At 35.3% G+C, this 72089-nt stretch overlaps 3 protein-coding genes and 2 long non-coding RNA genes across 5 annotated transcripts; 1 reads left to right on the forward strand and 4 right to left on the reverse strand.

Moving 5' to 3' along the window:
* Positions 1-17335: 17335 nt before the first annotated feature.
* LOC110804298 (uncharacterized) lies at positions 17336-18224 on the reverse strand. Its single transcript, XM_022009874.2, has 2 exons — positions 17860-18224; positions 17336-17565 (listed from the first exon to the last, which is right to left on the reverse strand). The coding sequence occupies exons 1-2, from the start codon at positions 18104-18106 to the stop codon at positions 17336-17338; spliced, it is 477 nt and encodes a 158-aa protein (XP_021865566.1). The 5' UTR covers positions 18107-18224.
* On the reverse strand, positions 18209-21182 carry LOC130471673 (protein FAR1-RELATED SEQUENCE 5-like). Its single transcript, XM_056841926.1, has 5 exons — positions 20690-21182; positions 19813-20109; positions 19599-19771; positions 18740-19298; positions 18209-18390 (listed from the first exon to the last, which is right to left on the reverse strand). The coding sequence occupies exons 1-5, from the start codon at positions 21117-21119 to the stop codon at positions 18209-18211; spliced, it is 1641 nt and encodes a 546-aa protein (XP_056697904.1). The 5' UTR covers positions 21120-21182.
* A 1382-nt stretch (positions 21183-22564) lies between these two features.
* Positions 22565-31296, forward strand: LOC110804304 (uricase-2 isozyme 2). The gene is made up of 8 exons (XM_022009877.2): positions 22565-22934; positions 25215-25307; positions 27891-27966; positions 28980-29089; positions 29582-29673; positions 30375-30548; positions 30690-30783; positions 30867-31296. Exons 1-8 carry the CDS (start codon positions 22722-22724, stop codon positions 30948-30950), a joined length of 936 nt encoding a protein of 311 aa, XP_021865569.1. The 5' UTR covers positions 22565-22721; the 3' UTR covers positions 30951-31296.
* A 10905-nt stretch (positions 31297-42201) lies between these two features.
* Positions 42202-45274, reverse strand: LOC110804299 (uncharacterized). Its single transcript, XR_008918746.1, has 2 exons — positions 44863-45274; positions 42202-42724 (listed from the first exon to the last, which is right to left on the reverse strand). It is a non-coding gene; the product is annotated as an uncharacterized lncRNA (long non-coding RNA).
* A 2849-nt stretch (positions 45275-48123) lies between these two features.
* On the reverse strand, positions 48124-49653 carry LOC110804303 (uncharacterized). The gene is made up of 4 exons (XR_002537682.2): positions 49477-49653; positions 49229-49375; positions 49056-49141; positions 48124-48359 (listed from the first exon to the last, which is right to left on the reverse strand). It is a non-coding gene; the product is annotated as an uncharacterized lncRNA (long non-coding RNA).
* Positions 49654-72089: the final 22436 nt, after the last annotated feature.

Genomic DNA, 72089 nt, shown 5'->3' on the forward strand with positions numbered 1-72089 from the left:
GAGTTCAACATAGGAATGTCATTTCCGATAAGTAATATGTCGTCGACATATAATACTAGGAAAGCAATTTTGCTCCCACTGACCTTCTTGTATACACAAGATTCGTCTGCGTTCTTGATGAAACCAAAGTCACTGACTGCTTCATCAAAACGTATATTCCAGCTCCTGGATGCCTGCTTCAATCCGTAGATTGACTTCTTTAGCTTGCATACCTTTTTAGCATTCTTTGGATCCTCAAAACCTTCAGGTTGTGTCATAAACACAGTTTCTGTTAAAACGCCGTTTAAGAAAGCAGTTTTGACATCCATCTGCCATATTTTGTAATCGTAATATGCAGCGATTGCTAACATTATCCGAATAGACTTTAGCATTGCAACTGGTGAAAAGGTTTCATCGTAATCCACACCGTGGACTTGCCTGTAACCTTTTGCAACCAATCTAGCTTTGAAAACTTCAAGTTTCCCATCCTTGTCCTTTTTCAGTTTGAAAACCCATTTGCTTCCAATGGCTTGGTAGCCATCTGGCAAATCGACCAAATCCCATACTTGGTTTTCAGACATGGAGTCTAATTCAGATTGCATGGCTTCTTGCCATTGCTTGGAGCTAGGGCTCGTCATAGCTTGTTTGTAAGTCGCAGGTTCATCACTTTCAAGTAATAGAACGTCATAGCTCTCGTTCGTCAAAATACCTAAGTACCTTTCCGGTTGAGATCTATATCTTTGCGATCTACGCGGGGTAACATTTCTAGATTGACCATGATTCTCACCAGATTCTTCTAAAGATCTCTGAGTTTCATCCTGAATGTCATCTTGAGCATTCTCTAGAGTTTGTTGTTCGACTCGAATTTCTTCGAGGTCTACTTTTCTCCCACTTGTCATTTTGGAAATGTGATCTTTCTCCAAAAAGACACCATCTCGAGCAACAAACACTTTGTTCTCAGATGTATTGTAGAAGTAATACCCCTTTGTTTCCTTTGGATAGCCCACAAGGATACATTTGTCAGATTTTGGATGAAGTTTGGCTGAAATTAATCGTTTGACGTATACTTCACATCCCCAAATCTTAAGAAAAGACACATTTGGAGGCTTTCCAAACCATAATTCGTATGGAGTCTTTTCGACAGCTTTAGACGGAGCTCTATTTATAGTGAGTGCAGCTGTATTTAGTGCATGTCCCCAAAATTCTAATGGAAGTTTGGCCTGACCCATCATTGACCTGACCATGTCTAGCAAGGTTCTGTTCCTCCGTTCCGACACACCGTTCCATTGTGGTGTTCCAGGAGGAGTCAATTTTGATAGAATTCCACATTCTTTCAGATGGTCATCAAATTCATAGCTCAAATATTCACCGCCTCTATCAGACCGCAGTGCCTTAATCTTCTTGCCTAATTGATTCTCTACTTCACTCTGAAATTCCTTGAATTTGTCAAAGGATTCAGACTTATGCTTCATTAGGTAGACATAACCATACCTACTGAAGTCATCAGTGAAAGTGATAAAGTAGCTGAAACCACCTCTAGCATTTGTACTCATTGGTCCACATACATCTGTATGGATTAAACCCAATAGTTCTTTTGCTCTTTCTCCAACTTTAGAGAAAGGTTGCTTTGTCATTTTGCCAAGTAAACATGATTCGCATTTACCATAATCCTCTAAGTCAAATGGTTCTAGAATTCCTTCCTTTTGAAGTCTTTCTAAGCGTTTCAAGTTTATATGGCCTAATCGACAATGCCACAGATAGGTGAGATCTGAATCATCCTTTTTGGCCTTTTTGGTATTTATGTTATATACTTGTTTGTCGTGGTCTAATAAATAAAGTCCATTGACTAATCTAGCAGATCCATAAAATATCTCTTTAAAATAAAACGAACAACTATTGTCTTTTATTAAAAAGGAAAATCCCTTAGCATCTAAGCAAGAAACTGAAATGATGTTTTTAGTAAGACTTGGAACATGGAAACATTCTTCCAGTTCCAAAACTAGCCCGGAGGGCAACGACAAATAGTAAGTTCCTACAGCTAATGCAGCAATCCGTGCTCCATTTCCCACTCGTAGGTCGACTTCACCCTTGCTTAACTTTCTACTTCTTCTTAGTCCCTGTGGATTGGAACATAAGTGTGAGCCACAACCTGTATCTAATACCCAAGAAGTTGAATTAGCAAGTATACAGTCTATAACGAAAATACCTGAAGATGGAACGACTGTTCCGTTCTTCTGATCTTCCTTTAGCTTCAAGCAATCTCTCTTCCAATGCCCCTTCTTCTTGCAGTAGAAGCATTCGGATTCAGAAGTGGGTTGACTGACCTTCCTCTTTACAGATTTGGCGCCAGTTTGCTTAGTTGGGCTGGCCTTGTTGCCACCTTTCTTAGCATTCCTCTTCTTTCCAGATTTCTTGAACTTGCCCCCACGCACCATAAGCACATCCTGCTTATCACTTTTGAGCGTCTTTTCAGCGGTCTTCAGCATACCGTGAAGCTCAGTGAGCGTTTTGTCCAGACTATTCATACTGTAGTTCAGTTTGAACTGATCATACCCGCTATGAAGAGAATGGAGGATGGTGTCTATAGCCATTTCCTGAGAAAATTGCTGATCCAGCCGACTCATATTCTCAATGAGTCCAATCATTTTGAGAACATGTGGACTTACGGGCTCGCCTTTCTTAAGCTTGGTTTCAAGAATTTGCCTATGAGTCTCGAATCTTTCGACTCGAGCCAGATCTTAAAACATGTTCTTCAACTCACTGATGATTGTGAAAGCATCTGAGTTGATGAACGTTTTCTGCAGATCCGCACTCATGGTGGCGAGCATTAGACATTTCACATCCTTGTTGGCATCAATCCAACGATTGAGGGCTGCCTGAGTGAACCCGTCGCCTGCGGCTTCGGGCATCGCCTCTTCTAGGACATACTCCTTTTCTTCCTGCATAAGAACTATTTGCAAGTTCCTTTGCCAGTCAAGGAAGTTTTTCCCGTTCAACTTCTCCTTTTCGAGAATTGATCGAATGTTGAATGAATTGTTGTTTGCCATATTAAAAACTACAATTGAAAAGAATAAACAAATAAATAACCATTCACAGTTTCTCTTAATAAACTTAAATTCTAGCATACATGCATAATTCAATGTTTATTAAGCATTTTATTCAAGTTATGTGTTCCGGCAGGTGTGAATAAAATGATTCCAAGATCCTAAAATCATTGAAGAACTAAGCACAGTTTGTCGACTTAATCCTAAAACATCTTAGGTAAGCAAAAGCCTTTTGCTAATAGTCTAGAAACTATTCTTGGTTGATAGGTACGTCTAAGAACTTATTAGGTAAACCTATCGATTTTGCCACGACATAAAAGGACTCCTTACTTATATCGTTGAGTTTCACCAAAACTAACATGTACTCACAATTATTTGTGTACCTTGCCCCTTTAGGACCAATAAGTAACACCTCGCTGAGCGAAAACTATTACTAGATTGATGTAAAGGATATCCAAGCAAGTGTATATTTTGGCATGGCACCTTATAACTCAATTTTTAAGTTTGGAACTTAAGGCTCTTACTATGTTGGTTAGATTTTAAGTGAACTAAAATCCTTAATCATGCAACATAATCAAGCCACAATCTCATGCATAATTAAGACATATTTAAAGCAATAAATAACTTAAAGCATGCATAAGATAAATGTGATCTAGTATGGCCCGACTTCATCTTGAAGCTTTAACTTCAAAGTCCGTCTCGAAAATCTCCGTGGGAGGCACCATTTTCTTCAAATAGGATAAGCTATAATTAAAACTAATTACAACTATTTGATGGTACGCAGACCATATTTGAATTGAAAAACAACTTTGGTACTTTAGACCAATTACATTCAAATTAATGGTACGCAGACCATATTTTCTATCCTATTTGGGCCATACTAGTCACTTCATAACCTGCAAAACAGTACATATACAATATATACCATTCACCCATTCATTATCATGAATGGCCCACATAGTTGGTTAGTAAAACACATTATGCATCACGTAAACATTTGCAGCAATTAATCAAGGGCACCAATAATCTACCAATTATTCAGTCCTTATTAATTCTAATCAAGTTGTTTTAACCTTAAGGATTTGTAGACCTAATCAAGAGTTTATGACTAAAAGCGCTCCCACTTAAACCAATAAATTCATATGCTTTACTAATTTTAAACATAAAAATGTATTTCTAGTCTAACCGGAAACATACAAATTTAATTAAAATTTAAAGCTCATATAAATTTATAATTGAATCCAAAAATTTAATTTAATTTCAGTCTTATTTAAATTAATTCATGATTTAAATTTTAGTAAAATAATTAGAATAAATAAAATTTATTATAATTATAATATTCAAAATTAAAATCCAAGAAAATAATTTAAATTATTAATTTTAAAATTAATTAAAATTACGTAAACTGAAAATTTCAAATTAAAATTTCAAAACGATCTAATCGCAACGCAAACACCTCACGCATCACACGCCCATGGGCCACACGCACACAGCCATCGCTGGCCATGTGCGCGCAGCCCATGCGCTGCGTCGCATAGCTGCTGCTTCTACCCTTCGCAAGCCATCGCGCGAGCTGGTGCTCGTTGCGCGCGCGCCAGCGCTCGATGCACGCGAGCATGTGCTCGCTGCGCGCGCTCGCTAGCGCTCGCTGCACGCGGGCCAGCGCTCGCTTCGTGCACTCGCCAGCGCATGCTGTGCGCGCTCGCTAGCGCTTCGCTTGGTGCGAGCCAGTGCTCGCTGCGCGCGGCATCGACGTTGGGCGCAGCACTCGTGGCACGCGAGCTTGCGCTCGCTGCGCGCGAGGCTGCGCGCGCTTGCGCGAGGCAGTGCGCGTTGTGGCGCAGCTCGCTTGCTGCCCACACGCGACTGCCGTGCCTTGCCTTCGCCCATGCCCATTCGTCCATTGCTCATAGCCCACGACACAAGGCAGGGCTGCTGCCTTGTGCTCGTGCACCATGCCCTTGCTCATTGCATTCGTGCCACATGGGCGACGAGCTCCCTTGCTCGTCGTCACATGCCCGCACTATACAACACCCCTTAAGGGTAACACGTAGCGTCCATTGCTTTGTGCGTGCAAGTTATATGAACGAATCGCATAAAATTTAAAAATTTATACTTAAAATTAATGACAAATTAATAAATAATATTAATTTCATAATTTTAGGGCGAAAAATCGAAAATTTATTATTCAATTGATTTCCGATTAACATGGATTCAAGTCTAGGTCATAAAAATTTAAAATTTATCATAAATTTACAATTTTTATGGTGGTTTTTAATCATAGGTATCTAATTAAATTATAATTAATTATGAAAATCAAATTAATTCTAAATTATTCTAATTTTCAACAAATTAATCATAATTACAAATTAGATTGCATAATTAACAAGGCTAGGCATTCAAACTTGTTAAACATATACAGTAGGTCAATCAAAAATTCAAGATTTACCAACAAGAATTGCAAATATTTAATTTAACATCTTAAATTTACGAAATTTTGCATTCGAAAAACTAAAACCTTCGAAAAGTCATAGTTAGGCTTCGAATTTGATAATTCTGGGTTCGGCCGAAAAATACTCTTTTTGTCAAAATTTTAGAATGCCTTTTACATGCGGAATTGACACAAAAATCACTCATTTTGGATGCGTAACGAAGAAACTGCCGAAAAACTGCGTACGTATAATTAAATAAACGCAATTTGCAATTAATTAACAATTACGAAAATTAATCACCCCTTTTAATTCTTGCAAATTTGTAATATTTAACCATGTTCATGCAATTTAGATTATGAAAATAATAAGAGGCTCGTGATACCACTGTTAGGTTATGATACATATGACAATTCATAAATCATGCGGAAATAACCATTAAGCCAGGAATACATATTATTTACACATAATCATATAACATAGTTTAGAAGCATACTCTTTGTTGCGTGCCTTCCCTAGCTGCGCCCGAACCGAACAAGAACAAGTCTTTAGGACTCCAAGTGTCGTCCCTCCGTAGATAGTCCACAGCACGTCCGGATCCGCCTTAAGATTGACCAACTAGAATCGCCCTTAAGGTACTAATAATTTCGGCACTTTTAGGAAAGGTATGTGACTGAATTTTTCTCTCAAAAACTCACTTTGAATACTTGAAAAACTCGTTATAAATTGTGAACCCAGACCACATATTTATAGGGGTATGGAAAGAGAATTGGAATCCTACTAGGATACGAATTAATTAAATTAGAATCCTAGTGAAACTCTTATTTAATTAATTTATCTTTTAGGATTAGGAATTTAATCATTAAACGAATCATGTACGTTTTAGGTTTCGTATGTGAACACAAACACACACGCACGCACAGCAGCCCACGAGGGGCGCCATGCGCGCGCGCGCACAGCCCGAGCAACGCAGCCCACGACTGCCGCAGCCTTGGGCGCGCGCTGGGCCTGCCTTGCGGTGGGCCTGGCGCAGCCTTGGGCTGGCGTGTTGTGGCGCGCGTTTCCCTTGCTGGACGTGGGCCTGGCTTCGTGCTGGGCCTTCGTCTAGCAAGCTCGTCCGATGCTAATTCGTACGACGCGCTTTCGATTAATTTTCCGATTTCGGAATTCATTTCCGATACGAACAATATTTAACATTTCCGATTCCGGAATTAATTTCCGTTTCGAACAAATATTTAATATTTCCGTTTCCGGAATTATTTTCCGATTCCGATAATATTTCCGATTCAGACAATATTTCCGTTTCCGGCAATATTTCCGATTCCGGCAATATTTCTATTTCCGATAATATTTTCCGATACGTACCATGTTTCCGTTTCCGGCAACATCTACGACTTGGATAATATTTATATTTCCGATACGATCCATATTTCCGTTTCCGGCAATATCATCGTTTCCGGAGTATTCATTTGCTTGCCTTTGACGATCTCAGCTCCCACTGGAACCAAGATCCGTCGATTCCGAATATCCATAGATGGAGTATTTAATGCCATTAAATACTTGATCCGTTTACGTACTATTTGTGTGACCCTACGGGTTCAGTCAAGAGTAAGCTGTGGATTAATATCATTAATTCCACTTGAACTGAAGCGGCCTCTAGCCAGGCATTCAGCTCACTTGATCTCACTGAATTATTAACTTGTTAATTAATACTGAACCGCATTTATTAGACTTAACATTGAATGCATACTTGGACCAAGGGCATTATTTCCTTCACCATCATGTGCACTTGCATTGTCGGGGAGTAGAATATTCATAAACAGGTTTTTAGAGGTGACTTGTAAGTGAGTTTATCTAGCATTGGGTTGGAATGAGAGCATTTATTTTACTTGCACTGTTTGAACTCTATTTATTTTATATAGTCTAGACTATTACTACTATAATGTTTTCAAGTTAGTTAATAGATTTTGATTTAAAGTATTTTGGTTTGGGTCGTTATGGTTCAAACTTGTATGGAGGCCATTAAGTATTATCTAATGTTTTAAAAGTTAGTTATTTCCGCTGCGTAATTCTGGTACTAGCCTTAGCCGTTATCATGGTGGGAGTAATACTTTGGTAATTCCTTTATTTTAAGTTGGAAAATGATTTTATAAAAGTTAGGAATTATTAGGGTGTTACAGTTCCTTTGACTTTACTTCTGTTTTGCTTTCAGTTGGTACAATTGTTTCTTCTTTCTTCATGTTTGGTCTGTTTTCCCTTCTTTTTTCCTTCCTTTGAACAACAAAGTATTTTTCCTTCATCTCTTTAGTTTTTGAATTCCTCCTTGTTGTAGTTTTTCTTATTGAAAATTCAATAAGTGTTGAATGTTTGTTATAAAGATCTTGTATTTGATCCATCGTGCCAACATATCAAGTCAAAGATCCTCTAATTTCATCCTATGTTAAATTGTACCAAATACTCTTTGAACCTACAAAATGAAGAAAGTAATAGTTAAGTTTGAAATTCAATTAGTTAAGCAATGGAACCAATTAGATACACAATGGAACTAATATGTTTTTAGAAAAAAAAAGTATTAGTTAAACCTGATTTTCATTTAGTTAAGTAAAACCACTATTTAGTTAAGCAATTGAACTATATATTTACAGATAAAAGAAAAGTATTAGTTAAGCTTGATGTTCAATTAGTTAACTAAAAAAATTATTTAGTTAAGAAATTCAACCAATTAATTAAGAAATGACCATAACTAGTTAAAAATTAAAATTGAAAAGTAGCATTAGAAATCAAAGTTTAACTATTTGCTCTATTAGTTAAAAATTTAAACGAATTAGTTAAAACTTTTAAAAAATAGATTCTGCAGAGAAACATTGCATGTATAGAGCAATTAGTTAAACAATACACGCAATTAGTTAACACGTGAAAGTATTTAGTTAATTATATCTATTTGATTAGTTTTTAAACCTGAAAAGTTAGCTGAGGTTGTTTCTGCTGTTGTTGCAGAGCTTGTCTCTAATGTTGTTTCTGTTGTTGAATTTGTTTCCATGAATGGTTCCGGAGCAAGAGTAACAAATCAAAGAGAATTATCACCACAATGAGGATTATCAAAAGGAGGTGAATTACTAAATCCATAATTATTATTAAGTGTATTAGGAGTATTAAATCGACATGAAGTACCAAATTAGGTTCATCAAATCTATTAGTTGTACCAAAGTGAATAGGGTTATCAAATCCTTCAATTGTAGTAAATCGAGTTGGAATTTGAGTAGGAGGACGATGACATCGTTGAGGAGGACTGAATGGTTGAAAAATATTAAATTGAGGAGGAGGAAAAGTAAGAAATCGAGGAGGATGAAAAACCTCATTGTCGCTGTCGTGGAAGGATGAACTTTGAGAGTCCATGTTGGCGGAGAAAGATTGGTTAGCGGAGGAGTTTAAGGAGAAGAGTGGAGGAGAGAAAAATGCGATTAGGGTTTGCGGAAGGAGAGAGAGCACGTCTATTTTATGCGTTTCGCGGAAGGAGAGAAGTGAAATTGAATGAGAGAGAAAATAAAAACTTCTTATAATGCGCGTGAACTCACGCGCGTGTGGCAAAGCGAGCCGTCTGACAGGCGCGTGATTATCGCGCGATCTCCCGCAACCCTGACGCCTGAAGAGCTGCAAGACGTGGTCTGGTCGAACAGATTACGACCAAACATGCACGGACCTTTACCATGAAAGTTTTTGTTTACATGAAAAGTTAACAAAAGTTACATCTCTCACATAGTAGATAGTAGAAGACAAAAAAATGTAGAACCTGAAAAAGTGTCGATATCCTCATGGCAGGATAGGATGTTGTTAGGTCAGCGCAACTTAGGTTCTTCACAAAATCTTGTTTAAAATGGGTGTACAATAAATTATTGTACACCAAGCCCATATTAGGCATTTCGAAATAACTGGCACGTGTGAAGTGAGTTAGTTCAATTTCTGCGATTTCTCTGATCTCTCTTCTTCCCTGATCTCTCTTTTCTCTCTCCTCTCTCTCTCTTCTGCGATTTCTCCTGCGATTTCTACTGCATTTTCTTCGCGATTTCAACCGAAATTCTCTCTTCTGCATCTCAACCGCAACTTCTTCGCAATTTCTTCTGCAATTTCTTCGCGATTTGGCTACATTTACCTCGACTGTTCATCCATGTTAGTTTTCTACCTATTTTCTTTGATTTTTCGTATTTTGATAATTAGGTTTAATTATTTAAGTTGTTCTACTTGAATTATTCTTCGAATTATGTCGCGTTTTGTTTGTGTTGTTTCGAATTTGTAATTGTGTGTTTTTATTTAGGTTTTTCTTCAACGATCTTTTGTTTTTGCTGCGATTTTGTTCCTTTGCACAGATAGCTTCTTTGCTGCGATTTTGTTCCTTTGCTGCGATTTCAATTATGTGCTTTAATTTCGGTTATATAAATGTTAAAGTTTATAAATCTGTTAATAAGTTAAGGTTATTCACCTAATAGTGAAGAACTTTTGTATTCAAAGTTGCAAGCACGTGAATCATTGAATTTGTATCAAAGTTGCAAGGTTTCTGATGTTAAAGTTTAGGATAATTGAGTTAAAGTTGAGGATTATAGAGATAAAGTTAGGGTGTTAGAGTTAAAGTTGAGGGTTCTAAAATTAAAGTTTAGGATTCTGTAGTTAAAGTTTAGGATAATTGAGTTAAAGTTGAGGGTTTAGAGTTAAAGTTGAGGGTTCTAATGTTAAAGTTGAGGGTTCTAATGTTAAATTTGAGGTTTTGTAGTTAAAGTTTAGGATAATTGACTTAAATTTTAGGATAATTGAGTTAATTTTAACTGTGAATAACTTAACTTTAATTGGTAGTAGTCTAACTTTCACGTTTTTACCTTTCTACAACTAAATTGAGTCTTCCAGTCTGTTTTATTTCACTGTTGTACTTTGTTGTGTTAAAGTTATAGTTTTATATACTAAAGTTATGGAAATTGGCATAAAAGTTAAGACAGTTTTCAATCATTTAAGACTTAACTTTTCTATTAATATCTTAACTTTAACAGTTAAATCTATTACTTTTATATTTACAAATTTTTCATCTAATGGGAGTTTAACTTTTGCAGTGATTTTTGACATCATTTAATCATGCCGAGAAGTAAAACTGTTAATGTGAAGGAGATTTTACAAGAAGATGATGACATTCAATATCCAGATTCAGAAAATATTGAATATGATGACGATGATGACGATGTTGTTTATGAAGATGATGAGGATGTTAATACTGATGAGGACCAGGACGAGAACTGGGAACAGGATGAGAACGGGGACGAGGACGAGGACGAGGATGTTAATGCTGGCTTGGTTAAACCGACAGGCAAAGGGAAGAAGAAGCCGGGAGTCATGGAGAAGAAAGTAATGGTTAAGAGTGAGTTGGTTGAAATAAAAACCAAAGGGAAGAAGGCAAGGATTAAGGCTGAGGTTGATGCTAATATTCCTGTTGATGCTGAAAATGATGTCCAGATGTGAGTTTTACAATTTGTTTTATTTCTCAATTTGAACTTTTCTGTGTTAAAGTTGTTTTATAAAGTTAAGGACTCTGAAGTTAAAGTTGAGATTTTTGTAGTTAAAGTTAAGAATTTTGTAGTTAAAGTTAAAGTTAAGAATCCTAAAGTTAAAGTTTATGATTTTGAAATTAAAGTTTTAAGGACTCTGGACTTCAAGTTGAGGATTTTGACGTTAAAGTTAAGGATTTTGTAGTTAATGTTAAGATTTTTGAAGTCCAAAGTTGAGAATTTTGAAGTTAAACTTAAAAATTTTAAAGTTAAAGTTAAGGAACCTAAAGTTAAAGTTTATGATTTTGAAATTAAAGTTAAGGATTCTAAATTAAAAGTTTAGGATTCTAAAGTTAAAGTTAAGATTTCTAAATTTAAAGTTTAAGGATTCTGAACTTAAAGTTGAGGATTTTGAAGTTAAAGTTAAGGATTTTGAAGTTAAAGTTGAGGATTTTAATGTTAAAGTCAAATCTTACAAACAAGATTTCTAAATATAAAGTTAAGGATTTTGACTTTTTCTCCTAACTTTACCTGCTAAAAGTCAACTTTTTCCTTTTAAATATTACAGTTGTACTTATGTAGGTTAAAGTTATGGTATTTGTTGTAAATATTAAGAAATTCTTCCATCATCAGAAACATAACTTTTACTGTTAATAACCAAACTTTAACTGCTAAAAGTCTAACTTTTACCTGTTTAACTTTTTTTCAGCTTGGATGGGGGTTGCAGTACTTCAAACTTGACTACCCAGTGTAGACCAACTGCTTTGTTAGCTGTCATAGAAACATTCAATTCAAATCAAATTAAGGCTGTTTCAGAAATTGGATTCGGTTGGTTGTTATCTTTACCTACGCAAACTTCTAAGTTAGATACAACATTATTTCCCTGGTTGATTGATCATTTTGATCCTGTTAGTTGGTTGTTTAAAATTGAAGCTGGAAAGGAATTCATATTTAGTCCATGTGATGTGCATGATGTGTTTCTTCTCCCATTACATTCTGACAATCCTATTGTAGATAGCAGCACTAGGACTAAGGATGTAGGTTTGAAAAATCAGTGGAGAGACTACTTTAAAGTTAAAAAAATGCAACCATTCCATTGCGTCTGTTGGAGATTAAGATGGGTGAATTAGTGGAAGGTGGAGAAATGTTCAAGCGAATATTTGTGATGTTTGCATTCTCTGTTTTCTTAGCTCCTATAGCTAATAGGACTGCTGATTTGGGTTTAGTTAAAGTTCTTGAGGATGTAGATGAAATAAAGAATCTTGATTGGTGTGGATATGTCCATGAGAGACTTTGTCGGGCTATTAGGAAGCATAAAACTTCAGGCTGCCAGGGTAACGTTGGTGGTTGTTTATGGGTTTTACAAGTTGTCTATTTTCATCGCCTTCAATTTAGAGGCATTGCAGAGAGTTGTAGTCTTCCGTTGATGAAGCATTGGTCTGGTACTAAAATTCATGAAAGGCTTGTTTTGGAAAAGGATTCAGCTTGCTTTGGCAGTGGTTTATTAAATACAGTGACCTACCCTGTTTGTCAGAAGTTGGGTTTTGAAGAAGGTTTTGCCAAGATTTGTGGTAGGCATGATGCTGTGAACGATGATGAGAACCATATACGGTTCGTCATTCCTGATGGGCAATTGTCAAATTCGGCAATTCAATCAATTTCAACTGATGTAAGTTTCTTCTCAACATTTTTATAGTTATTTCTCTTTTATTAAATTTTTTATTGTAGTTTTGAGATTTGATTCTAAAGTTAAAGGTAAAGATTCTAAAGTTAAAGTTATGGATTATGTATTTAAAGTTAAGGACTTTGATGTTAAAGTTGAGGATTTTGAAGTTAAAGTTAGGGATTCTAAAGTTAAAGTTAAGGATTATGTATTTAAAGTTAAGGACTTTAATGTTAAAGTTGAGGATTTTGAAGTTAATGTTAAGGATCCTAAAGTTAAAGTTTAGAATTCTAAAATTGTTTCAAGGATTCTGAACTTAAAGTTTAGGATATTAAAGTTAAAGTTAAGGATTCTGAACTTGAAAGTTTAGGATTTTAAAGTTAAAGTTAAGGATTCGAAATTTAAAGTTATGGTTTCTGAAGTTAAAGTTTAGGTTTCAGTAGTCTAACTTTTAAGTTCAAAAGTCTAACTTTTAATTCAAAAAGTCTAACTTTTCCCGAATCTTGAAGGAAATGCATGCGGAGTTTTTAAGAATGAAGAGGAACTTGGAAATTGTTTCAAATTTTCATTTGAAACAACTTGAAGCTGTACCAGCACTGAGGCGACGTTCATCTCCATCGCTGCCGGATGATGATTTGGATCCAAGGTATTATGCCATGATGCAAGAATTGGCTGAGATGGTAGTTTCAGTTCAGTCTATGCCAGGAGGTTTGGAGAACATATATTGTGATGGAAAACCTAATGCTATACCTCAAGATGATAGTCCAAATAAAAAGATCCAAGGAGTTCTTGATGAAATTAATGTCAATGAAACTGCTAACAAGACTGATGTACAGTGTGAAGAACCTCGTATTGTTGATGCTACCACTGATCCAGCTCAGCAGACCAATCAAGGTGCAACTTTACTCTATTTCAGTTTACTATATGTTCAAAACTTAGAAATATCTAAAAAAACTTTAACCTTTTCACATTAAATGATAAGGAATCATTTATTCTACTACAGGCGCAACTTTGGAGGTTGATGTACAGCCAAGCTTATCTGAGCAGCTGGTTGTACCTCTTCCAATTGTTGAACCTCTTCCAAGTGTTTAACCTCTTAGAAGTGCTGAAACTGCTCCAAAAGAATTAAAAGTTTACGAGCCTACTGTCGGTTATCATTCCATTATACACTCTTCTTTCACTGATGGCAAGGCTAAAATTGGAATTCCATGTGGAAAGGTTAACACTGAACCATTCCTTGTCGGACATTTCATGCGTTTCTACAAGAGGAACATGAAACGTTTGCCCGAGTTGTATCAAGAAGTTGCTGATTATTGCCTTCTGGATGATCCTGTCGTAGTGAAGGCAGAGTAAGTCTTTTAATTGTCCTAACTTTAAGTACAAAAGGTTTAACTTTAACTTAATAAATCTTAACTTTTTTTTTTTTTAGGGAAACTTTGGTCTGGTTTGATACCGTACATATGATTGAAAGAGAGGATATGTTGTCACTTGCTGAAGATCAAGAGATCTATTTGTCTATTATTGAGTGTTGGGCATTAATGATAAATGCAAATGAAATGCAGCATGCCTCACCGCCTTCAAAATTCTGTTTTGGTGTCCGCCAAAGTGTGAGTTTCTTAAATTGTGTAGTAGTTTAGTAAAAGTTAACGTATTTTTAGGAAATGTTTGTGTTGTACTAATTTGTTTGTTTTCCCTTGTAGGAAATTTTGGAACTTCTTTGGCAAGATTCAACTAACGAGGCTGCTATGGATCAGCTTCTAATTTGTTGGAAAGAGTGGATTGATATTCACAACAATGGCTTTGACATCACTTGTGTTGATCTGGTCAGTTATTACTTGGCATCACCTCAAAATTAAATTAAGGATTCTAAATTTAAAGTCAAGTTTTATGAAGTTAAAGTTTAGGATCTAAAGTTAAAGTTAAGGTTTCTGAAGTTAGATTTTACCGTAATTGAGTTAAAGTTGAGAATTTTAGAGTTAAAGTTGAGGGTTCTAAAATTCTCAACTTTAACTGAATTATCCTTAACTTTAACTTCAGAAACCTTAACTTTAAGTTTAGAATCCTAAAATTCAACTTCTAACATTAAATTTTTCTGAAGTTAAAGTTAAGGATTCTAAATTTAAAGTTAAGGTGTCTGAAGTTAAAGTTTATGATAATTGAGTTAAAGTTGAGGATTTTAGAGTTAAAGTTGAGGGTTCTAAAGTTAAAGTTTAGCATTCTGTTGTTAAAGTTTAGACCTGAAATTAAAGTTTTGGAGTCTGAAGGTATAATTAAGGTATCTGAACTTAAAGTTTAAGATTTTAAAGTTAAAGTTTAGGCATTTGAAGTTAAAGTTAAGGTATCCAAAGTTAAAGTTTAGGATTCTGAAGTTAAAGTTTACTTTCACTAGTTTAAGTTTTTGTGTATCTATTAACATCACAATATGTTTTTTTTTTGCAGGTTTTTGTTCCTTTTTTTCGAGAACACCACTTTTTCCTATTTGTGTTGAATTTGAAAACCAAAACGATGCAACACGTGGACAATCTTGTGTATGATGAAGCTCAAATCATTGAGTTGGAAAATTTTTCAACAGTTCTGGTAATTAGTTAATTACCTCTAGTCAATTTAAGAATGTTGAATTACCGGTTCAACTTTCTTTTTTCTATTACAAACCATTAAATGTGTTTAATATTGTTTTCAGTGTGATCTCCTGGGTACTTTCCTTGATGATAGAGGCAATAATCATGAAGGTGATATTGGAACGTACCCAATGGAGGAGGTTGAGTTTGATTGGAAGACTGCAAAAGGTTCTGACCTTGACTGTGGAATTTATACAATGATTAGTATGTTGACATTTGAAGGAATCAAATGTAGCTGTCCTGATTTGAAAGAGGTTAGAATTTTTTCGAATCATAACTTTTAAGTCAAAATTCCTAACTTTTATTAGCCTTATTTATTTTGGAATTTAAAATGATGTTGATAATGTTATTCTTTTTTTTCAAACAATACAGCCCCGTAAAAGGATTGTTCTGCGTGCCGAAATATGTGCCACACTTGTGTTATCTGACATGAATGACAAACGGGCAGAAGTTCTCAATAAACTTGCTGATTTCAATTCCAAACGAGTAGATGTCTATCCACATGTGGTAACCAGGAGGAAGCAAAAATTGGCAGACGATAGGAAGTTGAAGAAAGAAGCTGCCAAAAAGGAGAAGGAAGTTGAAAAGAAAGCAGAGGAGAATGCCAATGAGAACAAGAAACCAGAGGGTAAAATTGCACAGGAGAATGCCAATGAGAACGAGAAACCAGAGGGTAATATGGCAGAGATGAATAACAATGTGGCAGATGTGAATGATAATGCGGCAGAGGGCAACAAACAACCGTTGAAGACTTTTACTTCAAGAAAACGTCTTAAAAGGAATGTAGCAGATGCATCTGCCCCCGAAAATGTAGGACCACCAGAGAAGAAGCAAGCTCCTACCAAACGGACGGCAAAGAAACTTGCAGCATGAAATTTTAATATTAGTTTTCACAAAAATATTTCTCTAGAGTATAATGCCATTTTTGTGTATATATGGCATATAATTTTGGTTTTTGGTGATGTTCAGTAGAACATAGAAACATGTATTTTTAAAGTTGTTGATTCTATGGTTAAAGTTAAGAATATTATAATTAAAGTTAGCCCTGTTATTGTTATAGTTAAGATCAACTTTAAGAATAATATTGGTTTTTGGTAATGTTCAGTTTCTGTAAAAGTTTAGGATAATTTAGTTAAAGTTGAGGGTTCTTAAGTTAAAGTTTAGGATTCTGTTGTTAAAGTTTAAGCATCTGAAGTTGAAGTTTTGGAGTCTGAAGTTATAATTAAGGTTTCTGAACTTAAAGTTTAAGATTTTAAAGTTAAAGTTTAGGCATTTGAAGTTAAAGTTAAGGAATCCAAAGTTAAATTTAGGATTCTGAGTTAAAGTTGAGGATAATTGAGTTAAAGTTGAGGATTATAGAGTTAAAGTTAGGGTTTTAGAGTTAAAGTTGAAGGTTCTAAAATTAAAGTTTAGGATTCTGCTGTTAAAGTTTAGGATAATTAAGTTAAAGTTGAGGATTATAGAGTTAAAGTTAGGGTTTTAGAGTTAAAGTAGAGGGATCTAAAGTTATAAGTTTAGGCTTAAAGTTTAGGATAATTGAGTTAAAGTTGAGGGTTCTAAAGTTAAAGTTTAGGATTCTATAGTTAAAGTTTTGGATAATTGAGTTAAAGTTGAGGGTTCTAAAGTTAAAGTTTAGGATAATTGAGTTAAAGTTGAGGGTTCTAAAGTTAAAGTTTATCTTAGACACTTGGACACGTATCCAAGTCAGTCCAAGTAACATGGGTTTTGGCGATGTTTAGAAAAAGTTACGTAACATATTAGAAGTTGTTAATTTAATGCTAAAAGTTAAGCAAATATACCTCAACTTTTACTATATCTAGCCTGACTTTTAATATATAAATCCAACTTTTACATTTTTGAACATAAGACAGATTAAAAGATATATACACTTCAGAGAAATATTATACTTCACTAAATTTTAATGTATATATTCAAACTTTCAATGTAAAGAAACTTTTACTAAGTTCTCAAGTCTAGTAAACTTTAACTTCAGAATGTTAAACTTTAACTTCATAAACCTTAACTTTAACTTTAATAAAAAATTATATTCTATTTTTGATATAAAACATTAAAAGAATCAAAATAATCTCAAATTTGGAGTTATTGTTCCAAAGTCTGCTGTTGGAGGCGCTGCAGTTTTTCCCTTCTTATTTTTGACAAATGGTCCTCGTGGTCTTTTGTTCCTTCCTTTTGTTGTGCAACGTTCAGGATCCAACACCATAGGAGGTTCAGTTGCTGTGTTTGTTGCAGGTTCAGAACTTGTTGCTTGTTGTACACTTGTATCACTTGTTGTTGTTGCATGAGTACCTACAAACATTTAACATACTGTATCATAACTTTTACTTATAAAACCCAAACTTTAACATATAAAACCCTAACTTTTACTTATAAAATTGTAACTTTTACATATTTTCCTTTTTAAGAAAATGTGAGTTCCAATCTGTTTTTATTTCACACATTATAGTTTTTTTGGTTTAAAGTTGTAGTTCTGTAGGTTAAAGTTATGAAATTTATTCTAAAGTTAAGACAGACTTTCATCATCTCTAACTTAACTTTAACAGGGAATATCTTAACTTTAACCAAAAACCAATTAACTTTTACCTGCTGGTGCTGAGTTTGTTTCATATGCTGCTGTTGCATTTGTTTCAGGTGCTGCTGTTGCACTTGTTTCAGGTGCTGCTGTTGCACTTGTTTCTGTGGTTGAAGCGTCGTCAGTGTTTGAAACATTTAATGACGCTAGAAGTTCATCAACCAGAGACACACTAGCGGCATAACCATCCTCCATAAGGGTTCTTGTCTCCTCATTTGATTGGCTTTTCAAGATAAGGTTGTAGTATTTCCTAGCCATGGTTTGGCGCCAAGGTGTGTACTGCACCTCTTCTGGTTTTTCATTTTCTAATTTGTTCCAAACTGATGACTTGGCAGATTTTGTCCACCTCTTTTTGATGTACTATTCTGGAATCCGGTTAACCGAATGAAGGCGCAATATCCTAATGCAGTGGTAGCACAACCATCCTGAAGCTTCAAAGTTTTTACACGTACATGATACTGTTTGGCTCTCGTGGATGTATGTTACTCTCTGTGCAGACCAAGGTTCTTCATCAATGGACACAGCATAGAACTCAGTATTTTCTGCATTAGTAATACCATGTTTTAAAGTTAGGAAAATCAATATAAAAGTTAGCCCTGGTGTACTTAAAGTTATGAAACTTAATTTTTCAGGTTACATAACTTTAAAAACAAAAAACCTAACTTTAACTTCAGAATTCTAAACTTTAACTTCAGATGCCTAAACTTTTTCAAAATCTTAACTTTTAAAACAAAAAACCTAAACTTTTTACTTAAAGTTATGAAAATATGTATAAAAGTTAGCCCTGGTGAATTAAAAGTTAATAAACTTTATATTTCAGTTTATCAACTTTTATTAAAAAAAGGCATAACTTTTACAGTAAAAGGACTAACTTTAAATTCTGATATTTACCTTGTTTCCAAATTAATTTTGCTGTTGTTGCAATTGAGTATCCAAATTCCTGCTCAAAGTCTCTGAATAGTGACAACGTGTAAACTTCTGATGCATGTTTCAGCAATCCAGATAGTGGTAAAGCCGAGGATGGAACCGATTTACTACAAGAGAATTCAGCTTGCTTTTCTGTACTTCTCCAACGTTGTATTGTACCTTTGAACAATCTATAGAAATCAGTTAAACTGGTTGTTCTGTTTGCTCTAAATCCGATGGCGTGATTAGTGCTTTCACTTCGTTGTGAAGACAAAATCCCAGCTGAAAAGAAGTCTTTGCTTAGCGCAGGGCACCATTTTTCTCTCAAATCGTATACATTTGTAAACCACTCTTCCCCTATCAGCTCATATTGTTGCAGCATTGATCTCCAATTGGTTTCAAATTCAACTACTGTGACACACTTATACAAGCAATAGTTGAATGTCTTCTTAAAAGTTGGATCTCGTTTCAATGCCCCAAATCTGGTAATAGCATTCTGATGCAAATGCCATACACATAATCTGTGTCTTGAATCTGGAAAGACCTGCATATACAACTCAATGTTAAAAGTTGAGATTTTTGAAGTTAAAGTTAAGAATATTGAAATTAAAGTTAAGAATTTTAAAGTTAAAGTTAAAGTTAAGGATCCTAAAGTTAAGGTTAAGTATTCTAAATTTAAACTTTAGGATTCTAAAATTAAAGTTAAGATTTCTAAATTTAAGGTTAAGGATTCTGAACTTAAAGTTAAAGATTTGGAAGTTAAAGTTAAGCACTATGAACTTAAAGTTGAGGAATATGAAGTTAAAGTTAAGGACTCTGAAAAGGATAAATCTTGGATTTTTACCTGATTGATGGCATTGTTCATTGCTGCATCTTGATCTGTAAAGATTGATATTGGACTTTTTCCCCCAATTGACTTTTTGAAAGTTTGTAGAAGCCACACAAACGACTCAATCTTTTCATCTCCTATGAATGCACAACCAAACATGCAATTATTCCAGTGGTTGTTTATTCCAACTATTGGAGCACAAATTAGGTTATACCTGTTTGTTCTATACGTTGTGATAAAACCACTATATCTCCAAAAATTCCATAGTCTTCCATCATCATAGAGTCCTTCCAAAACAAACTCCTCAATTTACCTTTTTCATCCAATCTAAATCTAAAAAAGAAGTTTGGGTCACCTTCAAGCTCTAAATACATTATGTCAGTTACTGCTTGTGCATCACCACCTTCTATTTGCTTCATTTTTAACCTCGTGCAGTAATTTAGATGGTCTTTCTTCGAGTGTCCCAAATTTTCTTCACCTCCAGCTTCAATTGCCATGTAGTTAAAGGAAGCCGTGGATGACAGACCTGTCAGTTGAGCATAAAAGAATGTAAATAAAATAATAGTTTCGGCAAAATGTTTAACTTTACTCAACTTTTACTTCTTCAGACCTGACTTTTAGTACAAAAAGGCTAACTTTAACTTTTAAAACTTTAATTGTCAATAACTTAAGTTTAACACCTTATAGTTAATTTTTTGTGTTAAAGTTGTTGTTATTTAGGTTAAAGTTAAGGAAATCGTTGTCAAAGTCAAAAACAGTCTTCATTCTACTCTAACCTAACTTTTACTTTAAAAAGCTTAACTTTAACTTCTAAAACTTTAATTTTCATTAACTTAACTTTAACACCTTATAGTTAATTTTTGTGTTAAAGTTGTGGTTATGTAGGTTAAAGTTAAGGAAATTGTTGTCAAAGTTAAAGACAGTTCTCATTCTACTCTAACCTAACTTTTACTTTAAAAAGCTTAACTTTAACTGAGATGAGTGTGACTTTTATATTTCCAACTTTTTTCATCTTAGAAGGTGATTGCAGTAACAAAAGGATGAGTATCAAAACAATAACTTTTACACAGAACATAAAAGTTTAACTATCAAAATGTAACTATTACCAGATTTTTGCATAGTTTCAATTGCCTCCCTCTTCTCTTCCGTTATTTGCCTTTCAGATCTATGCAAGTAGTGCCATTGACTTCTAGTTAAATCATGGTTGTGCATTATCACATGATTAACAACCTCATATCTGCCTTCAGAATTCATTTTCACTCTCAAGCAAGCCCTACACTGAGTTCTCGTGATCGAAACTTGCCTTGGTTTTCTCTCTTTTTTGGGCACCACAGGAACAACTGTTTGCACTTTTTTCTTTTTGTTCTTTCCATTGTTTGTTACTCCTGCTGCTGAACAAACATATGTCTTTTCAAGCACGATTCTTGTCCCAACTTTGAATCTCGTGTTTCCTTTCCTTATGGAAAACCCAACCTCACTAGCATGTTTTTCGTAGAAACCTAGAAGTTCCTCCACTGTTTCAGCAGTGTATCCCATCAGTGTTCCAACAATATCTTGATCCGGTTCTGTTATTGCAATTACCAAAAATCAGCAAATTTTTTTATTATTAAACCCTAACTTTTACGCATAATACTATAACTTTTATTAAAACAAGGCCAACATTTACTAAAACAAGTTTTACTTCTATGCATAGAACTTTAACTTTTACTAAAACAAGGCTAACTTTTACTAAAACAAGCCTAATTTTTACGCATAAAACTGTAACTTTTACAACAATAAGTCTAACTTTTATGGATAACACTATAACTTTTACTAAAACAAGCCTTATATCTATTTAAACAAGGCTAACTTTTATGCATCAAACTATAACTTTTATGCATAAAACCATGTAAATTCTTTATTAAAATCATGTTTAAAATCTAAGCAAATATTCTAAACTTTACATTTCAATACTTAACTTTTACTCTGAAAACCTCAACTTTAACTTTGATATCTGTAACTTTTTCAAACACCTATTTTTCAGCCAAACCAACACATTTACATAACTTTTACAGGAATATCTCTAACTTTTTCATTCATAACTATAACTTTAACTTTGAACGTATAAACTATAACTTCTATGCATAACTATAACTTTAAATTTTACTTACTTAACTTTTACTCTGAATACCTAAACTTTAACTTTGATATCTGTAACTTTTTCAAACACCAATACTTCAGCCAAACCAACATATTTACCTAACTTTAACAGGAATATCCCTAACTTTTACATTTATAACCATAACTTTAACTTCAAACATATAATTAATTATTCATACCTTCAGAATCAGAAATAATATGTTGTTCTTCAGCTTCCATTGCCTCCTCTTCTTCACGTTCCTGTGCCAAAGCATTATTTTCGATGCAATTGTTGAGAACGTCCTCCATTGTTGCATCTTGAATATCAGGTTCAACAGGAACTTGAATTCTTTGAGTGGATTGAATCACACTCCTAATTAGGTTTTCCATTAGAGATTGATTTCACAATTTCGATCTCGATTTCGATTGCGTTCTTCTTCCTTCTTTTCAGTTTGGATTTCAATGTCGATCGTTTTTTATCTCGATTTCGATTGCGTTCCTCTTCTTCAATTTCGATTTCAATTTCTGCGTCCTTCTTCCTTCTTCCTTCCTTCTCTTTTTGCGATTTTACGGGGCGTTTCTCTCTCCTTTTCTGCGATTTTGCTGGCTGCGTTTTCTCTCTCCTCTTTCTTTCTTTCTTTGCGTGATTTTTCTTTCTTTCTTTCCGTGATTTTGTGCGCGCGTTATGTGTATGTTCATTTAATTCACACGTGTGACAACTTGGTGCACATTAATATTAATGTGCACCTGTTGCACACAAGACCTTTTGTAGTTTCTTTGGTGAGACATGCATGACTCACCAAATATCTTCACTTCAATCAATAATGTAAAGAATATCCCACACGGCACACCGAGTTCCAATATTACGACAACAACCAACATCGGCTTGATGTGAACTTGTCGTACGTAGTACTCCGCATCTAAATTGCATACTCTCTCTCTCTCCCCTCCCCTCTCCTCCCTTCGACTCTCAGCTTAGAACTGATTAACAAAGAGATTAAATAGAGAAAATCATCATCAATGGCGGAGAAAGAGGAAGTTATAAATGGGTTCAAATTCAAGCAAAATCACGGAAAACAAAGAGTGAGAGTTGGAAGGGTTTGGAAGGATTCGAATGGGGTTCATCATTTCGTTGAGTGGAACGTTGGTGTCAACCTTTTTTCCGATTGTATCCGCTCTTATACCCATGATGACAATTCCGATATTGTTGCCACTGATACCATGAAGAACACCGTAACTTTTTTAATACCCATTTCTTTCTTTTATCTGTTTTTATATTGTCTTCATCATTGTTGTTGCATGTCATGCTTGACTCTATTTTCGTGGCTCGGTCGATTTGTAGTGAAATCGGTTATTTGTCTAGTATTGTATTATTTATCATTGTTGCTGCTTATACTATTTTGATGCTCCTAGTTCGATTTGTAATGAAATTAGGTATTTTCCTGGCATCGGATTGTGTTGATCATTGTTGATGGATGTCATGTGCTGACTACTTTGATGGCTTGTTCGATTTGTAATGAAATTGGGTCTGTTTCTGGTACTGGTTCGTGCTCCGCCAGGTTGTATATTTGATGAATACTTCAGGAAAGAAATATTTAAGGCTATGTTTGGAAATCATGAATTCATTTGAAATTGTGTATTTCAAATCTGGAATCTGAAAGCTTGGAATTCAATTGAAATTTAGTGTTCGGGGAAAAAAAAAGATTTTCAATTCAAAACATTTGGGTAAAGCTCTGATTCTGATCCTCTCCTCTCCAAGTCCAATCACAGACAGAATCCCGAGGCTTGGGGACCATTGATCCCCGACTGGAGACTGAATCAGAAAAGTTTAAGGATAGAGGTAAGAGGTGGGCTGTTTATGGTGAAGATCAGAGTTTGGTTCCATCGTCAACAAGTGGCAGAGCTCTTGTTGTTTATGGTGGTGCCCTGGAGGGGACAGTGGAGCAGCAGTTACAGAGTCGAGATGTGGTGGTTATGGAGGTGGTCATCGTGAAGACGGTGGTGAAGGTGTTATAGAGTCGTTCTTGGGTGGCGACGGTGGTGAAGGTGGTTATAGAGTCGTACTTGGGTGGCGACGGTGGAATGCTGGAATATATGGGCTTGGTTGTTTTGGACAACACAAGCTTTGGAGGACTTAAAATGTCACATATTTAAAATTGAATTTCAAATTGAAATTTAGTGTTCGGGGAAAAAAATAAAATTCAATTCAAAACATTTGGGTAAAGTTCTGATTCTGATCCTCTCCTCTCCAAGATCACAGAAAGAATCCCAAGGCTTGGGGACCATCTATCCCAGACCGGAGACTGAATCAGAAAAGTTTAAGGATAGAGGTAAGAGGTGAGCTGTTTATGGTGAAGATCAGAGTTTGGTTCCATTGTCAACAAGTGGCAGAGCTCTTGTTTATAGTGGTGCCGTGGAGGGGACATTGGAGCAGCAGTTACAGAGTTGAGCTGTGGTGGTTATGGAGGTGGTCATCGTGAAGACGGTAGCGAAGGTGGTTATAGAGTCGTACTTGGGTGGCGACGGTGGAATGCTGGAATATATGGGCTTGGTTGTTGTGGACAACACAAGCTTTGGAGGACTTAAAATGTCACATATTTAAAATTGAATTTCAAATTTCAAAACGTGGACCTATTTCTTCAAAGCTTGGATTTTGGCCAAATCCAAATGCAAATTCTTTTCATCCTCAAACAAGGAATTTGGGCCAATTCAATCATTTCAAATAAAAGAAATGATAGTTTCCAAGCAGGCTACTCAGTAATTTATAATCTGGATTTTAATGTATGATTTTGCTTCATCATTTGGCTCGTTGTTGCTTGTCATGTGCTCAGTGTCTTTTTCAATGTCTACTTCGATGTGCATTGATTTAGATGCGAATGTTACTGGTTGTTTTCTTGATGAATATTTCTATCTTAGTTATAATCAATTAAGGGTGACTTTGATGACTGGGATTTTCTGAGTTGGGTTGGTTTTGGGATCAAATAATTTCTTAAATTGCTGAATTAGAATTATTGGGAAACATAATGGTTGGAGGGGGTGAAAGTGGGGATTGAATTTAATGAGTGTTGAACTGGGTTGTATGGAATAATGAGTCACTTGAATTTCTTTCCTGTACACAGTTCACTGCCGGCTTCCTTATTTACACCTGAAAATCCCTTATCTGATATCTTTTAGTTGTGTGATGAGCTTTTAGGTTGTAGCCCTTATCAGAAATTCAGAACTAATCTAGGCTTATGAACTTATATTACCAGTAACTTATGTTTTTTAAGTGAGAAGAACGTGGCTTCAGTTGATATTTATGAAGCCCGTCCAAGTTCATTTTATGAACTTTGGTGGTTGCGGGTGGGATGGGGTGGGGTGAGGTGGAGGGAGCTTAATTAGATGTGGGCACGTGTGCGGTTATGCCTGTGATTGTGGAGTGTTTGTTTTAGTTTCCTTCCTGGGTAGTATAACAGGCTTACTTCTTGCACTATGTTTGATGAAACCTACATTAATGGCGGGGTTGCAAAACAGGTTTATGCAAAAGCAAAGGAATGCAAAAAGCAAATTACTGCGGAAGATTTCGCTGTACTTCTTGCTAAACACTTCACAGCGTATTATAAGCAGGTAGATTTTTATCCTTCTCTCACACAGCTGAGTGTCTTGATATCCTTGTGAAAATTGATGTTCATGACGTGGTGAAAGTCCATTCACGCAGTACAACAACAACAAAGCCTTAGTCCCAAAATGTTTTGGGGTCGGCTAACATGAATTGTCGTAGGAGATCGTATAAGCCTTAGTCACAAAGTCCATTCACGCAGTATAAATTTTTTATAACTTTTCTTCTTATGTGCTTCCTGTTACTCAATTTTATTTTATTTTACTGCATTCACATCAATTGCGCTTCGTTTGGGAGCTGAAGTTGCAAACTTTTCCAATGCACTAATTACAAGGCATGCAGATTGATATTTGGTTCTCAGAGGACTTGGGTACAGGAAGGCATAGTTATTAAGTGGTTAATCACAACTTCAGACAACTGAAGATCCTAATCCTTACACTTATTTTAAATCTTAGATGTCTTAGAGCCTTAGAGGTTAAGAGTTTTCCTGATAGAAAATCAGGGAGGAAGATTTTCTAGCTATTGTCTGTAGTTAGTTTCTAAGAAAATTGGAGTAAAAAGCAAGGAGACTGATGATTTTGTGATTGTAGGATTGGAAGGTAGTATTAGGAGGAGGGCTGATGAGATTTAAGGACCAGTGAGATTTGATAGGTGTTCAAGGAAGAGACTTAGGGGTTCGGAACCTTGTATATTGCTTCAAGGCAAGGGATTAGTTCTTGTGATTGAGTTGTTACTTCTGCTGCATTTTTGGAAAAATAAATACACCATTGTAAAGATTTGATAGCTACTTTTGATGAACTCGGGTAACCGCCATTTACCTACTTTTTTCATATTCACTCTATGATCAAGGGGAATCGGGTTGTATATTCTTTGCTAGTTAAGAAGAAAAAGGTAGAACACCAGTGAAAGTAATGGTGGTTCGCAAATTGGATTATACACCCGTGCACCCCGTGCAAAACGATGTAGTTTTTAAGTATTATTTACGTTTCAAGTAATTAAAAAAAAAAAATCAGATTTTTGGATATAGCGTTTTTTTTAGCAGGGAAGTTGAATAGAATCTTTTTAAAATATTTTAGCAGGGAAGTTAAAAAGTAAAAGGCAGATATGGTTATATAAAATTATCTATCCTAAATTAGAGGATTTGATTTTCTATACATTTTAACGTCTTATCCTTCCAAATTTGTTGTTTAAAGAAAATATATTTCTTAATTTTTTCATGTGTTTTGGTATTTACTTTTCTAATTTTGTGTTTTGTATGAGTTTGAAGATGACGTTCATTAAATTATAAGGTAGATTTTGTTAGTATGTGCCCTTTGAGTTTGAGTTATAAGTTCTTGGGGATTGAATTATATGTTCTTTGGGTTTGAACTACATGTTCTATGGGTGTTTATGTTCTATGGGTGTATGTGTTCTATGGGTGTATATTTGTTCTTTGAGTTCGAACTATAAGTTCTTTTTCTACTTTAATCTGGAATGTTCTTCCACTTGTTTTACGAATTCTTTGTTTTTATTCATGAAGTTGATGATAAGTTTGAAGATTTGTTGATGATTTTTTTCAAAAAATATGCTAAATTTATAGGATAAATTATTACTCCCTCCGTCCCAGATTAGTTGTTACACTTTCCTTTTTCGTCTGTCCCACATTAGTTGTTACACTTCTAAATTAGGAATGACCCCACAATTATTATATTGTCTCTCTCTTCCCACTAAATCTTTTTTTTGTCCCCACACCTTCCCTCATTCAATTAAAAAAATACTCTACTAACTCCTATCACATCTACTTTTTCAATAAAATAACAATTGATAACCACACTACTACTTATCGCATTAAACTGTGTGCCCATGAGAGTGTAACAACTATTCTGGGACGGAGGGAGTATATTTTATCATTGTTCTTTGTATTTTGCCTTTATGTTCTTCCTATTATCTATGTTCTTTGTAATTATCCCTTATGTTCTTTCATTTAAAAATAGGGTGTACGCTGAGCACTTTGCACCCAGGTGCATAAACCACATATTGGATGGTGGTTTATTAAGAATTAGTTTCTAAGTGCTGCTCAGCACGAACAAGAATGAGGTTTGACTGTAGTTGTCAGTTACTTGGTTTGTTCACCAAAAGTCAATCACCAAGTACATTAGAAGTTAGTTGGTTTATCATGGGGTTATCGTGATCATAGTTGTAAGTGGATGCAAGCTGGTAAAGGAACTGCATACTTTGGAATTTTGTTAAGGAATCATTTGGAGACGACAAGAGTATATGTCAATGTTATTTTAAATCTGTACCTTTCCAAAGAACCTTGAGGTACATCTGCTGTTGCCTTTTGCTCAGCAATTTCTTTGGAAATCTTTTCAAAGTTCTTATGGACTTTGTCCTTGACCAAATAATTGGCTTCTGTAACTTACCTGTTTTCCTTGTCATTCAGCCAACTTTTGGGTTTCAGTTCTTTCAGGAGCATTTTTCATGGCTCATTTTTGAGTTTTTAACATTCAGTTTAGGGCATGGATTCTTGGTTTAATTATGATTATGTATTGTCTAAGAGTGTTTTCCATTTCCTTCTCCCATCGCAACACCCTTTTATCTCCTTTTTGCAGGTTACTACCGCCATAGTCAAGATAGTAGAGAAGCCATGGAAGCGTGTGTACATAGATGGTCAACCGCATAAGCATGGTTGGTATCTTAATTATTTTCTTATCTTACTGTCATGTAAACTATATTCCGGCCGTCTGCTAAATTGGTATTCCTGTATGATTTTTTGTCATGTGTATCAAAAGATTCATTGTTGATTTTCTGAATTATTTTGATCTTGTTGTCCACTGAAGACAATATAGCAGATGCTTCCACAATCTTGAAATTTTTTGGTCTTATGCACTTACATACTGTAGTCGCTCGTTCCGTCCATTCCATGGAATATAGGCTGCTTGTTCGGGTTGCTTTATTCGGTTCTCTTGACTTTTGTTTGTGTTGATTGTGTTCAACTTGATACAATATCCACTTCAATTAATTATGTCACAACTAAATGGAACTTCTACGGAAATTAATGGTAATCTCTTAGTATGCTTATCCTGATGAAGGCAATCTCTTGATTTATTCTGGTCTTCATAGAAAAAAATCCCTAAAGACCGAGATCATATACTTGTTGGGAACTTGGTATTGACAAAATATCATTCAAGTGATCAACAATTTTCTTAGATAGCTTATTTTGAAAATGAATTTAACTTGTTACTTATTTTGGTTTCCTTCTTTTCTGTTGAATTTCTCTAAGTGGACTTCATATTACCTCTTATATGTCGCTCTTTCCGCTTCCTGATCCTCATTGGAGTGTTTTCAAAAAGATGTTCTGATTGTAAATCATTGCTGCTTTTGCCAATTTATTTCCTCAATTTACTCATAGAGTATTATTGTTCCCCAGTGTATCCCTATATGTCCCACACTCACGCATGGGATCACTTCCATTCTTTTATAGGAGAAAGAGTAAAACATTGGGTTACTTTTTCTAAATAACTAAGAGAAAGAGAGAGTATAAGATTCAAGGAGAGAGAGTAGGATTTGGGTGTTGCATTGGGTTTTCCCCGGTTTCCAACTAGGAGGTGTCAATAAGAAACCCAGGGAGGCAGGGACTATTAGTTCAGTGAAACGCGGTTCTTACAAATTAATCTTTTCCATTACTTTTCTTCTTCAAGGTTTTGAACTTGGATCGGAAAAACATGTAGCAGAAGCTGCCTTAAGTAAATCTGGTGCCATAAAGTTATCTTCAAGCATTGAAGGATTATCACTCCTGAAGACCACAAAGGTAATATGCTGCTTTAGCAAAAATTTCATTTGGTTGGACCATTGGATAGAAAATAAGTTTGTTATAGAATGTTGTTATCATATATATATGTATGTATTTAAACCTAAGGTGGACAACCCTTGATCATCCTTTCGGATGAATTACAACGACTACGAGATAAAGAACGAGGAATTAGTTGTACAATGAAATTACACCCTAGCCTCAACTACCCAGCCCCAGTTCCAAAGTTCCATAGATCCTTGGGGAATAGACTAAATTGGTAGACGATTAACCGAGTGGTATATGATAACCTCAATTCTCTTTGAGAACAAACTCGAAGCCAAGCCAACCCAACCTAAACTAAAACTATCCTATAAATTAAAAAAACTATGCCCGGTGTAACATACTACCTCCGTTTCGAAATAATAGGGACACTTTGACTTTTGACACTATTCACAAACTTGCAAGTGGTTTAAATTTGTCTAATAATTTTCATCTTTTTATATTGAGCAGTCTGGTTTCGAAGGATATGTTAAGGACAAGTACACACTATTGCCAGAAACACGAGAGAGGATGTTAGCCACAGAACTCACTGCTACATGGAGGTATCTTCCCTGCAACGTCTTCCTTGCTACGTAATATTATTCTATATTTTACTAGCCTCAAATTCTTATTAAATCTAGTAATTGGCAAGTTACTAACATTATCATTTAGTCACGAGTCTCACGACAGTTCCAACCTACAGTGAAATGAGCTGTGGGACTTTTTTTGTTTTGTTTTTTAAGACCATTTTCAACAAATTTACAAGGAACATCTACTGTGAGCTTCAATCTCTTAACAAAGCATTGTTGGTATTTTAATATGGATCTTAAATAGACTTGCTCCAAAGTCTCACAAAAGTGCCCTGTACTTATTGTGTATGAAATGACCGGAGCCTAGGATAGATGCCTTTTGGGTCAAGGGTCTTATAGATTGAACCTCTTTGCATTCGAAAGGTAAGGCTTAGAGGGATTTCTTTGCAGTTGTGTGGAAAGCGTATGTGTGTGACCCCCTTTCTCTGTGCCGAGTAGGACCCTCAATTAGAAGCATGGTAGGGATATGATATAGAATGCTGCTCTTTTGAGTTCGTAGTTGGACTTCGTTTACTTTTCCTTAAATTTGTTTTGCTGCTGATTAATGTTTTGCAGAATTGTTCTTTTTACCTTTATACGAAGTATGCAATATTATTCTTGGCTTATGTTTTGACCTAAAAAAAACAAAGAAATTCGCAAAAGTTAGTACTCATGATTACTGACAATTTATACAGGTATTTGTTCCAAAATGTTCATGACATTCCATCAACACCAATGTTCTTTGCTGAAAGATACTCCGATTTGAGGAAACTGTTAGTCGATACTTTCTTTGGTCCTCCCGACGAAGGTTTTTATAGTCCATCAGTGCAGAGCACCCTTTATCAAATGGCAAAGGCTGTTCTCAACAGGTTATAGTCTCTACCTCTCATTAGTCACTATAGTTGCCGGTAGATTGTTTAGTAGCGAATCATTACCTATTCCTTTAATATTACCCATTCCTTTAATCTTCTTTTTTCTCTGTTTGATCCGTACAATTTTTGAAATTCCAGATTCCATGTTATATCATCTATCGATCTAAAAATGCCAAATCTGCATTTCATTCCTGTTAATCTGCCAAACACGCAGAACCCAAATATTGTCAAGGTATAGCTCTCTATATTGAAGTTGATGCAGAAATTTCTTCATAATAGGCTAGAAAGTTACAAATGTATATCCTGATTTTGCAGTTCGCAGACGATGTATATCTTCCTACTGATGAACCACATGGATCAATTGAAGCAAGCTTGAGTCGCCTCCACTCAAGGATGTAAATAACCCAGAATAGTTGTACTCGTCTATTGGGATGGGAGTTTCTACTTTCTTACTCCTTGGACTCCAAGCAAATACGACGGAATAATTGTTTCTTTCCCAAACTTCTCCTTTTTCTTTGTTTCATACGTTTTTCTGGATTTTGGGAGCTTGGGGTGTTTTGCGCAATTTAGAAGGTGGACCATGGTGCACACAAAGCATGGTGCACCTTAAGAACACTAGTATATAATTAAAAGAACATCTGGTTACTTGAAAAGAACATGGATATGTATTTTTTATATTTTTAATAAATAGTGAAATAATATGCTATTTTTTATAACAAAAAAGTAAAACATTATATTGCATGTTCTTTTATCGTAGTGTCATGTTCTTTTGTTTATGCACATGTGTTCTTTTGGTGCACATGGTGCACCATACTCACTGTGCACCATGGTCCATAGTCCACGGATTGGGTGTTTTGAAGTGGTGTTGCTAATAACATAAAAATAGAACAAACAATCTTAGTAAAACACGAAACAATAGTTCACTTTAATAAACTAGGGCAGGTTCCATGTATTCACAAATATTTTAAAATTATTTAAATGTTTTTTAGAAAATATTTGACCAAATTATTTCTAGCCCTAAAGTTACTGCATATTAATAAATCTTGGGCATACTCATTTAATCATATAATACGGAGTATGTGATTTTCGTCCTACTACGTATTATATATTTTATATGCTAATTTGAACAAAACATTCGATTTACTCTATGTTCCTTCAGCAACTAAATAAAGAAACTGCAAGAGTTTTGCGGTGGATCCCACCGATCCTTCTCTTCTGACTGCCCTTCTTCAGGCACAGCCATATTTCGTTTCGTCAAAATGAAGTGAGTAAGTGTAGGGACCACAAAAAGAGAAAAATATTAATATAATTGGAAATGGAGACCAAAATATGTCAAAAAGGAAAGTGTATCTCTGTTCAAAATACGGTCGTTTAAGGGAAGTGTATCTCTTTTTAAAACACGGAGGGAATACCTCTTATTGTTGAGGTGCCTCGTCGTTCAATTTTGACTCCGTGTTTGATAGCCCGACCACCGAAGCCTGCTACAATGAGGGCGCCTACAGCCATATAGTATATGGGCTACAGTACCCAATATAGAGGATAATTTAGACAATTCACATTTGCTGACTGGGATATGCACTAAACTCTTGGTGACAGGGACTGGATGATTGGCAGTGTTTGGTGACTAGGAATGATTGTATACGTATATTATACACTTTTGAATACGTATCCCTTTCAAAAACAACTGAAGAGTCTGAAGAGACAACCACCGCGACCACCGCCGCTACCCACCGAGACAACCACCGCGATCACCGCCGCTACCCACCACCACCTCAACCATCCAGCATCACTCGACCACCCAACACCACCGCGTATCCCCCCCGTCCCTCCTCCTCCTCCCTCGCACTCCCCTGCCTTTTCGCCCTCACCCCCGCACAAACCGCAACCACCCAGTGTCGCACCAACACTCCCCAGCCCCTTGTCGTCCCCCTAACTCAGCCTCACCTACCTTCGCCTTCGAACAACCCTTCCCTCCGCCCAGAACCACCCAACCCACTCCCAAACTCCCCTGTTTTCCCATGTTCGCACTCCCTTTCCCCTCCCCTCATTGTTCCGCTACCACACAACCACCACCACCATCGCCTCTCCGGTGCAACGCTGCTGGGCCGCCTAGGACCCGAGCCCAGCCGCCACCTTCCTCCTCTCCTCCCTCTCTGTATTTCCCTGTTCCTCTTTGTGCCCCCTCCTCTGTTCGTGCTTCCCTTTCCCAGAAAACCCAAAACCAAGTTTCAATTTTGAAACTTTGGTTTTCCTCAAATTCATATTTAATTTGGCCCAACTCTAATTACTTGGGCTTTGGGTAAGTCATATATAAAGTTTTAGAATTTCTATGGTACTTATGTTTTAATAAATAAGTTCTATTATCTAATTATTTATTAATAAATTGTTTATTATTTTCACGTAGGACAATATATTTACTTATTGATTTTTTCTAAAATAAGTTACTAGCTTGACTTAATAAAAATAAAATTTAAATAATATTTCATGTAAACCGATTTTTGAAATATAAATATATTTTGAATGAAATTTTGTTTAATAATATTTTCATTAAATTATGAAATTATATTAATATTAAAATTTATTATTTGTAATTCCATTATTTATAAATTTATTATTTCTAAAATATTGGTTTTATAATTTTTGTCGTTTTAATACTAATTTAAATAATTTAATATTTTGAAAGAAATTAGACTCGGAGCTCAGGAAGAACGAACCAAGGAAAAGCCTTAGCAAATCGCGGAATTGAGGTAACGACTATTGCTAGTACCCGCAATCCCCTTCTAAATATGGTTATGACATTATGACGTTATGATTGAATTTATGGATAATAACATAAATATGGATAAAATCATTTACAGCAGTGTTTTTGTGGTTTCCAGTAAGTTATTTTTTGCAAAAAAACTGAATCTATTTAATATTTAGCTTGTGTATCTATTATTCAAAATCTTATGATTTGTTAAGTTTAAATAGTTCTTGTGAAATCTATGCATTTACATATTATTTAACACGAGGAACCAATTAATATGGTTTCTTGTAAGAGTGAAAATACAAGTTTTCAATTATTCGAATTAAATAGTTTTCCAAACTCATATATTAGTATTGTTATTACTATTCCTTTATAGTGGAACATATTATAATATTAGTTCTTAATTAAATAGTTCTCCAAACTCTATATATTAACATGAATATGGTTGAAACCTTGTACTATCGGATTTTTGGGCTTTCTAGTGAGTTGTTTTTTCATAAAATAAACAAATTTGAATCTATTATCATTTATCTTGTATATATCTATTATTCAAAATCATATTATTTAACTATATATAATAACATAAATATGGATGGAATCATTTACAACAATGTTTTTGTGCTTTCCAGTAAGTTATTTTTTATGAAAAAAAGTGAGAATCTACTCCGTATTTATTAACTTTATCTCTGTTATTTCAGAAAATAGAAATTTCTATTTATTATATAAATGATATTTAACTCTATATATGGTTTCTTGTAAGTGTGAAAATACAACCTTTCAATTATTCGAATTGAATAGTTCTCCAAACTCATATATTAGTATTGTTATTACTATTCCTTTATAATGGAACATATTACAATATTAGTTCTGAAATAATATTTTCGTTGAGAAACAAATAGTTGCACATGATTTAAAATTTATCTCTTTATAAGAAAATAGAAATTTATATATATATATATATATATATATATATTATTCAAAACCATATTATTTAACTATATATAACAACAGAAATATGGATGAAATCATTTACAACAGTGTTTTGTGGTTTCCGGTAAGTTATTTTTTACAAAAAAAAAGTGAATCTATTTAATATTTAGCTTGTGTTTCTACTATTCAAACTCATGTGATTTGTTGTGTTTCGACCTTTCTTTTGAAATCCATTTATAACATGAAATACAAGGAGCCAAATCTTTTCTATACTAATATTCACTTTATCTAATTTAATGCAAAATCGCCTCATATATTAGCATTTGTAACAAGCTCGTAGGTTGGTATTGTTCTTACTATTCCTTTATAGTACAACATCATTCTAAATGTGGCATGGCAAACATCTTTTCGTGGCGAAACAAGTAGTTGCACATAATTGAAGTTTTATCTTTAATATTTAAGAAAACAATAGTGTCTATTTACACTATAAATGATAGTGATCTATGTATAATGAAATAAATAGGGTTTAAATACAAAACAACCAGATTTCAAATCTATTTAGTAAGATGTTCTTTACTAGAAGAAACTTGTATCTATTTCATTGTTATTAAGTTTGTGTTTTTTTATTCAAACTCGCATGATTTGTTGCGTTTCGACCTTTCTTTTCTTAATCCATTTATATAACATGAAATACAGGAGCCAAATCAATTCTATACTAATATTCACTTTATCGAATTAAATGGAAAGTTCGCGTCATATATTAGTATTATATCACAATTGTTACAAGCTCGTATGTTGGTATTTTCCTTACTATTCCTTTATAGTATAACATCATTCCAATACTAGTATGAAAAGAATCCTTTCGTGGAGAAACAAGTAGTTATTTAGCTTAAATATATCTATTATTCAAAATTATATGTATATAATAACAAGAATATGGATGAAATATTTTACAACAATGTTTTTGTGCTTTCCAGTAAGTTATTTTTAACTGAAAAAATTGAATATAATATTATTTTTAACTGAAAAAATTGAATATAATATGGTTTCTTGTAAGCAAGAAAATACAAACATTCAATTATTAGAATTGAATAGTTCTCCAAACTCATAGTATATTAGTATTGTTATTACTATTCCTTTATAGTGGAACATATTACAATATTAGTTCTGAAATAATATTTTCGATGAGAAACAAATAGTTCAGAAAATAGAAATTTCTATTTGTTATATAAATGATATTTAACTCTATATAACAACCTGAATATATATGGTTGAAACCTAGCTTGTACTATCGGGTTTTTGGGCTTTCTAGTGAGTTGCTTTTTCCATGAAATAAACAAATTTGAATCTATTATTCTTTAGCTTGTATATATCTACTATTCAAAATCATATTATTTAACTATATATATAATAACAGAAATATGGATGAAATCATTTACAACAGTGTTTTTATGGTTTCTAGTAAGTTAATTTTTATGAAAAAAATTGAATCTATTTATTATTTAGCTTGTGTATCTATTATTCAAAATCATATGATTTGTTAAGTTTAAACCGTTCTTGTGTAATATATGCATTTATGATAGGGCTCCCCAAATAGAAGCCAAAATTCGAATAAAAGCAGCCCGCGCAACCATTCGGTCGCACAGACCTTTTGTGCGACCGAACGTAAAAGAGTCATTCGAGCAAATACTGGATCCTGTGCGAGCGAAGGCAGTGAAGAACACTTCCTTCGTCATGTGCTACCGAACGAAGAACCATGTTCGGTCGAATGGGGTTTCTTTGGCTCATAATTCCTCTGCAGCATGATTCGCTCGAACGAAAGGCTTTGTGCGGGCGCAAAACTCTTGTGCGGTTGAGTAGAGAGCCTTGTGCGGTCGCATCCCAAATTAGGGACATTCTGCCTCCAAAAGCCAAACCTGTGCGACCGAACAACAGAGCACGTTCGGTCTCACAAAACCTGTGCTGTCGAATAGTACGCTCTGCGATCGCATCCCAAATTAGGGACATTCTGACTCCAAAAATCAATCATGTGCGACCGAACAACAGAGCACGTTCGATCGTACAAAACTGGATATTCCTTGTGCCCATTTGCACTCCTCTGTTCGGGCGCACAAACCATCACTCGATCGCACAAGCCCTGTTTTGGCTTGATTTTACTTGTTTTCCATCACTTTTCATCATAATCACCTATAAAGCACAAGATGGAACGAAACTTATAAAATTCACACAAAAAGCTACAAAAACTATAAAAAAGTATAAAAACTAACATAAAATCCTAAGCTAAATCAATTTACATATTATTTAACACGAGAAACCAATTAATATGGTTTCTTGTAAGCAAGAAAATACAAACATTCAATTATTAGAATTGAATAGTTCTCCAAACTCATAGTATATTAGTATTGTTATTACTATTCCTTTATCTCTGTTATTTCAGAAAATAGAAATTTCTATTTGTTATATAAATGATATTTAACTCTATATAACAACCTGAATATATATGGTTGAAACCTAGCTTGTACTATCGGGTTTTTGGGCTTTCTAGTGAGTTGCTTTTTCCATGAAATAAACAAATTTGAATCTATTATTATTTAGCTTGTATATATCTACTATTCAAAATCATATTATTTAACTATATATATAATAACAGAAATATGGATGAAATCATTTACAACAGTGTTTTTATGGTTTCTAGTAAGTTAATTTTTATGAAAAAAATTGAATCTATTTATTATTTAGCTTGTGTATCTATTATTCAAAATCATATGATTTGTTAAGTTTAAACCGTTCTTGTGGAATATATGCATTTATGATAGGGTGTTTTTCCCCAAATAGAAGCCAAAATTCGAATAAGAGCAGCCCGCGCAACCATTCGGTCGCACAGACCTTTTGTGCGACCGAACGTAGAAGAGTCATTCGAGCAAATACTGGGTCCTGTGCGAGGGAAGGCAGCGAAGAACACTTCCTTCGTCATGTGCGACCGAACGAAGAACCATGTTCGGTCGAATGGGGTTTCTTTGGCTCATAATTCATCTGCAGCATGATTCGCTCGAACAAAAGGCTTTGTGCGGGCGCACAACTCTTGTGCGGTCGAGTAGAGAGCCTTGTGCGGTCGCATCCCAAATTAGGGACATTCTGCCTCCAAAAACCAAACCTGTGCGACCGAACAACAGAGCACGTTCGGTCGCACAAAACCTGTGCTGTCGAATAGTACGCTCTGCACGTTCGGTCGCACAAAACCTGTGCTGTCGAATAGTACGCTCTGCGATCGCATCCCAAATTAGGGACATTCTGACTCCAAAAATCAATCCTGTGCGACCGAACAACAGAGCACGTTCGATCGCACAGAACTGGATATTCCTTGTGCCCATTTGCACTCCTCTGTTCGGGCGCACAAACCATCACTCGATCGCACAAGCCCTGTTTTGGTTTGATTCTACTTGTTTTCCATCACTTTTCATCATAATCACCTATAAAGCACAAGATGGAACGAAACTTATAAAATTCACACAAAAAGCTACAAAAACTATAAAAAAGTATAAAAACTAACATAAAATCCTAAGCTAAATCAATTTACATATTATTTAACACGAGAAACCAATTAATATGGTTTCTTGTAAGGAAGAAAATACAAACATTCAATTATTAGAATTGAATGGTTCTCCAAACTCATATTATATTAGTATTGTTATTACTATTCCTTTATAGTGGAACATATTACAATATTAGTTCTGAAATAATATTTTCGATGAGAAACAAATAGTTGCACATGATTTAAATTTTATCTCTGTTATTTCAGAAAATAGAAATTTCTATTTATTATATAAATAATATTTAACTCTAAATAACAACTTGAATATGGTTGAAACCTTGTACTATCGGGTTTTTGGGCTTTCTAATGAGTTGTTTTTTCCATGAAATAAACAAATTTGAATCTATTATTATTTAGCTTGTATATATCTATTATTCAAAATTATATATTTAACTATATATAATAATAGAAATATGGATGAAATAATTTACAACAGTGTGTTTGTGGTTTCCAGTAAGTTATTTTTACGAAAAAAATTGAATCTATTTATTATTTAGCTTGTGTATCTATTATTCAAAATCATATGATTTGTTAAGTTTAATCCGTTCTTGTGGAATTTATGCATTTACATATTATTTAACACGAGGAACCAATATGGTTTCTTGTAAGCGTGAAAATACAAACATTCGATTATTAGAATTGAATAGTTCTCCAAACTCATATATAGTATATTAGTATTGTTTTTACTATTCATTTATAGTATAACATCATTCCAATAGTGGTATGAAAAATATACTCTATAAATGATTTTTAACTCTATAATGTCAATTTACTCTACAATTGTTACAAGCCCGTATGTTGATATGGTTCTTACTATTCCTTTGTAGTATAACATCATTCCAATAGTGGTATGCAAAACATCTTTTCGTGGAGAAACAAGTAGTTGCACATAATTTAAGTTTTATCTTTAATATTTAAGAAAACAAGAGTGTCTATTTACTGAACTGATAGATAACTACATATAATGAAATAAATAGGGTTTATATACAGAACAATTAGATTTGAATTCCATGCAGTAAGATGTTCTTTACTAGAAGAAACTTTAATCCATTTCATTTTTATTAAGTTTGTGTTTCTATTATTCAAACTCATGTGATTTGTTGTGTTTCGACCTTTCTTTCTTAATTCATTTATATAACATGAAATACAAGGAGTCAAACCTATTCTATACTAATATTCAATTTATCGAATTTAATTCGAAGTTCGCCTCATATATTAACATTTTATCACAATTGTTACACGCTCGTATGTTGGTATTGTTCTTACTATTCCTTTATAGTATAACAGCATTCCAATAGTAGTATGGAAAACATCTTTTCGTGGAAAACAAGTAGTTGCACATAATTTAACTTTTATTTTTAATATTTAAGAAAACAAGAGTGTCAATTTACTCTATATAGGATAGATAACTACGTATAATGAAATAAACAGGGTTTAAATAAAGAACAAACAGAAATGAAATCCATGCAGTAAGATGTTTTTTACTAGAAGAAACTTTAATCCACTTCATTGTTATTAAGCATGTTTTTCTATTATTCAAACTCATGTGATTTGTATTTCGACCTTTCTTTTGAAATCCATTTATATAACATGAAATACGAGGAGTCAAATCTATTCTATACTAATATTCACTTTATAGAATTGAATGGAAAGTTCCCCTCATATATTAGTATTATATCAAAATCGTATGTTGGTATTTTTCTTACTATTCCTTTAAAGTATAACATCATTCCAATACTAGTATGGAAAGAATCCTTTCGTGAAGAAACACGAAGTTGCACATGATTTAAACTTTATCTCTGTTATTTCAGAAAATAAAATTTCTATTTAATATATAAATGATATTTAACTCTATATAACAACCTGAATATGGTTGAAACCTTGTACTATCGGGTTTTTGGGCTTTCTAGTGAGTTGTTTTTTCCATGAAATAAACAAATTTGAATCTATTATTATTTAGCTTGTATATATCTACTATTAAAAATCATATTATTTAACTATATATTATAACAGAAATATGGATGAAATCATTTACAACAGGGTTTTTATGGTTTCCAGTAAGTTAATTTTTATGCAAAAAATTGAATCTATTTATTATTTAGCTTGTGTATCTATTATTCAAAATCATATGATTTGTTAAGTTTAAACCGTTCTTGTGGAATCTATGCATTTACATATTATTTAACACGAGGAACCAATATGGTTTATTGTAAGTGTGAAAATACAAGCTTTCAATTATTCGAATTGAATAGTTCTTCAAACTCATATATTAGTATTGTTATTACTATTCCTTTATAGTGGAACATATTACAATATTAGTTCTGAAATAATATTTTCGTTGAGAAACAAATAGTTTCACATGATTTAAAATTTATCTCTTTATAAGAAAATAGAAATTTCTATTTATTATATAAATGATATTTAACTCTATATAATAACATGAATATGGTTGAAATTAATATTGTACTATCGGGTTTTTGGGCTTCCTAGTGAGTTATTTTTTCCATGAAATAAACAAATTTGAATCTATTATTATTTAGCTTGTATATATTGATTATTCAAAATCATATTATTTAACTATATATAATAACAGGAATATGGATGAAATCATTTACAACAGTATTTTTGTGGTTTTCAGTAAGTTATTTTTTACGAAAAAAACTAAATCTATTTATTATTTAGCTTGTGTATCTATTATTCAAATCATATGATTTGTTAAGTTTAAACCATTCTTGTGGATTCTATGCATTTACATATGATTTAGCACGAGGAACCAATATGGTTTATTGTAAGTGTGAAAATATAAGCTTTCAATTATTCAAATTGAATAGTTCTCCAAACTCATAGTATATTAGTATTGTTATTACTATTCCTTTAGAGTGGAACATATTACAATATTAGTTCTGAAATAATATTTTCGTTGAGAAACAAATAGTTGCACATGATTTAAAATTTATCTCTTTATACGAAAATAGAAATTTCTATTATTACATAAATGATATTTAACTCTATATAATAACATGAATATGGTTGAAACCTTGTACTATTGGGTTTTTGGGCTTTCTAGTGAGTTGTTTTTTTCATGAAATAAACAAACTTGAATCTATTATTATTTAGCTTGTATATATCTATTATTCAAAATTATATATTTAACTATATATAATAACAGAAATATGGATTTAATTAATTTACAACAGTGTGTTTGTGGTTTCCAGTAAGTTATTTTTTACGAAAAAAACTGAATCTATTTATTATTTAGCTTGTGTATCTATTATTCAAAATCATATGATTTGTTAAGTTTAAATCGTTCTTGTGAAATCTATGCATTTACATATTATTTAACACGAGGAACCAATATGGTTTCTTGTAAGTGTGAAAATACAAGCTTTCAATTATTCGAATTGATCTCCAAACTCATATATTAGTATTGTTATTACTGTTCCTTTATATTGGAACATATTACAATATTAGTTCTGAAATAATATTTTCATTGTGAAACAAATAGTTGTACATGATTTAAAATTTATCGCTTTATAAGAAAATAGAAATTTCTATTTATTATATAAATGATATTTAACTCTATATAATAACATGAATATGGTTGAAACCTTGTACTATCGGGTTTTGGGGCTTTCTAGTGAGTTGTTTTTTCCATGAAACAAACAAATTTGAATCTATTATTATTTAGCTTGTATATATTGATTATTCAAAATCACATTATTTAACTATATATAATAACAGAAATATGGATGAAATAATTTACAACAGTGTTTTTGTGGTTTCCAGTAAGTTATTTTTTACGAAAAAAACTGAATCTATTTATTATTTAGCTTGTGTGTCTATTATTCAAAATCATACGATTTGTTATGTTTAGACCGTTTTTGTGGAATCAATATTCAATTTTTGTAAGACGAGGAATCAATATTGTTTCTTGTAAGCGGGATTAAGGATTAAGGATTTTTATGCCTCTGTTTACTATTTTTCTATATTCTTCTTCTCTTGAATTCTCACTACTTGCTGTGTTAGCTGTGTTTATATCAAGGCTTTCTATGTATCAAGTAAAACTTTCTGAACAACAATGAAAATATCAATAACCACAGAGATACTAGTTTAAATCAATGAAGTCTTTCTATACACAAAGTATGAAATATAACTTTTGAGGTCTCCAATGGCCTGTGCCATATTCAAAGTATTCTAATTTGCTCGATACAATTGGTACGACAAATAAATACATGTACAACATAAATTCAGTACTTGTTACAACATTGATTTCATTTGTAACAATAGAACAGGGGATACTTAAAGGCCTTAACTCTTCATTGGCTTACTATACACTCATTCTATGTACTCATACTCAATCTTCAGATGCTTTGATAAACAAATTCATGGAACAACCGCCATTCTTTTCCATATAATCATAGGCTCAACTACAAGTAATTTCGATCATTTAGTATACAATTCCTCAAACAACTGAACTGAAGGTTCACTTCATCAATTCCCATCACAATATAGCTTTGATAAAATCAAGGTTTAGAGTGTCTCGAATTATAAGATACAACCAAAGAAACAAAACTAATGTAATACCCGAAGACATAATCGTCTGCTCCAATTCCATAGGAAGCTTCTTCCCTCCTCTAGCTGCCTCTATCAGTATCAATGCCAAAGTACCCCATCTAATGCTGGCAATGGTAACAGATTGATCACTGCTAAATTTATATTCAACACTGCTGCGAATTGGTAAAGTCCATCAATGTTCGATCTCGCTACTTCTGCCCCAACTGCGATAATTGCGACTGGTTTTAATAACATCAACAACTTCGAATACTGTTTTTTGGCCTGTTTTGAGCAATTGAAGGCCATTAACAGATAGAATCACATCTCCAGGAAGTAATCCATCTCGTGATGCTGCCGAAAAAGGGCGTACATCAGGAACAAGCACCTCAGGAAAGGCTTCTTGTACAGGCAAACCAACAGATACAATTTGTACAAAAATTATGATGAAAGCAAATATAACATTGGCAATAACACCAGCTGAAACAACTATAATCCTATCGAAAACAGGGCTACCCCTACAAAAACCCCATTTCATGTCGAAAATCTATGCAGAAGATCACTTTAGAGTGGGTTCATGAATTCATTGGTTGGTTTATCTTACATATTCAACATCTCCATCACCCATACATCCAAGGAAGCCTCAGAAATCTGAACCACAGACAAACAACCATATGATTCAAACAAATACATCCTATTTCCTTTCCCATCACTCATTTCATCAGGCAAATAAATCTTTCTCCAAACATCTCTCTCCAAATCTAATACTTCACTAGTATACATGAATAACTCACTGTCAACCAATGTAGCATTCCACTTACAAATACAACCTGATTTCTGCTCATTTGGGTGAAATGTTCCTCCTGCAAACTCACAAACTTCCTCCATTTGTTTCACAATATCTAACAAAATTGAATCCAAACACTTCAGGAAAACCTCTAATTAAGGGGGTAACACTTCATGCAATCATTGATGCATGTCATAGTGGAACCATCCTCGATGTCGAGTACCTGTATGATCTAAAAGGGTAAGAATCACATCTTCCCGACTTCAGGTCATGCTTAAAGCACTTGATTCCTATCCCTCTATGCTTTCTAAGTGGAGAATTCTGTTATTCTGAATCTATACTATACTATATGTTAGCTTTGCTTCAACTATTTTAACTTCAGGCTAAAGGAAATGCTTCGAGGGCAAATTCATTTTGCCAAATAGCTAATGATTTCCATTAGACTGGAACTCTGTCTAATTTCTCGGTTACAGGTAGACAATAAATAAGTCATTTCTTGGAAAGTGGATAAGTTTATAGTGGTCTGTCTTTCAGAGGATAGTTTGAGTGGACATTATTGTGAAGTAAAAAAGATATGTTGATAAACTTCTGCTATAGACAATAAGACATGTCAATTTTCCCTCGAATGCATTGTTTGTTTAGGATTTTCTTTCCAAAATTTTCAATTCACTATAGAAGTCCAACTTTCAATATTTGTACTATTAAACTGTTCTTATTTTGAACACAGTATCAATTCCGTTAAAAATGGCTTTTTTATTTCTTACAAGTTGATTTCTGTTATGAATGCAGGCTTTTACTAAAAAGGGCATGAGTGGCGTCATGACACATTGTTTTATCCAAGCTATTTTGAGTTAATTGAAGTTGACATACTTTGAGCTATTGAATACTGTGCAAGAGACCATTCTGGAGACCTTTGCATCAAGATGCATCAGTTCTAAGCTCGTTGATAAGCTGTTATACCGCCAATTATCACTGGAAGGTTTTTGTTTCTTTTGAATCCCCCCTTCCATTTTCGACACTTTACCCTTATAATCACAGTACTAGCTTACTAGTTTTAATAAAGCAAAGGAACACAATCTTTTGAGAAATTTGAATTTACTCCACCATAATTTTGCTTTCCTTAGTCTACTTCTTTGAAATTTATTGATATTTTTTTGCAGTTTCTGTCACAGGAGCCGCAGCTATCTTCTTCTGAAATGTTCGATTCTGAAATACAAAGTTCATTTTCTGATCATCTCGATGAGCAAGTAAGCTTTGCACAAGCTCCCCGCTCAATTCTTTATGTGGCAAGTAAATTGTTAGAAATTTGTGTATCATGCTTTCTAATTGTGCATAATCATTGACATATTTCCTTTGTGTCATGTTGAAGTTACCAACTATTCAATTACCTATTCATTAATCCCAAATCAGTCAAGTAAACAGAAAGTTACCTGAAAGAATTTTGCTGCATTACATACTCTGTAAATGGTAAATAGAAACTAATTTGAATACTTGAGAACAGAACAGAAAGACAACTCACAATTCATCATACTCTGATATTCATCACATTTCATCATACCTCTTAAATTCGACTTAAGATCAAAGAAAACACAGAATTCATTGTCAATTACGATTGTGAGATCATTATACCTTTGAACTGAGATTAATTGACAATTACATTCAATCGAATCCATATTCTTGATTCAATTAAGAGTAAATTACATACCTCTATATAGAATAGTACTCCAAACCGCCTCTAATAAGATCTTCGATACCAGGAAATTAGGGTTGATGTTCTTCCCCAATTTATGCCTCGAAAATCCAAATCAGAATTAAGCCCATTTTGAAGTTACATTGATTGTCGGAATCATAATAGAGAATCGGTTGATAGAGAGCGGGAAATTGAGCTGGATATGAAGTACGCAATGGAGGATTTGGGAGCTTGAAAAACACGGTGAAGAAAATGAGGGAGATTGGAGAAAAGAAGGGGAAAATCACTTTGTATTGCAGTTGTATTCTTGATGTATTCGTAACCATATACGTATTCTATTTGCCATGTCATGCATAGCCATTCACTCTTTCTCTTGCCCAGTCATATGCTATTATCTACTCCCCCCGTCCCTTAATACTCGCACCGGTTTGACCGCTGCGGAGTTTAAGACATTTGAATTGACTTATTAATTTAATAGGTGTTAGTTGATAGTGGGGTATTTTTTTAATATAGTTAGTGGGAAATGTGTAAGGGGTAGGGAGTGGTGAGTGTGGGGTGTGAATTTTTAAATGATTTTTTGTAGGGAGTAGGGGTGTAGGTGGGGTAGTAGGTAAGTGTGAGAAATAATATAATATTGATAAAGACTTACATTTATAGAAGCGGTGCAAGTATTAAGGGACGGCCCGGAAAGGAAAGCGGTGCGAGTATTAAGGGACGGAGGGAGTAGTAAGAAATTAATTTATTTTTATTTTTTAATAAAATAATATTATTATATGCTATATTGGCTACTGTAACCCATACACTACAAAATTATGCATCAATTAGAGATGGATTTTGAGACGGATACAATAAACGTCTCAAACTTGAGACGGGTTACTAAATTTTCGTCTCTAAATTAAAATTGAGATGAAATTTTACATGGAGTTTCAAAAATTCCGTCTCAAATATGTAACGGATTTGCGAGAATTCCGTCTCAAATTTTTTTGAGACGCCATCTATAGTGACGCCCTATTTTCGTCTCAAATCCGTCTCTAAGCATCATTTTGAGACGGATTTGGACTATATAGAGACGAAATTCCTCATCTCTATAAAATGATTATTTTTTAGTGATATAGTATATGGACTAAAACTTCCTCTGCTACAATTGCTTGGAGAGTGAGTGTGGATGGTAGAAAAAAAATGAGGGTAGAACCCGCTTGAAGCTTGGGGATGGGCTTACCAGTCACATCAGAGGTTAACAAATTATTATTATGAGGCATGTACTATTTTCATATCTATAAACAATTTTTGTTTCCATGCATAAACAAAACGATAGATAAAAAGGATACTAGAAAATAAAAATTCAAAAAAAGTAGATATTGGCGAGAAAATTTTGCACCTCCTGATATGTGTCACTACTGATGTATGTAATACTTCCTCCGTCCCTGGATGTTTTTTCAGTTTACCATTTGTTGCGATTATTAAGGAGAAAGAAACATTACAAGATTAACCATAATTGTTGTACTTTTCTAAGGAATTGTAAGAAAACAAAACAATTGTTAAGGTTGTGAGCCAATAGAATTTAAGGAATAAAAGTATCAATTCATTAATTAATCTAAACTTAAACCAACCAATGAGATTGCAAGATCTCATTACAACAAATCACATATAAACGGGCGAGTTTTATCGCCATTTTTGGTCAAAAAAATCTCCCTATTTGATCTAAGAGGGCGATTTTTTGTCGTCCTTAGGATCGACCTATTACCTCCGACGCCGTAGATCAAAGAGGGCGATATTAATTGTCGCCTCCTTTGATATGGATCAAATAGGGTGACTAATAGTCATCTTGGTAGTAATTGATCAAATAGGGCGATTTGTGTCGCCACATTTGAGCACCTCAAAGATGGCGAATTTACTCGCCATTTTAGATTTTGTACCTAAAAAGGCGATTTCTGTCGCCACATTTGAGCACTTCAAATATGGAGATTCTGCTAGCCATTTTAGACTGTGTACCTAAAAGGGTGATTAAACGCGTCTCCTTTGACTGATTCAATTAGGGAAGTGAAAATTGCCTTTATAGATCGTACATCAAATACAACGATTTTACTCGCCCTTTTAGATACAATGTAATAGGACAACTTAACAATCGCCCTTGTTGTTTCGAGACCAACGTAGGTCTCTTTTTCTTTATATTGTTCCTGTGTGAAAAAGGTCTACATAAAATATTTTACACCTGTATAGAAAATTCATCAAAAGTTTCAATACCATTGATATTTCAAAAGATACAAAGCACTTATATGCATCTCTTTTTACATCCATCAGCAACACCCAAAAGATGTAACTAAGTTATGTTAAATTAATACTACGAAGTATCATTTACAAAAAGTTGTATTCACAAAGTCTCCATGCATCTCAAAAAGTCGTATAACATCAGATCTTCTCCTTGCATCTCAAAAAACCAACGCCGGCCAAGTGTGATGATAAAGGTCGCAAGTTGCGACAATATTTAGTTGTCGCAATCTTAAGTGTCGGAATTTAATTGGTACACATAGACGCCACGTAGGGTATGCGTCATCAGATTATTTTTACTATCAATACAATATTTTTACTATGAAAAAATGTAAATAAGGTATTCGAGATAAAAAAGGAAACAAATTAGAATATTAAGATTTCCCTACTTTTTTTTGAAACATGTATAATAGGTTAAAAAAGTTAAATATTTTAGTTTCCAATTTAAATCATGACACATAAGCATGCCATGTCATAATTGTGACACGGCTTAAAGGTCGCATGTTGCGACCTTTATCATTTTCGTAAAAAAAAAAGAATCGTATTTGCTTTCCTGTGACAATTAGACCAACCGAACAATAGAAGTTATAAGTATCATATCCAAATAACTCTATTGTCACTACTACATTTAAGAGCAAATGCAACGGCTAAATCTGTTGCATCAGGCATGTTTACCGTTGCATCAGACCTAGGACAACGGTTAAGGACCGTTGTATCTGCTGGTGTTGCATAAGGTCTAATGCAACGACAAAGAGGTCTTTTACAACGGTATACCTCAACCGTCGCATTAGGTGAATTACTAATACAACGGCAAATATACCTTTTACAACGGTATGAAAAACCGTCAAATTAGGTGACTGGCTAATGCAACTGTCCATTGAACAATGTAAAAAGGGCTATTACAACGGCTATAATTCTCATGGAAATATGTATATTTTTATATGGTGATAATTAATAATAATAATAACCATAATAAGTAAACCTATCATATAAATCTCAATAGGACATAAATTAGGGAATTCCATTGACATCAAAAAGTTGCAAACTTCAGGTATGTACATTATGGCTTTTACAACAAATGACAAATACACCATCAAAACTAAGTTATTGTTCTCCTAAAACAATATTTACAATATTACACCGCAGATTGGATCGCCATTTACATCAACAACCAAGTTTACGAAGTCGTTGAGATTTGTCAGACGTTCGTATTTTATTTAATCTCCTCCACTTAGTCCATGCACCTACAATTTAAAACATTATAATTTAGTTAACGACAAGAAATACTATAGTGAATACTAACTACCTGCAGTACGTACAATAACACAAGTTTCAACCACTAGCTATTAAGTTCTAACACGATAAGAGTAGCTAGGAAAATGACTTGAAGATCACATCTCCTTAAACTGCAACATTTACCAAATGGCAATATTTCTAACACCATTGGTTCTTTAATTTGGAACCAAATTCAACAAACCAAAGTTTAGTACCTATATTGAGGCTTATGATTATGTAATTAGGTTGAAGCATAAAGAAGATTTTCTCATGTGATTTAACTCAAAACCAAACACAAACTGAGGAGACATAGTTTTCTAAGAATTTGCTCCTAAATAAATTTACGGGAAAACATAATTATGTCTTTATGGTGCATAACAAGAAACGATCTATAAAAGGTCCTTGTAGAAACTCTTTAAAAAAGATAATGCATCTAGAGTAATCTAAGTGTGATGACCAAACACCATAAATAAGACAACCTATAATGTCATATCTAGAAAAGTCTCAACAGCAACAACAACAATATTGAAGCCCTTTAATACCAATGATGGGGTCAGCTACATGAAACAAGATTTCATCTCCCGTGATCGTCAACCACGATCCTGTCCCTCCTTTCCGTTCTATAACATCTAAAATCAGATTAAAAACATAGTGAGTAAACTTACCAAGTGAAATGTTCTTTAGTGCCCATCTGGCCATATTAGGGTGGTTAAACTCATATTGCGCACTCAGAGATCTTGTTTTCTAGGACCTGTAACAATGAACGGAAGTTCAGTTCCATTAAAAAAAAGTCAAACTGAAAGAACAGTCAAAACCACAAAATGATTGAAAGTCATACTGTGCGTAGCAAGTCTTCAGCTGCAACGCGCGCAAGTTCCTTTTTTATGGAAGTCCGGACTGCATGAACAACATCAGGATCTGCAACCTCCATCGTATCCATGATCTCCCCTTCTCCGGGGAGAGTTATAGCCTTTGCGATGAATTCCTTTTATTTTAGTGGGGAGAAAAACAGAACCAACATCAGCACCTGTTCTCATTATTGAGAAGTGGGAAAAAAGATGTCTATTCCACAGTTATAAGACTTACTTTATCCAAACTATTGTCGCATAGAATGCTTCTGAGCCCATCAACAAAATTTTCATTCAAATGTAGAGGCTTTTAAGCTAAGCATCAATTTCCTGGTCAGGATCTGTCCAGCCTCCCCACTGCAGCATGGAGAGCCAGTGATGAAACACATTTCACAAATTTTCCAACTTTATAGTTTGTTGTTAGCTGTATATGACATAAATTGACAAAATTTAGAGTTTAGAAGCTGAAATTTAGTTGTTATTATTGATGATCAAAGCAGAAATACAAGGTACAATATATATACATAAGAAGTAATAATCTAGAACCTTCTATAGGTTGTTACTGCTACTAACACACAATATGAGAGTTTGTTATAATAGCTGCCATGTAGACTAGCTGACTCAGCATGAAGGTAAGCATATAATACTCCTTAGAACACTAAGCTTAACAACCCCCCTCAAGATGGAAGGGGATGAGAATCATGCACACCCATCTTGGACAAAAGAAACTGAAATTGACCAGATGCCAAAGGCTTAGTAAACACATTTGATAGTTGTTCCTGTGTAGGAAAGTAGGAGAGTTGTAGAAGCCCTTCAAGCACCTTGTCACGAGAAAAGTGACAATCAATCTCAATGTGTTTCGTCCTTTCATGAAACATTGGATTCTAAGCTATGTGTAATGCTGATTGGTTATCACAGTTAAGAGTAATTGGCTTGAGATTAGAAACTCCCATGCCAATGAGCAGATTGACTATCCAAGTTACTTCTGAGGCAGCAACAGCCATGGCTCTGTACTCAGCTTCTGCTGAACTTTTGGACACTGTGTTTTGCTTCTTTGACTTCCAAGAAATAGGTGAACCTCCTAGTAACAGTACATATCCTGTTACAGATCTTCTAGAATCAGGGAAAGCTGCCCAGTCAGAATCTGAAAATGCTTGCAAAGAAATATTATCTGTAGCCTTCAGTAGAATACCTTGACCCTCGGTGTGAGCCAGATACCTCAAAGTGTGATGTAATGCTGTAACATGAGGTTGTCTTGGGTCTTGTAAAAACTGACTAAGGTACTGGACTGCATAAGACATATCAGGTCTGGTATGTGTTAGAAAGTTGAGTTTTCCAACAACTAACCTGTATTGTTCTGTATCTGTATATGGATCACCATCTGTCTTATATAATTTAAGATTCAGAGGTAGGGGAGTGATGGTTCTTTTGGAGACATCAAAACCACATCCAATAAGAAGTTCCTTAGTGAACTTCCTTTGAGTGAGAATAACCCCATCTGCAGTATATCCTACCTCAATCCCAAGAAAATAATTTAGATATCCCAAATCTTTTATGCTAAACTCTTTGTGAAGATATGCTTTGAGCTCATCAAGTTTAGCAATATTGGTGCCAGTAAGGATGATGTCATCCACATATACAGCAGCTATGTTGATATCTGTGTTTGTCTTGTGAATGAACAAACTGTAATCATACTTAGATTTAACAAAACCTTGAGATTCCAGTGCAGTTAGAAGCTTCTCATGCCACTGTCTAGATGCTTGTTTCAAGCCATAGATAGACTTGATCAATCTGCACACCTTATTGCTAGGATTAGGTACTCCCTCTAGCACTTGCATGTAAACTTCTTCCTTGAGATCACCATGCAAGAAAGCATTGTTCACATCCAGCTTGACTAGAGGCCAATGTTTACTTGCTGCCACTGCAAGTAAACACCTGATTGTGCTCATTTTAACCACATGACTGAAAGTTTCTTCATAATCAATCCCATATTTTTGGTTGAAACCTTTGGCTACTAATCTTGCTTTGCACCGGCCTTTCTAAAGCCCCACTGGATTTTAGCTTCACTTTAAAGACCCATTTGCAACCAATTGCTCTTTTCCCTTTAGGAAATTCTACTAGTTCCCAGGTTAGATTCTGGTCTAAAGCTTCCAATTCTTTCTGCATTGCTTCAAGCCATATCTGATGCTTTGCAGGCTTGCAACTTCCTGATAGGTTAGTGGTTCTGATATATCACATGACTGAGATAAAAAAAAAAGCTTTAAATTCTTCAGGAAAGGCAACATAAGAAACCAGATTTCACCAGTGACTTGGAACAGAATTGGAAGAAGATGTTTGAAGGCTAGCAGAATGGCATATATAGTCATTTAGGTAAGTGGGTGGTTTGTGAGTTCTAGAAGACTGTCTTGTTGGATTAGTTCTGATGATGGGATAGGGAAGACTTTCAGTATCAGATGAACTAGGTGATGTTGAAAGGCTATAGTCTATGGTATTTTTAGAAGAATTTGGTGGATTTATATGATCGGAAAGGGTGGTGTTGTCAGAAGAATTTGGTGAGTTTGTGTGGTCAGAAAATGTTTGTTGAGTTGGTGTGGATGGTGTTGGCGATGTGTGTGAGGGAAAGATTTTTTCTGGTGATGAAAAGTCTGGTGCATCAAATTAAATGAGCTTGGTGAAGCAAAAGTTGGTAAGTATATAGCATTAGTGTAATTAGAAATTGGTGTGTGGTTTTTGTGATAAAGGTGAAATGGAAAGTGCCTTTCATGAAATGTTATGTCTCTTAAACAAAGAACCTGTTTGTGTCAATTTCTAAGACTTTAAAGCCTTCCTGAGATGTAGAATATCCCATAAAAACACAAGGAGTAGCCCTGCCATCCATTTTAGTTCTTCCCACCTTTCAAGTAGAAACATAGCAAAGGCATCCAAAAGTTCTAAGGTGTGAAAGATCAGGTTGTTTTGCATACAGTCTGAAAAAGGGTGAATCTAAACCAATAGATTTAAGTGGCATTCTGTTGATTAAGTATGATGCACACATAACACATTCTCCCCAGAATCTAGCAGGAACCTTTGATTGAAAATAGAGTGCTCTTGCTGTCTCTAAGAGGTGTTTATGTTGTTAGGTTATGATACATATGACAATTCATAAATCATGCGGAAACAACCATTAAGCCAGGAATACATATTATTTACACATAATCATTTAGCATAGTTTAGATGCATACTCTTTGTTGCGTGCCTTCCCTAGCTGCGCCCGAACCGAACAAGAACAAGTCTTTAGGACTCCAAGTGTCGTCCCTCCGTAGATAGTCCACAGCACGTCCGGATCCGCCTTAAGATTGACCAACTAGAATCGCCCCTAAGGTACTATAAATTTTCGGCACTTTTGAGCAAGATGTGTGACTGAATTTTTCTCTCAAAAACTCACTTTGAATACTTGAATAACTCGTTTTAAATTGTGAACCCAGGCCACATATTTATAGGGGTATGGAAAGAGAATTGGAATCCTATTAGGATACGAATTAATTAAATTAGAATTATAATAAAACTCTTATTTAATTAATTTATCAAATAGAATTAGGAATTTAATCATTAAACGAATTCTGCACGTTTTAGGTTTCGTATGCGAACACAAACACTTACGCGAGCATGACCCGCAAGCGTGCAGGCCATGCCCGCGCACAGCCCACACGGCCGCACGGCCCACGCGAGCTACAAGCCCACGCGAGCTGCAGCAATGCTCGCAGCCCACTGCTCGCAGCTGCGCGCGCTGCGCGAGCTGTGCGCGCTGCCACGGCCTGCTGGGCCTGGCCTTGCGCTGGGCCTGGCGTGGCCTTGGCTGTTCGTGTGGCGCGCTTGGCTTGTTGGGCGATGGCCTGGCTTCGTGCTGGGCCCTCGTCCGGCAGGCCTCGTCCGATGCTTATTCGTACGATACGCTTCCGATTAAATTCCCGATTCCGGAATATATTTCCGATACGAACAATATTTAATATTTTCGATTCCGGAATTAATTTCCGTTTCGAACAAATATTTAATATTTCCGTTTCCGGAATTATTTTCCGATTCCGATAATATTTCCGATTCTGACAATATTTCCGTTTCCGGCAATATTTCCGATTCCGGCAATATTTCCATTTCCGATAATATTTCCCGATACGTACCATGTTTCCGTTTCCGGCAACATCTACGACTTGGATAATATTTATATTTCCGATACGATCCATATTTCCGTTTCCGGCAATATCATCGTTTCCGGAGTATTCATTTCTTGCCTGTGACGATCTCAGCTCCCACTGAAACCAAGATTCGTCGATTCCGAATATCCATAGTTGGAGTATTTAATGCCATTAAATACTTGATCCGTTTACGTACTATTTGTGTGACCCTACGGGTTTAGTCAAGAGTAAGCTGTGGATTAATATCATTAATTCCACTTGAACTGAAGCGGCCTCTAGCTAGGCATTCAGCTCACTTGATCTCACTGAATTATTAACTTGTTAATTAATACTGAACCGCATTTATTAGACTTAACATAGAATGCATACTTGGACCAAGGGCATTATTTCCTTCAGTCTCCCACTTGTCCTTAGGGACAAGTGTGCATTTCCTAATTCCTTTGTCGCTCGATGCTTGCTCTTGAACATAAGGTAAGAGTTGTCATCCTTATTATGTCCAGAGGTGTTCCTCGGTTTCAGAGTTCAACTGATCAAATAAACAGATAATCATAGCCTATGATTCATCCGAGCACGGCCATGCATTTCACAGTTTCTAGCTCTCCGAGTGGCCTTGTACAACTTTTAAGCATCTCATCCCGATTTATGGGAGGACAATCCCAATCTTGTGATCTTGAGATTAGACTTCGTTTGATAGGTGATTACCTGAGCGTTGCCTTTATAGCCTCCTTTTACGGTGCGACGGTTGGTCAACGTCAAAGCAACCAGTTCTCAAACAAGTAATCTCAAATCACTCAGGTATTGAGGATTTAGTGTCTAATAATTTTAATGAAATTTACTTATGACAGATTTTCATCTCTTACAGTAAAGTTTCATAGGTCTTGTCCGATACTAGTCTTCCCAAAGTAAGTATCTATGCAAATGATTATGACATTGCCATGTCCACATAGTTCAAGAAACAGAACTACTAGTCATCTTGCATTCTAATCGTCTAACGTTTTCTATGCGTCCAATTTTATAGAAAACTCCGACTAGGGACCATTTTCAACCTTTGACATTCAAGTTCACTTGATAGACATTTCTTAGTCACAGGACTGGTCCTGACAGTCTATCTTGAATATATCGTCAAATTGAAGGGACTCATCATTTAATAAACCACAAATTAAATGGAAAAATGAATTCTTTTCATTTATTGTGAATGATTAACCAATAATGTTTTACAAAGATTTAAACTCTAAAACTTTAAAACATTAAACAGAGACATCAAAGCCATTCTCCAATATGCTTGATTCCCATAGCTGCAGTGTGCGAGTTGTGCTTCGCCTGCGGCAGAGGTTTAGTTAATGGATCTGATATGTTGTCATCAGTACCAATTTTGCTTATCTCGACTTCTTTTCTTTCAACGAACTCTCGTAGAAGGTGAAATCTACGAAGTACATGCTTGACTCTCTGGTGGTGTCTAGGCTCCTTTGCCTGTGCAATAGCTCCGTTATTATCACAATACAGGGCTATTGGTCCTTTAATGGAGGGGACTACACCGAGTTCACCTATGAACTTCCTTAGCCATATAGCTTCCTTTGCTGCTTCATGTGCAGCAATGTACTCCGCTTCAGTTGTAGAATCCGCAATGGTGCTTTGCTTAGCACTTTTCCAGCTTACTGCTCCTCCGTTGAGGCAGAAGACAAACCCAGACTGTGATCTGAAATCATCTTTGTCGGTTTGGAAACTTGCGTCCGTATAGCCTTTAACAATTAATTCATCATCTCCACCATAGACCAGGAAGTCATCTTTGTGCCTTTTCAGGTACTTCAGAATGTTCTTGGCAGCAGTCCAATGCGCCTCTCCTGGGTCTGACTGGTATCTGCTCGTAGCACTGAGTGCGTACGCAACATCCGGGCGTGTACATATCATAGCATACATTATTGAACCAATCAATGATGCATATGGAATCCCATTCAGTCGTCTACGCTCGTCAAGTGTTTTTGGGCACTGAGTCTTGCTTAGAGTCATTCCATGAGACATGGGTAGGTAGCCTCGCTTGGAGTCCGCCATCTTGAACCTATCAAGCACCTTATTTATATAAGTGCTTTGACTAAGTCCAATCATCTTTTTAGATCTATCTCTGTAAATCTTGATGCCCAATATGTACTGTGCTTCTCCTAGATCTTTCATCGAAAAACATTTCCCAAGCCAAATCTTGACAGAGTTCAACATAGGAATGTCATTTCCGATAAGTAATATGTCGTCGACATATAATACTAGGAAAGCAATTTTGCTCCCACTGACCTTCTTGTATACACAAGATTCGTCCGCGTTCTTGATGAAACCAAAGTCACTGACTGCTTCATCAAAACGTATATTCCAGCTCCTGGATGCCTGCTTCAATCCGTAGATTGACTTCTTTAGCTTGCATACCTTTTTAGCATTCTTTGGATCCTCAAAACCTTCAGGCTGTGTCATAAACACAGTTTCTGTTAAAACGCCGTTTAAGAAAGCAGTTTTGACATCCATCTGCCATATTTCGTAATCGTAATATGCAGCGATTGCTAACATTATCCGAATAGACTTTAGCATTGCAACTGGTGAAAAGGTTTCATCGTAATCCACACCGTGGACTTGCCTGTAACCTTTTGCAACCAATCTAGCTTTGAAAACTTCAAGTTTCCCATCCTTGTCCATTTTCAGTTTGAAAACCCATTTGCTTCCAATGGCTTGGTAGCCATCTGGCAAATCGACCAAATCCCATACTTGGTTTTCAGACATGGAGTCTAATTCAGATTGCATGGCTTCTTGCCACTGCTTGGAGCTAGGGCTCGTCATAGCTTGTTTGTAAGTCGCAGGTTCATCACTTTCAAGTAATAGAACGTCATAGCTCTCGTTCGTCAAAATACCTAAGTACCTTTCCGGTTGAGATCTATATCTTTGCGATCTACGCGGGGTAACATTTCTAGATTGACCATGATTCTCACCAGATTCTTCTAAAGATCTCTGAGTTTCATCTTGAATGTCATCTTGAGCATTCTCTAGAGTTTGTTGTTCGACTCGAATTTCTTCGAGGTCTACTTTTCTCCCACTTGTCATTTTGGAAATGTGATCTTTCTCCAAAAAGACACCATCTCGAGCAACAAACACCTTGTTCTCAGATGTATTGTAGAAGTAATACCCCTTTGTTTCCTTTGGATAGCCCACAAGGATACATTTGTCAGATTTTGGATGAAGTTTGTCTGAAATTAATCGTTTGACGTATACTTCACATCCCCAAATCTTAAGAAAAGACACATTTGGAGGCTTTCCAAACCATAATTCGTATGGAGTCTTTTCGACAGCTTTAGACGGAGCTCTATTTATAGTGAGTGCAGCTGTATTTAGTGCATGTCCCCAAAATTCTAATGGAAGTTCGGCCTGACCCATCATTGACCTGACCATGTCTAGCAAGGTTCTGTTCCTCCGTTCCGACACACCGTTCCATTGTGGTGTTCCAGGAGGAGTCAATTCTGATAGAATTCCACATTCTTTCAGATGGTCATCAAATTCATAGCTCAGATATTCACCGCCTCTATCAGACCGCAGTGCCTTAATCTTCTTGCCTAATTGATTCTCTACTTCACTCTGAAATTCCTTGAATTTGTCAAAGGATTCAGACTTATGCTTCATTAGGTAGACATAACCATATCTACTGAAGTCATCAGTGAAAGTGATAAAGTAGCTGAAACCACCTCTAGCATTTGTACTCATTGGTCCACATACATCTGTATGGATTAAACCCAATAGTTCATTTGCTCTTTCTCCAACTTTAGAGAAAGGTTGCTTTGTCATTTTGCCAAGTAAACATGATTCGCATTTACCATAATCCTCTAAGTCAAATGGTTCTAGAATTCCTTCCTTTTGAAGTCTTTCTAAGCGTTTCAAGTTTATATGGCCTAATCGACAATGCCACAGATAGGTGAGATCTGAATCATCCTTTTTGGCCTTTTTGGTATTTATGTTATATACTTGTTTGTCGTGATCTAATAAATAAAGTCCAGTGACTAATCTAGCAGATCCATAAAACATCTCTTTAAAATAAAACGAACAACTATTGTCTTTTATTAAAAAGGAAAATCCCTTAGCATCTAAGCAAGAAACTGAAATGATGTTTTTAGTAAGACTTGGAACATGGAAACATTCTTCCAGTTCCAAAACTAGCCCGGAGGGCAACGACAAAAAGTAAGTTCCTACAGCTAATGCAGCAATCCGTGCTCCATTTCCCACTCGTAGGTCGACTTCACCCTTGCTTAACTTTCTACTTCTTCTTAGTCCCTGTGGATTGGAAAATAAGTGTGAGCCACAACCTGTATCTAATACCCAAGAAGTTGAATTAGCAAGTATACAGTCTATAACGAAAATACCTGAAGATGGAACGACTGTTCCGTTCTTCTGATCTTCCTTTAGCTTCAAGCAATCTCTCTTCCAATGCCCCTTCTTCTTGCAGTAGAAGCATTCGGATTCAGAAGTGGGTTGACTGACCTTCCTCTTTACAGATTTGGCGCCAGTTTGCTTAGTTGGGCTGGCCTTGTTGCCACCTTTCTTAGCATTCCTCTTCTTTCCAGATTTCTTGAACTTGCCCCCACGCACCATAAGCACATCCTGCTTATCACTTTTGAGCGTCTTTTCAGCGGTCTTCAGCATACCGTGAAGCTCAGTGAGCGTTTTGTCCAGACTATTCATACTGTAGTTCAGTTTGAACTGATCATACCCGCTATGAAGAGAATGGAGGATGGTGTCTATAGCCATTTCCTGAGAAAATTGTTGATTCAGCCGACTCATATTCTCAATGAGTCCAATCATTTTGAGAACATGTGGACTTACGGGCTCGCCTTTCTTAAGCTTGGTCTCAAGAATTTGCCTATGAGTCTCGAATCTTTCGACTCGAGCCAGATCTTGGAACATGTTCTTCAACTCAGTGATGATTGTGAAAGCATCTGAGTTGATGAACGTTTTCTGCAGATTCGTACTCATGGTGGCGAGCATTAGACATTTCACATCCTTGTTGGCATCAATCCAACGATTGAGGGCTGCCTGAGTGACCCTGTCGCCTGCGGCTTCGGGCATCGCCTTATCTAGGACATACTCTTTTTCTTCCTGCATAAGAACTATTTGCAAGTTCCTTTGCTAGTCAAGGAAGTTTTTCCCGTTCAACTTCTCCTTTTCGAGAATTGATCGAATGTTGAATGAATTGTTGTTTGCCATATTAAAAACTACAATTGAAAAGAATAAACAAATAAATAACCATTCACAGTTTCTCTTAATAAACTTAAATTCTAGCATACATGCATAATTCAATGTTTATTAAGCATTTTATTCAAGTTATGTGTTCCGGCAGGTGTGAATAAAATGATTCCAAGATCCTAAAATCATTGAAGAACTAAGCACAGTTTGTCGACTTAATCCTAAAACATCTTAGGTAAGCAAAAGCCTTTTGCTAATAGTCTAGAAACTATTCTTGGTTGATAGGCATGTCTAAGAACTTATTAGGTAAACCTATCGATTTTGCCACGACATAAAAGGACTCCTTACTTATATCGTTGAGTTTCACCAAAACTAACATGTACTCACAATTATTTGTGTACCTTGCCCCTTTAGGACCAATAAGTAACACCTCGCTGAGCGAAAACTATTACTAGATTGATGTAAAGGATATCCAAGCAAGTGTATATTTTGGCATGGCACCTTTTAACTCAATTTTTAAGTTTGGAACTTAAGGCTCTTACTATGTTGGTTAGATTTTAAGTGAACTAAAATCCTTAATCATGCAACATAATCAAGCCACAATCTTATGCATAATTAAGACATATTTAAAGCAATAAATAACTTAAAGCATGCATAAGATAAATGTGATCTAGTATGGCCCGACTTCATCTTGAAGCTTTGACTTCAAAGTCCGGCTTGAAAATCTCCGTGGGAGGCACCATTTTCTTCAAATAGGATAAGCTATAATTAAAACTAATTACAACTATTTGATGGTACGCAGACCATATTTGAATTGAAAAATAACTTGGTACTTTAGACCAATTACATTCAAATTAATGGTACGCAGACCATATTTTCTATCCTATTTGGGCCATACTAGTCACTTCACAACCTGCAAAACAGTACATATACAATATATACCATTCACCCATTCATTATCATGAATGGCCCACATAGCTGGTTAGTAAAACACATTATGCATCACGTAAACATTTGCAGCAATTAATCAAGGGCACCAATAATCTACCAATTATTCAGTCCTTATTAATTCTAATCAAGTTGTTTTAACCTTAAGGATTTGTAGACCTAATCAAGAGTTTATGACTAAAAAGCGCTCCCACTTAAACCAATAAATTCATATGCTTTACTAATTTTAAACATAAAAATGTATTTCAAGTCTAAACGGAAACATACAAATTTAATTAAAATTTAAAGCCCATATAAATTTATAATTGAATCCAAAAATTTTAATTTGATTTCAGTCGTATTTAAATTAATTCATGATTTTAATTTTAGTAAAATAATTAGAATAAATAAAATTTATTATAATTACAATATTCAAAATTAAAATCCAAGAAAATAATTTAAATTATTAATTTTAAAAATAATTAAAATTACGTAAACTGAAAATTTCAAATTAAACATTCAAAACGATCTAATCGCAACGCAAACACCCTACGCATCGCACGCCCATGGGCCACACGCACACAGCCATCGCTGGCCATGTGCGCACAGCCCATGCGCTCGTCGCATAGCTGCTGCATCTACCCATCGCAAGCCATCGCACAAGTTGGTGCTCGCTGCGCGCGCGCCAGCGCTCGATGCACGCGAGCCATCGCTCGCTGTGCGCGCTCGCCAGCGCTTGCTGCGCGCGCTCCAGCGCTCGATGCACGCGAGCCATCGCTCGCTGTGCGCGAGCCATCGCTCGCTGTGCGCGAGCAATTGCTCGCTGCGCGCGATCGACGCTGGGCGCAGCGCTCGTGGCACGCGAGCTTGCGCTCGCTGCGCGCGAGGCTGCGCGCGCTTGCGCTTGCGCGAGGCAGTGCGCGTTGTGGCGCAGCTCGCTTGCTGCCCACACGCGACTGCCGTGCCTTGCCTTCGCCCATGCCTCATTCGTCCATAGCTCGTGGCCCACGACACAAGGCAGGGCTGCTGCCTTGTGCTCGTGCACCATGCCCTTGCTCATTGCATTCGTGCCGCACGGGCGACGAGCTCCCTTGCTCGTCGTCGCATGCCCGCACTATACAACACCCCTTAAGGGTAACACGAAGCGTCCATTGCTTTGTGCGTGCAAGTCATATGAACGAATAGCATAAAAATTTAAAATTTATATTTAAAATTAATGACAAATTAATAAATTAATATTAATTTCATAATTTTAGGGCGAAAAATCGAAAATTTATTATTCAATTGATTTCCGATTATCATGGATTCGAGCCTAGGTCATAAAAATTTAAAATTTATCATAAATTTACAATTTTTATGGTGGTTTTTAATCATAGGTTTCTAATTAAATTATAATTAATTATGAAAATCAAATTAATTCTAAATTATTCTAATTTTCAACTAATTAATCATAATTACAAATTAGATTGCATAATTAACAAGGCTAGGCATTCAAACTTGTTAAACATATACAGTAGGTCAATCAAAAATTCAAGATTTATCAACAAGAATCGCAAATATTTAATTTAACATCTTAAATTTACGAAATTTTGCATTCGAAAAACTAAAACCTTCGAAAAGTCATAGTTAGGCTTCGAATTTGAGAATTCTGGGTTCGGCAAAAAATTACTATTTTTGTCAAAATTTTAGAATGCCTTTTACATGCGGAATTGACACAAAAATCACTCGATTTGGATGAGTAACGAAGAAACTGCCGAAAAACTGCGTACGTATAATTAAATAAACGCAATTTGCAATTAATTAACAATTACGAAAATTAATCACCCCTTTTAATTCTTGCAAATTTGTAATATTTAACCATGTTCATGCAATTTAGATTATGAAAATAATAAGAGGCTCGTGATACCACTGTTAGGTTATGATACATATGACAATTCATAAATCATGCGGAAACAACCATTAAGCCAGGAATACATATTATTTACACATAATCATATAGCATAGTTTAGAAGCATACTCTTTGTTGCGTGCCTTCCCTAGCTGCGCCCGAACCGAACAAGAACAAGTCTTTAGGACTCCAAGTGTCGTCCCTCCGTAGATAGTCCACAGCACGTCCGGATCCGCCTTAAGATTGACCAACTAGAATCGCCCCTAAGGTACTATAAATTTTCGGCACTTTTGAGCAAGATGTGTGACTGAATTTTTCTCTCAAAAACTCACTTTGAATACTTGAATAACTCGTTTTAAATTGTGAACCCAGGCCACATATTTATAGGGGTATGGAAAGAGAATTGGAAATCTATTAGGATACGAATTAATTAAATTAAAATTATAATAAAACTCTTATTTAATTAATTTATCAAATAGAATTAGGAATTTAATCATTAAACGAATTCTGCACGTTTTAGGTTTCGTATGCGAACACAAACACTTACGCGAGCATGACCCGCAAGCGTGCAGGCCATGCCCGCGCACAGCCCACACGGCCGCACGGCCCACACGGCCGCACGGCCCACGCGAGCTACAAGCCCACGCGAGCTGCAGCAATGCTCGCAGCCCACTGCTCGCAGCTGCGCGCGCTGTGCGCGCTGCCACGGCCTGCTGGGCCTGGCCTTGCGCTAGGCCTGGCGTGGCCTTGGCTGTTCGTGTGGCGCGCTTGGCTTGCTGGGCGATGGCCTGGCTTCGTGCTGGGCCCTCGTCCGGCAGGCCTCGTCCGATGCTTATTCGTACGATACGCTTCCGATTAAATTCCCGATTCCGGAATATATTTCCGATACGAACAATATTTAATATTTTCGATTCCGGAATTAATTTCCGTTTCGAACAAATATTTAATATTTCCGTTTCCGGAATTATTTTCCGATTCCGATAATATTTCCGATTCTGACAATATTTCCGTTTCCGGCAATATTTCCGATTCCGGCAATATTTCCATTTCCGATAATATTTCCCGATACGTACCATGTTTCCGTTTCCGGCAACATCTACGACTTGGATAATATTTATATTTCCGATACGATCCATATTTCCGTTTCCGGCAATATCATCGTTTCCGGAGTATTCATTTCTTGCCTGTGACGATCTCAGCTCCCACTGAAACCAAGATTCGTCGATTCCGAATATCCATAGTTGGAGTATTTAATGCCATTAAATACTTGATCCGTTTACGTACTATTTGTGTGACCCTACGGGTTCAGTCAAGAGTAAGCTGTGGATTAATATCATTAATTCCACTTGAACTGAAGCGGCCTCTAGCTAGGCATTCAGCTCACTTGATCTCACTGAATTATTAACTTGTTAATTAATACTGAACCGCATTTATTAGACTTAACATAGAATGCATACTTGGACCAAGGGCATTATTTCCTTCATATGTTTCCTCTCCACCACCCCATTTTGCTGGGGGGGTGTGACTACAGCTAGTTTGACTCAAAATGCCAAGTGTCACACACAGCTTTCTGAAATCTCCTTCACACAATTCCTTTGCATTGTCTGATCTTATACATTTCACAGTCACACCAAATTGAGTTTTCACCATATTCAAAAAATCAGTCAGTACAGAAACACAATCTTTCTTATTTCTCAACATGTGGATCCAAGTGAATCTAATGTAATCATCAACTATAGTCCAAAATTGATTACAACCAGTAGAGGATTTCACAGAATGTGGTCCCCAAACATCAATGTGGATCAGCTCAAATGGACTTGTAGTCTTAATGCTACTGTGTGGAAAACTAAGTCTGGTTTGTTTTGCTCTGGGACACACTTGACAGATTGTGTCCTGAATACAAGAGTTGACTTCACAACTAGGATTGATCAACTTAAGTTGACTAAAGGGTACATGACCTAATCTCAAGTGCCAAAGTTTGGCATTATTGACAGCAGTAGAACAGGCTGTGTTGCACACATGTGGCTGCATAGTAGATGTAGCTGCTATATTTTGTTCTCCAACATTGTACACACCAGAACTCACAGTACCAAGAGGAATCAACTTCCCTTTCTGACAGCAAATAAAGCACTTGTCATGAGTAAAATGTAGCTTACAATTCACATCCTTGCATATCATGTGTACAGAGATTAGATTATATTTCAAATCAGGAACATGCAGCACATTGTGAAGTGTAATATCTGCATTTAAGACTACTGAACCAACATGTTTCATAGGTATCTTACTGCCATCAGGTATAGTAATGTATGTAGATTGATTCTCAACTCTTTTATATCCAGAAAACTGACTTAAATCATGGCAAAAGTGATCTAAAGCACCACTATCAAGCAACCACTTAGAGTTAGAGTGAGATATTAAGCAGATATTACCTGCCATTAAGGCTAAGTTTGGCTGATTAGGTCTAGAATTTTGATGTTTTTTGCTCAAAAGACTCATCAGCTGATTATACTGCTCCACTGAAATGGTAGTGTTGGCTTCAGTTCTTGGATTATTGGATGTGTCAGCATCAACATCTCCAGCAGTTGACATTGCAGTTGTCTTGTTGCTCTTGAAATGCTTGAAACCTGGTAGATAGCCATTAATCTTGAAACATCTTTCAAGACTGTGACCAGGAATTTGACAGTGTGTGCAGAAATATTGAGAGTTACTTCTATTAGAACTTCCAGTTTTCTGAAACTGTTGAGAACCAGTGGCTTGAGACTTGAAACTTCTGTTGTTCCAGTGATCACCTCCAAATCTCCTCTTCTCAGCTGCAAATGCAAGAGATTCTGTAGGATAGACAGTTTTTGTCACCTCTTGATGCCTTTCTTCTTGAGCAAAGAGCCTGTATGCTTCAGAAACCTTAGGTAGAGTTGGAAATTAGAACATTCCCTCTAATTGTGGCAAATTGATCAGTTAGCTTCATCATAAACTGCATCACCATTTTTCTTGCTGTCTTTGAAAAAACTTCTTAGTGACATTGCAGGTGCAATTGTTACAGGTACAGTAGGGAATAGGGTGAGCTTCTTCAATTGCATCCCAGATTGACTTGATTTCAGTGAAAAACTCAGAAACTGATTTCTCTCCTTGGCTTAACTCAGCTAGTTTCTGTTCTAAAGACTAAACCTGTGCCATGGAAGCAAAGCCAAATCTCTCTTCAAGATCATACCAAACCTCTCTAGCAGACTTCAAAAACATTACACTCTTAGCAATTATTTCACTCAGATTGCCTAGAATCAAAGAACACACCAAATCGTTGCACCTTTCCCATGCTCTACACTCAACAGTTCCAACATCAAGTTTGCTGATACATCCATCAACAAAACCTATTTTATTTTTGGCTGACAATGCTAGAAGCATTGATCTCTTCCAACCTGTGAAGCCTTCACCATTGAGTTTGAATGAAACAAGCTGCACAGAGTTAACATCAGAAGGATGGATGTAATATATGCTAACAGGATCCTGATTAGGAGGCAAGGTCACATTTCTCCTAGGATCTTCGACGTGAACATCATTAATCGCCATTATCAATCTCAATCAGTAGAATTCAATCAAATTGTAGCTTAATCACTCAAATCGCAGTTGATTTCTTAGAACAATTATTAGATTTTGATCAGAAACAGTAAGAACACAAGGTTCAATTGAATTTTAGGAAGAATTTTGTGCGAGATTTTGCGGAATTTTAGGGGAAACGAATCAGGTTTCTTGAACCTGCTCTGATACCATGACAGAATTTAGAGTTTAAAAGCTTAAATTTAGTTGTTATTATTGATGATCAAAGCAGAAATACAAGGTACAATATATATACATAAGAAGTAATAATCTAGAACCTTCTATAGGTTGTTACTACTACTAACAAACAATATGAGAGTTTGTTATAACAGCTTCCATGTAGACTAGCTGACTCAGCATGAAGGCAAGCATATAATACTCCTTAGAACACTAAGCTTAACATAAATATACCTTAAATTCATCTGAATCATGGGCACAACATAAAACAATCTCATTATTATGATCCATAGTTCTATAAGCACAACCATAGAAAATTGAAGAATAGAATCCTAAATAGCAATTTATTAAGAATATACGCATAACAAAAGGTCAATAAACACAAGAAAACATCAAAGCAATAGAATAACAAGCAACATTTAAAGAGGAAGCGAAGGATTTATAGCGTTTAAAAAACATCAAAATACAATAAAATTCCCATCGTTCAACATGATAATTGCTTATGAGATCATAACTTGCCTTTTGATTATACCTACGGCACTAATGAACTTTGTAACACCCCGACAATTCTCTCTTTTCTAAAATAACCTTTTAAAATAAAACGTAGAGAATTATCAAGGCATTATCGCCCGTGTGAAAACGTAACGGCTTATTCAGAATTTTGCAGCGGAAAACATAAAACTAACTTTAGGTTTATAAATAATCGATTACAGGTTTAGTCCCAAAAATCAACCAACGAAAATAAGGAAATATAAATAGTATGACAAGTTTAAAGTCCAATTAAACAAACCCAAGTCAACTTAGCAAATCAAAACTAAATACAAGCTCTCTATTCCCGATCCCAATGATGCAACATCTTCAAACCTGCAGATGGACAATGCTTATTGATCCTTAGAGACTGCTCACCAAAGATTGGGTCATCACAGGATCAATAAGGCATAGCCATGATCAACATGCACAAGCAAAAGCACGTAATCAGCAAAGCTGAGTACTACATACTAAATCAATAATAATCCTAACATGATTCTATTAAACGAACAACCCTAACATGATACTAATGAACACAAACAAGGACAGACAAAACATGATAGTTTGACAACCATACTTGACCAGACTAGACTAGGCTAGACTTTTAGCAATAATATTATTTTAGTTGAAATAGACAATGGACCGAGTTGTCCGTCCGGCAGTCTTCACTAAGGAAGACGAGGTACAGGCGCGACTCCGTAACCTCAGAGACCTGCGATATCGAGGAACATTTGAATAAAAAATAGAACACGGTGATCAATCCGGTCCCAGAAAAGGCCATGGGCTACCACCATGAACCCCAACTCCTGTTTGTCCGTCACTTTAGACGTGCACGGTCTAAAGCTATTGCTACTCAGTTTCACTTTACATGATTTACAAATTGAGACTCTGTTATGACTCAACAATCACATAAGGCATGCAATCCACATTTGTTCACAACTGTTTTTATCTTGGAATTAAGTAAGTGATCACAAAGGCATCAATCAAGACTCATTCCAATTTATCCAACCTTTCTTTAACCATGATCAACCCCTGTATATGGGTATAAAGTTTCAACTTACTAAACAAGGTCCACCGCCCTCATAAAGTAGTGAAAAGCTAAAAAGGGAACAACAACCAACGTATATAGAATAATCTAGCGTTCCCAACCAACATGTTTGTATGAATCATCCATACTAACATGTTACAATTCCCATAATGCCATATAAGTTCAATATGTCCGTCCAACAGTATTAAACATGCAATTTCAACACAACCAAGTTCGTCAATAATATCAACATAACCAAGTTCAACAACAATCTCAACACAACCAAGTTCACCAACAAATTCAACATGGTTTCAACAATTAGCGCACATTCCAAGCACACAGGTATATACGTACCTTGTGTAAACACACTGATAGGCCACTTTAACGAATTCAAAAGTCGCCTACAAAGAATTCTCTGCTTAAAAACAACCAATAAAATTCCCCAATCAATATCCAACAATTTACAGCAATACTAAAGTACTCTAAATACACCCTAAACATATTTTGAACCATCCCCAATATCGAAACTTAACTAAATAACCTCCAAGCATAATAACTATTAAACTAATGATCTCAAATCATTCTAAACTCCAATAAAACATCCCTTTTAAAATTTCCAGCAATATGAAATAATTTCAAACGTCCACAAAACATACTCAACGTTCTTAAAATCATAAAAATAATAGCTTTAATAACTTATAATCATTCTACCATGATTTTAGAACATTAAAACCTTAAAAATCCATGCTTTAATAATTAAAATCATGATTTCATTTCAATTACCTAATCTGAAAATTAGTAATTTAATTATGCAAACCTAAAATACTGAAATCCACAATTAAATCATAAATCTTATAATTTAAATTCAAGAAACGCAATTCAAATTATTAAAACGTTATTAAATTCATTATTTAAACATAATATGTAAATCTGAAAATTCTAGTTAAATCATAAAAACATATTATTTAAATTCAAGAACATAATTTAAATTCAAGAGCATAAATTCAAATTAATAAACTTAATTAAAAGTTTTAAATAACTTAGGGTTTAAGAAATAACCAAAAGGAGAGAGAACAAGAAGCTGCCGGCGGACAAGGTGGTGCGGCAGCAAGCGGGCAGGTGGCGCAGCGGCTGAGCGACGCTGCTGGTGGTTGCGGTGGCCGTGCATCGGCGGCTGAGTTTGTGGGGCAGGAAGAAAGAAGCAACGAAAGAAGGGAATGTCGCTGCGTGCGTGGAGGAGAAAGAAGGGAGAGGAGAGGTTTCTGGTGTGGGCGAAGGACGCGGCGGCGCAGCAATGACTGGGCGGCGATACTGCGGTGGCGCGGAAACTGAGCGAGAACAAAAACAGAGCAACTATTAATGGGTGTGCAACCGAGACCAAGGAGTTTAAGAGAACGAAAGAGAGAGAGAAGGAGAGGGAGGATTACCGACGGCTGGCGAGGGACGACGGTGGTCCGGCGTGATTGGCTGGACGGCGGCGACAAGGAGAAGGCAGGGTTTGTGCGTCGTGGATGTTGAAGCAAGGAGAGAGAAAAACTGCTGAGAACTTGTTTGCTGTACGTTAAACAGAGAGGAATAAAGGGCTTTGGTGTTTTACGTGAAAATAGTTTGGGTGGGGTTTTGAGCTTTGGATTTTAATGTTGGGCTTTCCCAAGTGGGCTAGAATTAGGATTTAGCTTTTATGATTCGAATCCAAAATTGAATAAGATTTGCTTTCTAATTTCAATAGAACGTGATTTCGAAATTCTAATTCGTTTTAACGTAAAATTCAAAAATACATTTTGATTTCATAAATCATTAAAAGTATTCAGAATGAAATAAAATAATTATATTTTAATTACATATTCATTTCTAAAATCCGTAAGTTATATTTAAATATATTAATATACGTTAAAATATATAAACAAAATGTACAAAATTATTTACACTTACTCCCATAGGTTCTTCTTGTAACTGCATCTCCAACATGACTCTCTACGATTTTACCGTCTCTAAACTTGACACAGAAATTCACATATCTTTCCAAACTTTTCAACTTATTCTTATTGTAGAAGTACTTTGTGCCATTCTTGTGCACTCTTTTGCCAACTAAGCGTTACTTGTAATACCCAAGAACACAATTTTCTTATGCGGAGAATCTATTTACTTGCATCAACATGTAAAGGTTGCTAAAAATAAGCATGAAATGCATAAAAATACCATAAAAATAGGTAAAAAGCGCGAATTTCTATCGCATTCTACCCCCCTTAAAGAAAACGAGTTACGCCCTCGTAACTCACCTCAGGGAATAGCTAACCAAAATTCTCTTTCGACGAATTCTATTCTTAAAATTCCTATTTCACTAAAACTACTAACTTTAGACTTTTCACAACAGATGACGAAACAAAAGAACAAGTTACCGCGAATTAAATAATGCTTAACTTGCGCGGAGTTAATAGAAAAAGTACCAGAATCTATATCGGCAGATCGTTCATCCTCATTCTGATTCATCATGTACAACTTTCCTGGAGCCTTATTCGGGTTGTTGTTATCATTTGCAGGCTTATTATAGTTCTCTTGATTGTTTTGTGCCCCTCCAGGCTTTGAATTTTGACCTCCAGATTGGTTAAACCTCACTTGGTTTCCACCTCCATTACTATTTTGTTCCTTTTTGTGTTTAGTGAAGCACTCATACTCCCTATGTCCCCTTTTCTGACAATAGTTGCAGCTCACTAATTCTCCTTTGCAGTTCTTACCAGGGTGATTGTTACTGCACATCTTGCACTGATGCACTCTCTCAGATTGGTTCGAGTTGTTGTGGTACCCCTGATTGCTTCTTCCTTGAAAATTTCTATTTCCACTCTCATTCCTATTTACGTTTCTATTCTTCTTGAATTTCCCTCGGTTTTTCCCAGCATCAAACTCTTTTCTTTTCTCCCCAACAACATTTTTCTTGTCCCTTCTAGACTGTAAACCATGAATATGGGCGGTTCTCTCATACACATTCTCTAAAGGTGTAAAGGTTTCTCCACCTAATCCCAACTGGATCTCATCGGTCAACCCTTGCTCAAATATCTGAGCCTTTATCTCCTCTGTGGCTACAACCTCAGGTGCAAACTTCGACAGCGCTATAAATTTGCTATAATATTCAGCGATGGTCATACTCCCCATCCCAAGGTTTATGAATTCCTGCGCTTTTCGTTTTGTTATAAAAGGAGGATAAAACTTTTCCCTCAATGCAACAACAAATGAGTCCCAATTAAATCCCTGGGCAGTACTTAGCCTAGTTTCATTCTCTCTCCACCACAGATCGGCTTCATCTTTTAGGTAAAGGACAGCTTGACCTACTCTCATACTCCTAGGGCAACTCACAGCCTCAAACAGTTTCTCAAACTCCCTAATCCAATTTTCTAAGAAGGTAGGGTCTGATTGCCCCTTGAAGTATGGTGGTTCAACCCTAGGAAGTCTTTCAAATATTTCCCTTGCAGAATTGGGGCGCTCAGTTCTTTCCTGAGTCAGCTTTTCCGCCAAGAGGCGAATAGCAACGGCTAGATCATTGTTGTTGGCCATTCTAGAACGCGACCTGCAATTAGTATACTCTACTTTAGGTTTGAAACATCACCTATACGTTATCCCATACAATTTAATACTTGAATTGACCATAAAGATCGCCTCAACCAACGATGTTCACATTAATACCCATTATTTACGAAGGCACGACAATCATTTACGAAGGTGCAACGATCGTCTACAAGCTGCAATAATAATTGAAAAATAATCATCCTCAATAATTCACGAAAGACATTCACACACTGCACATAAGGCATAACATTTTGAATCATATTGGTCATGAGGGTCTAGATTGGCCCTCACTTCCTTTATGTACTCAAATCATTTAATATTATTGTGGCAATTAAATTGATCCACAATTCACACTGAGTATGCAACCAATAGAAAAATTAATCCATGACGTGTTACCTAAAGGTTGGGGTATTATGGAATCCTCAAAATAGAATAAAGAACAATTCCTTGGAAACTTTAACTTTTATTGCTAACTCCATAAAGGATTATTACATCCTTCAAAATAATAAAGAACATTTCAAACTTCAATAAACTTTAACCTTAAATTGTTGTAGCTTTGCTACTTATTCTTTAAAACATAAAAGAGCTAATTAACTATTATGACTTCAAAGTATTTGTGGCCTCTTGCCTATCCATTGCTCCTGAGACTTGCGGAGTGAAATTTAGATCTCAAGATCATCAAACTCTTCCTCAGGGTCTTTATCTTCTACCATGTCTTCATCTTGATTAGGCTCACTTGCAATCTCATAATCACTTTCGAGCTCTGCATCTGAATCACTAGAAATCTCAATGGTTGGCTTATGGGCCGCTGGGTTAGGATTCTCTGCCTCAACATCTACATTCTCATTCTCCACAGCTACATCATTTTCCTCTAGGTCATTATTTACAGTTACTCCCATAGGTTCTTCTGTAACTGCATCTCCAACATGACTCTCTACGATTTTACCGTCTCTAAACCCACTTTCTTATACTACCCATCTCTCATAAACTAAAGCATTGAAATAGTTTAAATAACAAAGTAAAAGGTCGATAATATAATAAAATTATAACATAGAATAAAAATATAAAATAAATAAAGTAAAATAAATTAAGGAAATGCGTAGCGAATAAATTCGAAAATAAAGTTATTAATTCGAAAAAGATTTATATATTTTTTAAATAACGAATTCTAACTCTTGAAACAACTTAAAAAAAATTTAAACTCCTTTAAAAAAAATGTATTCATATTTTTTTTTTTTTGAATAATAAATAATAAGAAAAATAAAAATGTCGAAAGTATCACTTTAACTTGAAAAAATAACTTGATTTCGAACTTAAATAAGAAATATTATATACTTTCAAACAAGATAAAAGGAAATCGGCCCCACAAAAAAAAAGTACCAATTTTTTGAACACTATAATACGTAGAAGCTCGATTTTTAAGAAATTTATTTTAAATAACTAGATAGGGTTAGGCGCCTAAACATTTATTAAAGTAAAACATTAGCTCTGATACCACTTTGTAACACCCCGACAATTCTCTCTTTTCTAAAAATAACCTTTTAATATAAAACGTAGAGAATTATCAAGGCATTATCGCCCGTGTGAAAACGTAACGGCTTATTCAGAATTTTGCAGCGGAAAACATAAAACTAACTTTAGGTTTATAAATAAGCGATTACAGGTTTAGTCCCAAAAATCAACCAACGAAAATAAGGAAATATAAATAGTATGACAAGTTTAAAGTCCAATTAAACAAACCCAAGTCAACTTAGCAAATCAAAACTAAATACAAG

The sequence above is a fragment of the Spinacia oleracea genome, chromosome 4, assembly GCF_020520425.1.
Source record: "Spinacia oleracea cultivar Varoflay chromosome 4, BTI_SOV_V1, whole genome shotgun sequence".
NCBI classification, from domain to species: Eukaryota; Viridiplantae; Streptophyta; class Magnoliopsida; order Caryophyllales; family Amaranthaceae; genus Spinacia; species Spinacia oleracea.

What these genes read in the sequence shown, in the direction of transcription:
- LOC130471673 (XM_056841926.1), bottom strand. Translation starts at nt 21,119, where the DNA reads ATGGGATACACTGCTGAAACAGTGGAGGAACTTCTAGGTTTCTACGAA. An exon ending in TGAAACTATGCAAAAATCTG is followed by an intron (nt 20,110 to 20,689) that starts GTAATAGTTACA and finishes CTCAACTGACAG; the next exon opens with GTCTGTCATCCACGGCTTCC. An exon ending in TATAGTGGTTTTATCACAAC is followed by an intron (nt 19,772 to 19,812) that starts GTATAGAACAAA and finishes GTGCTCCAATAG; the next exon opens with TTGGAATAAACAACCACTGG.
- LOC110804298 (XM_022009874.2), bottom strand. Translation starts at nt 18,106, where the DNA reads ATGGCTAGGAAATACTACAACCTTATCTTGAAAAGCCAATCAAATGAG. An exon ending in AACAAACTCAGCACCAGCAG is followed by an intron (nt 17,566 to 17,859) that starts GTAAAAGTTAAT and finishes AAATGTTTGTAG; the next exon opens with GTACTCATGCAACAACAACA.
- LOC110804304 (XM_022009877.2), top strand. Translation starts at nt 22,722, where the DNA reads ATGGCGGAGAAAGAGGAAGTTATAAATGGGTTCAAATTCAAGCAAAAT. An exon ending in TCACAGCGTATTATAAGCAG is followed by an intron (nt 25,308 to 27,890) that starts GTAGATTTTTAT and finishes TCCTTTTTGCAG; the next exon opens with GTTACTACCGCCATAGTCAA. An exon ending in TGGTCAACCGCATAAGCATG is followed by an intron (nt 27,967 to 28,979) that starts GTTGGTATCTTA and finishes TTCTTCTTCAAG; the next exon opens with GTTTTGAACTTGGATCGGAA.